Below are 72,089 nucleotides of genomic sequence, written 5' to 3'. Positions count from 1 at the left end.
TCTTACCACATCTTCAATTAAGTCCACCACTTCATCCTCCGTTTTGTTCATGATAGGGCCTCCAGCACCGGCATCTAAGCAAGACTTGCCTTAAGGGCTTAAACCTCCATAGAAGATTTGGATGATTTGATAGGTAGGAATCCCATGGTGTGGGCACTCTCTTTGTACTCCTTATACCTTTCCCATGCCTCATAAAGACTTTCATTCGGCTTTTGCTTGAAAGTTTGAATGAGAGCTCTTGCTTCGGCCGTCTTCTTTTATGGATAGAACCGAGATAGAAAATCCTTAGTCACTTCATCCCATGTTCTCAAAGAGTTTGGCTTCATCTCCTTGTATAACCACTCTAAGGCATGTCTAATAAGAGAGAAAGGGAAAATTTTAATTCGAATAAACTCTTGAGAAACCCTGTTCACCTTGATTGTGTTGCAATACTTCTCAAATTCCTTAAGATGGTTGAGGAGACTCTCATGCTTTGCACCACTATATTGGCGCCTCTCTATCAAAGTGATCATCGTCGATCTTATCTTAAAATCATTTTCCGGTGTCGTAGGAGGAGCAATCCCGCTTTCAAACCTATAAGCTCCCTGAGTTCCCTACTCGTTCAATGCTACTCTCGGATTAGCACCCATGCTTTCTCGTTATTCTTCTCCTTCTTGATGGATTTCCTCTCTTGGGGGACTTGAACTTGAGGAACGATTGGCAACCCTTATCCTTATTATGGTCCTTTCAATTTCCGGATCAAATGACACTAAATTTCGATCTTGTGCCCTACGCATACAAAACTCAAAGCAAAATATCAATAGCACGGCTAGAAATGTAGCTTAAAAGAAGGAAAATATTTTTGTATTTTTCAAATAAAATGGAATAGACTCAATCAACAATAGCAATCACCATGCCCTCCCCGGCAACGGCGCCATTTATTGACGAGGGGATAAACCTAGGTCGTTGGTAACTAGATTTGCCGGTTAAAACAAAATTTGTAAAACCAAACCCAACCACCTTAGGTATAGGGTCAAGTCCAGGTCGAACCCAAGGGAAGGCGGTATTGCTAAGGTCTAAGCTAAGCTATTCCGAAATCTTAAAACGATGGGTTGGTCTATGCTATCGAAATCAATTCAATCAAACAAATGAAAATCAATTATCAAAACACTAGGGAATTTAGGATCCACATGCACCAATGATAAACTTGCTAATTCGAGGGAATTTGATCAATCAAGTAATGCAAGGGAAAACGATATTTGCAATCAAAATCACTCAAGAAGCTATTTCCTAAGGTCAATCTAGATGTCTCTACAAATGACTTCAAAGGAAAATCGCAAATTAAGATCAATCGATAATAATAGCATTCCAATCAATTGTTTGTGTCATTGAAAACTATTATGAAATCTAGCATGATCATCAAGTTTAGTTACTCCTCTTCAAATTAAACACATGCACAAATTTCATCAACCAATTTAATCACATTAAAAATCAATCAAAAATCCCGAATTAGCTATAGATTATCACTAATACATGCTTCACCACATCCCTAGCAAAGGAACTACTCACTACTCATGGTAAAATTGAAAAGAATAACAAAAGTAATCAACAATCTCATCATCAACATTGTAATCCAAATATCAACAATCAAAATCAAGCTAAACAATAGAAATTCAACAATATATCAAAATCAAACATAAAATTACATTGAAAAGGAAAGGATTCTTACAAAACTTTGATCAATATCAAAGAAGAATGAAGATCACAATATCACAATCATCAAACACCAAGTTTCTCTCTTTAAAATCTAAGAACAATATCACAAAATCAAGAGCTTTTCTCTCTAAAATTCTAATCAAAGTCTAATTCTAATGTAAGCTAATCTTCTTCTCTCCTTCCCCTTCTAGAAAATGAAGGAAATCTATATATAGTAAAACTAACTAAGGAGAAGTTAGTTAGACGTCCAAAAGAGACCTCAAAAGGCGCGGCCTCTCATCCCTAAGCGCGGCCGCAACAAAATGGGTACGGAAACAGGGGGAGGAGAGCTGCGCGGCCGCTCCTGGCACCTGCGCGGCCACTCCCCCCTCGCGCGTGGCCGCGCTTGGGAGCAGGGGAGTTTGGCTTGGTGCGCTTGAGGATGCCCCCGTGTGCTCCATATGATGCATGTTGGTGAGGCATTCACTTGAAGCCCTTACGGTAGGTTCAACACCGTTGTTTAATGTCCACGCGGCATGAGAGCGCGGCCTTGAAGACTTGACTCTTGCAATCCTTTGCTTTTGAGCTTGAAGAGGGGGAACTGGGACGCATCTTTAGCCTTGAATACCCCGAGAGAATGCCAATGAGCTTCTCGAACATCACTAACTTCCTAAAATCAAAGAAAAGCAAACAAGTAAAGAAGAAAATGCAAAATAAACTAATAAATGCAAGAAAGTAAGAAAGCAACTAAAGAAAATGCAAAATAGAGCAAATACAAGTAAAACTAGAGAAAATGAGATAAAAGAGATGTAAAAGTAATGAAAAATCATCCTAAAATAAGCTAAATGAGTGCCATAAATGACACCCGTCAGGGTGTAGGCCTATTTTAGGTGTGGATGGATGCCATGTGAGGGGTCCATTCCTGGCATTTGCTTGACAGCAGTGGGAAAGGATGACAACAACAACTTTTTTCCTGTAGCCTGGGCTATAGTGGAAACTGAAAATACAGAGACTCGAGAATGGTTTCTTGAGCTACTTGTAAATGACTTGGGGAGTGTGGCTCAAGATATGACACGAGTGAGAGAAGGAGAAGAGCATGTGAGATATATGTCTGACAGGCAAAAGGTTAGTGCAAATAACCCTTTCATTTTTCATGTTTGACTTCATATTTTGGGAGTTCACTGAGACTGACTTGTATTGTGATTGCAAGGTCTTTTTAGATTCTTTCAACAAAGTCATTCCCAGAGCTGAAATAAGGTTCTGCTGCAGACATATATGGGCCAACTTCAAATTGAAGTTTCCTGGTCAGCTGTACAAGCAATTTTTTACATGGTTGCAAGAGCATCGATAAAGGTACAAACTTCTCTTTTGCTTTAGCTTCAAAATCATGTTATGCAAGTAGAGGAATTAGCCTTTTATTTACTAGTGTTTCATTTTAATTTAGTTTTCATTTCAACCAACAAATGGAAGCTATCAAATTGTTGCACATAGATGCTTTCAATTATTTGAAAAATATTCCAACTTGTCATTGGTCAAGACATGCATTTAGTACTAGATGCAACTCTGGAATATTGCTCAATAATTTTCGTGAGAGCTTCAATGATGTCATAAGGGAAGCTAGGTCTATGCCTATACTAGGAATGTTAGAAGGATAAGAAGGTGGGTTATGAAAAGGTGTTGTGCAAAGAGAGATGGGTTAAAGAAGTTTGATGGGTTGATTATGCCATCAATGGTTAAAATGATTGTCAGGGCTAGTGAACAAGTCAAAAAATGTGATGTTACACAAGCTGATGTTCATGGATTTGAGGTAGACCATGTGTCAACTTGAGAGACCTGTGTGGTGAACCTGCAAAACAGAACATGTGGGTGGTTCAGGTGGGAGTTAATGGGGATACCGTGTTATCATTCTTTGGCTTGCATTGCAAAGAAAAGATAAAACTGGGAGGACTATGTACACCCAACATATCATGTTGCTACATATGCAAAATCATATGCTCTAGCCTTTCACCCCATGCTTGGAAAAAATCAATGGCTAAAGACCACCTTCCCAGCGCCACTTCCACTTGCATTTAAGAAACTTCTAGGAAGACCTACAGGTAAGAAGAGAATCAAGGAGATAGAGGAGGGTGAAGATGCTAATTTTGTTCAAAGTCAGAGGAGGCAAATCATTTGCAAAAATTGTGGTCAGTTTGGGCATTATTAAAAGACTTGTAAAAATCCACATGTCTCACAACCACCACCACCTCCTGTCAACAAGGGTGCTAGACCAAAGAAGAGAGAATCTCCTACAACAACCACCACCACAACAGCAACAACAACAAGTGTACCAACAACAACACTAGTTCCAGCTTCAAGTTCCCTGCAACCAACTTCAACAACAACAGTTCAAGCCACAACTCAAACAACAACAGCAGCATCAACTGGTACAAAGAAGAGACCAGCTGCAAAGTCTTCTAAGGGTGCAAAAACAAGTGAGCAGCAACTTGGTTATTCAGGGGAAGCACATGGCCTGTTCCTAGAAGAAAGTACTTTAAAAACCGAAGACTTCTGCACAAGCTACAACCTCAATCAAAGGCTCTCAAGCAAGCTGCACAATCCAACCATCACAAGCCTCTAACTCATGATGTACCAAGTATTTTAAGCTAGGACAACCTTTTGAACATGTTTCAGTTTCATGTGTGTTATGTATGACAATATTTGCATTCAAGTTGTATTTAAGTAACAAGTAATTATATTTAGTGCAATGAAGAAAGTGCAAATTATTATGACAAACCATAAACCATTTCATTACTTTGTTAATTCATCTAACAAATACAAAGTAGTACAAGAAGAACTAGTTTAAACCATTATTTTAAGTGGTAAAACAACCTTAATACAAACTACTGCCTACCTAATTAAACTAACTACTGCCTACCTAATTAAACTAGATTAGGCCACTAATTTTACCATGATCAAACTAAGCAGCATAGACATCACAACACAAACTAAATTAGTCATTCCTATGTTGTCACCAGATTCATTCCTTCTTTTCTTCAACTTCAACTTCAATTTGTCAAGTTGGTTCTTCCTTTAACCTCTTCTTCTCATTCTCTACAGAATACAACCTTATTTGCTAAACACTAATTTCCCCTTTTAGAAGCTGTTTGTCAAATAGAATTAGGTTTAGTGTATCTCGTTGCTAATTTGTCATATCCTCATCAACCAGCGAAAGAATTTGCAACCCCTCTGGTTTCCCCTTTTAGAAGCTGTTTGTCAAATAGAATTAGGTTTAGTGCATCTTGTTGTCAATTTGTCATATGAGGGTTGTAAAACTTGCAAGCTTCAAATCTTCTCCAAGGGTTCTCATGAGTCTAGGACTTCAACCTAGCAATTGGGACGCCACAACCGCACTTAGTGTTTGCTGGAGATTGAGACATTTCACCTGAAATTTGCACAATTTCAATCAATCAGCAAGCCCTAATTTGCGCAATTACATAAAATAACAACTTCAAAAACCACCTGATTGAAATAAAAAAAAGTAGGGTTTATGGAAGGATGTTGTTGCTATTCAATAATGGGGATAATAATTTATAGAACTCAAGGGCTAAAAATGGAGATTTAAGAGAACAGAGGAGAATAGAGAACAGAATGAGGAGAGAAAGAGAGAAAAGCCAAAAAATTCAAAGGGGAAATAAAATGAATAGGGGGAGGGGGTCATTAAATGTCACGTGCTTGATCACATGACCTAGGTCAACGCCGGAGTTTGAAATTAAGGCCGGAAAGTTGAGCCAGCTGGTATTACTCAACAAAATTTTGTATTTACGTACATATTTTTAAATGGGTGGTTTTTAGACAAAAAACAGTATTTGGCGGGTGGTTTTAGACAAAATTTCCTTTTAAAAAATACAATTTTTGAGATTTATCAAAAAGATCATTTTGAGTCCAAAAAGCTCTTTTGATAAGTTTCTATCAAACACTCAAAAATAGCTTTTTCATTTGGCTAAAATCTTTTTTTTTTTTTGTTTTTTTTTTTTTTTTTTTTTTTTTTTGAAGAACATTTGGTTAAACATCTAATAGACCTAAATATGGTAAAAGCTCTCTAAAATACTCTTTACCTAATAAGATCCCTTCAAAATCCCAAATCTCAACCAACATATTTTGGCTCAAAACACTGATAATCAAACACGGTCCAAAATTATTTTCACCAAATATTTCCGTGTTATAAATTTTCATATAACCCATCAAAAAATGTGTTTAATGTTACAATGTATTTTCTCTGCTTCTTTTTAGTTGTTTCATTTTAACTTGCATGCTATCAACGTATAATTTCAACCCTTAATACTAGTATAATTAATTGTGTACTCCATAGTTGAAATTTTTTTTTTTAAAAAACTTTAACCCTACTTAACTATGGTATTTTGAAATATCTATCGAGACAATTCTAACAACAACCATACTTAACTATGAGTACCTGGCAAATGGGTCATTCGAGTCAGGTAGGGGTCAGGTCAATTTTGGGTCAATCAATATTCGAGTCGGGTCAATTCGGGTTTCGGGTCAGTTTCGAGTCAATTGTAATTCAGGTCGGGTCAGGTATCGGGTCAACACTTCGGGTCGAGTTCTAGTCAAGTCAGTCTTCGGGTCCGATTATTGGGTCAAGTTTAGGTCGGGCCAAATTCGGGTCGAGTTGAAATAGGGTCGGGTCTATTCAGGTCAGGTCAATGTCATCTATGTAAATTTGACCAATAATATATTATCAATAAGTATAAAGTATAACAATTGAATATTAATGATATATTCATTAACAATTCCAACAGTACTATATCCACAAGACCGTATTGTTTCATATGTATGATCACTATCATTGATTAATTGGTCAAAAATTCAAATTAGATAAAGTGAATAGTGGAAAAAAATTCAATGTAACACATAAAAGAAGAAGCTAAGAGTAATAGTAATAATAACAATAACAATAACAAAAACTAGTGTTCCTAGTCAAATGGAACTCTTTATGAATTACAAGTAATAAATTACACGCACATTTCAACAATATTATACACACAATACTAAACTGTTTAATTTAGGTTATTTTCGATAAGTGTTTATTTGAGTAAAGTAATTAAGCCCTAAATCAGTTAGGCCATTTTGAGTATTTGTTAATTTTGGGTCGGGTCATTTCAGGTATAGTTCAGGTCACTTCGGGTTTTGAGTCTGTTCGGTCAATCAATTCGGGTCAAATCGGGTCGGGTCACTTCGGGTATCGGGTCAATTTCGTATCGAGTCAGTTCGGGTATTGGGTTAATTTCGGGTTTACGTCTTCAGGTCAATTTCGGGTCAAGGATCGGGTCAGGTCAAGATTGCCAGCTCTAAGTACCATCATGTATCATCATGTATTTATCAAAGGAAATTTTGTGAAAAACTACCTATTATAGTCCAGAATTTGCGAGAAACTACCTATTAAAAAAAATGTTGTAGTTGACTACCTAATTTTTGAAAAATGTTGTAATTTACGACCTTAGGCCGGAATATGAAGTTATACCAAAATTCTCCAGTGTTGACTTGGTCATGTGACTATCATGTGACACTTAATGACCCCTTTCTTTCCCAAATCAACGTGACCAAGTCAACGCCGGATAATTTTGGTCAAACTTCATATTCTGGCCTAAAGTAGTAAATTACAACATTTTTCAAAAATTAGGTAGTCAATTACTACATTTTTTTTAATAGATAGTTTCTCGCAAATTCTGGACTATTATAGGTAGTTTTTCACAAAATTTCCTTTATCAAATGATGATTAAAATGAACTAACAGAGAAAGTGACGTGGGTTATAACCTAATTTTAATTAATAAAGTATTCCGAAGTAACCCATTCACATTCTGAAAATGAAACTGGCAAACATATATAGCTTACTTCAACACGTTGTTATTTTTCTTTATTTTATTTACATTCAAATTATGAAACAGGGGAAGCCTACCAAATTGGTCATACAATAAAATGATGTCTAAAAAAGACTTATTCCAAACAACTATTTATACACTTTGAGAGAAAAATAATATGAAGTATTTATATATATTAAGGTCAAAGACGTGTAAAAGCCAAATTAAGAATAAGAATATTACATACAAAGTAGTAAATTCTTCATTGCAAAGCAAAATCAAGAAAATCCTGCGTTACTTCCTCCCACTTTCTTATACTCGGTTGATTACATGTCTAAGATATTCAGCATTAATAATAATCCGAAACAGTATAAATTTCCTAACAAAATTTTCATATATTGACTTTACATATCTTTCTAGAAGTTTTAGTAGTTGAATATTCTATCTGTAAACCCAAGTTTGACGACAATATATCTTCTAAATGCATCAAACTCCTCCCTTTTTCTAAATCAAACAGGTGAGGAGAGAAAAAATTTGTGGTTTCTCCCAAAACGACCCTGTAATCATAGACTAAATTAAAGTTTTTTGTTAAGAGGGACAATGAACGACTTACTATCAAGTTTCTCCCAGCACCGGAAGAATGGTTCCGGTGACATAGAGATGGGGGATGTTGGTGCAAACCTGGAGAAGTTCTTTGAAGATGTAGCGAAGATTGAGGAGGATTTGAAGGAAATAGAGGAGCTCCACAACAAACTGAGGGCGGCTCATGAGGAGAGCAAGACAGCACACAAATCTGGTGTAGTGAAGGCAATCCGGTCTAGGATGGACCAGGATGTGAACCAGACAATGAAGAAGGCAAAACACATCAAGGAGTGCCTTCAGGCCCTAGACAAGTCCAATGTTGCAAGTCGTAGCCTGCCAGATTGCGGTCCAGGAAGCACAACAGACCGGACTAGGACATCGGTTGTTGGGGGTCTAGGGAAGAAACTTAAAGACAAGATGGATGAGTTTCAAGAGCTGAGAGCGAAGATTAACGAAGAGTATAAAGAGACAGTTGGGAGGAGGTATTATACTGTGACAGGGGAGAATCCAGATGAGAAGACAGTTGATTTGCTGATTAGCAGCGGAGAGAGCGAAACCTTCCTGCAGAAGGCCATTCAACAGCAGGTTCGTTCTGTCATAACCACTTTTTTTCTATACTCTGTTCTGCATATAAATATGTGAATGTCCACAAATCAAATGCATGGAATCAGAAAAAATAAACTAGTCGCAGACCTCACAGTAATGTGTATCAGATCATTACTTGTACTGATTATTAAGATTAATGATTGTTTACAGCTGAAGTCAATAATTCATGCTCTAAACAATGCCCTTAACATTAAAATGTAGCACAGAGGACAAAAAAACTGTGACATGCAAATTACTGAGCATAAAATAACAAAAAAAAAATTCATACGCTTCAGATCTAAGAACCTCAATACACAATAATCATTAGGATAAATACATCTCATTTAAGACGTATGGGGAAATAAGAAATCTAATTTGAATATTTATCATTTAAGAAATGTATTGTGAAAGGGTGAATGTTTAGAAAAATAGAAAGTAGATACTTGTAAAGGAATTTTTCAAATTGAACTCAGAGCGCCTTAGTTCAAAGTCATGAACCATTAAAAGAACTGAGCAAGTCTTCAGGGTGCAAAAATAATAGAGTGAAAAACTGAAAACCGGTTCAATTCCAAACTCATCTTCATCATTGCCAAAATAAATTACTATAACTAGTATTGTTTTAGAAGATATGTATGGCTTAATGTGTGAACAAAATCATTGTGATGCGAATGCAGGGCAGAGGACAGATACTAGATACAATTGCTGAGATTCAAGAGAGACACGATGCTGTTAAAGACATAGAAAGAAGCTTGATGGAACTACATCAGATATTTCTCGACATAGCAGTTTTGGTTCAGCATCAAGGGGAGCAAATAGACGACATTGAGGCCAATGTTGGCAGGGCTAATTCCTTTGTGCGGAGGGGAACAACCCAACTGCAGCAAGCTAGAAAATCCCAGAAGAATACCCGAAAATGGACTTGCTTTGCCATAATTTTGCTGCTCATCATCATACTGGTTATTGTCCTCTCTTTACGTCCGTGGTCCAAGTAGTTCCTATGCAGGTCATGAGCTTCTAGACATAGAGATTGAAGCCTAATTTTCTACAGTACCCTTCATCTGTTACAAATCCCCTTATTTTTTCACCATTACATGTTTGATTTGCCAATATTATTGTAGATAAGTTATGTATTTCATAGAGAGCACCAGGATTGAATTTTGATCAGATATATGTATAATATACTACTACAGATTCATTTAAATAAGAGTAAAAAGGTAATGAATTTGAAACCGGAATGTAAAGCAAGTTCTGTGGTGCCATGTACTAGCCACCCATCCCGCTAAAATCAACACGATCATGTTCAATCAAACATTACAAAAATGGGAGCAGAGATAACAAGATTAAAATTAGATGTGGCCATCTTGAAGTATAGAAAAGAAAACAATGCACAAGCTTTACAGTAGAAAATAGACCAAAAAACTTGCATTAAGATTTCCAAAGTCTACAACTTCATTGTGACAATTCATCCCAAAAAATAAAAACAGAACAAGCTCAGCAGAACTAGTCCCGAGCTTATCATTCTCTTCTACAAACCATTCGAGTACCAGCAAACAACTAACAAACAAGTCAATAAAATCCTAAATTATCAGACTTCATCCTCGTGAAGAAGCATGTTAGGGATACCTTTACTAACAGGGAACTTGCGGCCAGTTTCAGGGCAAACAAGAGCGCCTTCTTCAAGGTGAATCTCAAGGAGCGCATGGTGGAACTTGGTGAGAAAATCTTGAGAGTCAAGTAGAGAAGGATCAACATCTTCAGGCAGTTCAGAATATCCCAGGGTCTTGGCAGCTTCAACAAAGGGCTTCCACTCGATCTTGGTGAAGATGTTCTTAAGGAAATCCGTATTCATATCGACCTCTTTCTCCACCACCTTCTCCGCCTCTATCTTTAAAGGGAACCCATCCGTTACCCCTTTAATGTTTGAGGATAGCATGTTGTGTGTCAATAGCCTCATCTCAAATTCTTGGGGAATTATGCCAACAGCAAAGTCTAATTCTTCCAACACCAAAATGCAACCAATTTCTATATCAGAAAACATCCAAACTTATCTTAGTTAGTCATAACCACAGAAAATATTAATCATTCGAGTAATCAAATTCATCGGGTAATCAGGTTATTCAAGTAATCATATCTCAAGGCCATCCCTGAGCTAGGCAAAGAGGAGCAGCCGCCTAGGGCCTAAGGAGGAAAAGTTCATTTTCAGTTCTACCCAACAATTAAGGGTTATAAACAACAGTTTACAACTAATTAGCAACCAAATTTGACTCATTTATCAAATTAGGTTCCAAAATTCACTTCGATTTCTTCTCGCTTAAGAATATCAATGTAAATTGCACGTAGAAAAATTGTAGCAACAAAATCAATCGTTATAATCTTTTATAAATTCAGCGATTGTAATCAATAGTTCAATAAACCCTAATCAGACTGTACTGACAGTTAAATTAACGATAAACCCTAGATAGAAGAATTGATATTCGATGATTAAAAAAACAGAAAAAACAAGTATTTCTTACCTCAGAAGCCGCTTCAATGGAGAAGAGAGAGCTCGGAAGCCACTTCAATGGAGAAATTAGAGAATGCGCGGGGAGAGAGGTAGGATGTAGCGTACTAGCTTGTAAGTGAAAGCTCCGAAGAACAAAAAATAAATCAGAGCTTTTTGGTGCAGCAGGCCACACCAAGTTAGCAAAAATAATCGACTCTGACGCGCGCATAACGGGTTTACTATTTACACACATAACAGGGTTACTGATTTTATCAGGGTTACTTGTATTTTTCAGGGGTTACTTATATGGATTACTTATTCAGGGATTACTTATATAGATTACTTATTCAGGGGTTACTTGTATTTTTTTCAGAGGTTATTTGTATGGATTACTTATTCATGGGTTACTTGTATGGGTTATCGAGGGCTACTTGTATGCGTTACTTATTTATGGGTTACTTGTATGAGTTACTTATTCAGGGGTTACTTGTATGGGTTATTTCAGGGGTAACTTGAATGAGTTACATATTCAGGGGTTACTTATATGAGTTACTTATTCAAGGGTTACTTGTAGGCCCCATACCATACCAGTAACACCCTACAAGTAACCCCTGACCAAAACCAGTAACCCCTTACAAGTAACCCCTGACCAAACCAGTAACACCCTACAAAGATCCCCTAACCAAATCAGTCGCACCCTACAAATACTTTACAATCTACTCATATTACTATTGTTGTTTTTGTCACTGAATTTTTGACGAAGAATGTTCGGTCGAAGATTCCACAAAAAGAAAACGGGCTCATATTTCTCCGGTTCTCATCGATTTCACTACTTCATATGTTGTTGATGATCTTAAGTTTAATTAATCGCAATTTTCCACAGCAATTTGGCACCCAATTTCTACAATTTCGGGCTTTAATTACAGCAATTTGGCAAAGAGGAGAGAGAAAATGGATGTAGTAGAGATATAGTTGTTGGTGACGTGTGGTCTGGCTTGGAGAAGAAGCTAAGAAAATAGGAGAGAGAAAATGGGTGGAGTAGAGATATGATTATTGGTGATGTGTGGTTTGGCTTGGAGAAAAGGCTAAGAAAAGAGGAGAGAAAAGACTTGTGGTATTTAAAAATAATAATAATAATAATAATAATAATAATAATAATAATAAGTGGCCAGCCACGTACAAAAATTTGTGAAAATCAAATCTGGGAGAGAAGGCGACCTTGTTTGTTCTCCTCTCCGTATTTTAATGAGAACAACATTTTGACTTTTTATTTTAATAGGGTATAGAAATATAGATGAGATTAAGCGAAATTGTGAGAGGTTTAATAAAATAAGATGTTAGTGGGTAGATAAGGTTATTATTATTTTATTAAAATGTAAAGTAGTGTAAGAGACGGTGGAGACTATTGAATAAAAGAGAAATGATAAAGTAAAAAAGAGTGGGGACACTAGTGAATAAAGATATTATAAAATTGTAAGAGATTTCCAAAAATGAAACTATGGGCCTGTTTTTTTCAGCTTATTTTCAGTTCAGTTCAGTTCAGTTCCAATAAGTTCAGTTCATTTCAATTCTTAATTTCCTTCTCTCATAATCTCTCATAAAATATTCAGTTCAGTTCAGTTCAGCTCCAATAAGTTTAGTTCATTTCAGTCAATCAGAACAGGCCCTATATCTTATGAAAAAATACGGACGAAAATATTAACTCTAAAAAAAAAAAAAAAAAAAAAGAAAACTGGAAGGAGTAATAGTGGGTTAATAGTCTATTAAAAATTAATGAATATGAGAGGAAAAAAAAATTTTTAAAAAAAAAGTTGTTGTGGGTTTAGGTGGGGATTATGAGAGGAAAAGGATATAATTTTTAATTGTAGCTATTTGCCAAAAATAGAAGTGTAACACTTATTAAAACATGGTTACATTTTGTAAGTATAACGCTTATTAAAACACGGAGGGAAAACTTTTTTTTTTTTTACGAGCTTGTTTAGATTTACTTATTTTTACTTATTTCAGAAAAATAAAGATAAAGTCAAATCATGAAAAATAAGTTAAGATCAGATCATTGTTAGAGCAAGATTAGACTAAGGATGATATCATTATTTTTTTAAGTTTTTGGTCTTAAGACAAGACTTTTTTTTTTTTTAATGCATTTAAGAAGTTGAGTCTTAACAAAATCTGAATTGGAGTCTTGAAAACTCAAGACTCAACTCTACACTTCATACACAATGTTTTCCCTATATATACATCAAAACACAGTGTTTTGATAAAAAAATAAAATAAAAATATTATTTTTTAAATACATTAAAATTTATGTACATTTCTTCAAAAAAAAAAATTCTATGTACGTTGTTTTAAAAAAACAGGAAAAATGGAATAGAATAATCTCACATTTGGTCTTTCTACTCAAAACAATCCTAACTTTTGATTAATCTAGAAATAATCCAACTTTTAACCTTCATCTTCCCAAAATAATCCTATTACCTACAACCTGTTTGGTAGGTTAGTTTTTTTTTTTTAAAAAAAAAAACAAAACAAAAAAAAAACACCACCACCACCGCACCTTCATAACCAAACCACCGTCCTAAACCCCGACTAAACAAACCCCTCTTCCACTTCGTGCTTTCTCCTTCCTTGGCACCCACACCCCCTTCCCCATTAGCCTCACCCAACCCTACCCCTTTCCCCGGCAGCCTAGCCCCAACCTCGACTTCGAAACCCCGAACACTCACCTTACCCCTCTTACATAGCAGCCTACCCCACAAGATTGATAGATCCATGACCCCACCCCGAAATCCCAACCTAAAGCCATTATGCGTCGGGAATAACATGGGTTTTAATTCAAAAACTAAGAAATATGATGGGTTTCATCCTGATTCTAAATTGATAATTAACATATGAAGAAATTGAGAAAAAAAAAGAGTGTTTCATCCAAAAATTCATCAGTTTTCGAAGAATTAGCTTGTATACAGGTAACAATGGAGTTTAGGTATGCGTGAAGATTCGAAAGAAGGAAAACATTACCAGTTAGCATGACCACATCCAAAAATAGCATAATGGTTATTTCATTACCTGTTTAGGAAGACATTACCAGTTTAGGTAACGTCGGTTTCAATGAGGAAAAGGGAAGAAGGGCCCGGGGAAGGCATAGGGCTGGTTCAGATGGGAGATTGGGGAAGAGGGAAGGAGAACGAGAACAGAGAGGTCGGAATTGTTTTTATTTTATTTTATATTCAAAACCAATAAAAACGTGACACATGGAATTTTTACCCTTACAACCGGTTACCAACTTAAAAAACATGTTAAAGGACTATCTCAGGAAAATGAGGGTTAAATTTGGGATTATTTTCATATTACTCAAAGGTGGGATTATTTTGAGCAGAAGTGTCAAAGGTGAGATTATTCTTTTCCATTTTTCCTAAAAAAAAAAATTGAATGTACGTTGTTTCAAAAAAAATTTATTGATATATACGTTTTTTTTTAATTTTTTATACTCCATCCGTTAATTGTTTTGTGCAACTTTGAAGAGTTTCATGGTTGCCAATGCAAAATATGAAGGGGATCGATTAGAGGAGTGTAACATGCAATTAATTAAAGGAAGAGGAGAGAGAAAGTAGTGACTCCCCCATGTGTTTTGGTGGGGAAATCTGATTCCTTTAGAGGGAATGTAATTCCCTCCCAAATTTTCACCAAAATTTCAAAACTTTTGAATTTTATGGTGGGACTTAAATTTCCTCCATCTTTAAAAAAAAAAAAAAAAAACAAGCCATACATTCAATTTTTCTCTTCATTTAAATATGTCATTCAACATTTATGAGGCTTATAAAAGAAAGCCCCCATTCTAAAAAAGTTTTGAATGTTCAAAGCATTAATTACAACCAAATGTTTAACTAAATCTTCCAAATGTTTAACCAAAAGTTAGCACCTAATTCCCATAATTAGCCCATAATTACCCAAAAAATTACACCCTACATAAAATTAGTGCTGCACAACTTCCTTCACCATCTTCATCATTGCATTGCTTCAGTCATTATGTACACAAAAGTATAGGGCAACTTCATCTTCTCAAAAACCTGCATTAGCTACCCCTACATCATCAACAACAATCTGCAAAAAAAAAAAAAAAAAAAAAAAAACAAAAAAAAAAAACCCACACAAGGCATGGCAGAATTCGATGAATCTCTGCATTATGATGTTGATGAACTACTGACAGAGGAACAATTGGCAAATTTGTACTTTGAGGAGGAAGAACAATTGCAAGATCAAGACATAGAGTACTATGACTCTGAAAATAAAAATATGCAGCACGAACAAGGGGCAGAAGAAGGGACTCTAGAAACAGATGGTCAAGGTGATGAAGAAACCATCCAACAGCAAACACAAGAAGCACTCAAACAGTCAACAGAAAATAACTTACCATGCATCAAAGAAGAGAGATTGTTGATGCAATGTTGATGAAGATGCAAGATGGTAATTTACCAAGAGGATACAAGATGCAACTTTCAACTGAATTCAGAGTTCACAAATTAACAATCACCAGAATTTTCACAAACATAAAAACAGATGTCAAGACTAAGAAGATAGGCAGAACAGGTCCAAAGCCAAGGGAATTTTTAGATGAATTCCTACAGTCAGTCCCTCTTTATTTAAGGCAGACATAAAGGTCTTATGCAGCAGCACTGAAAATTTCTCATGTCACTCTACATTACTTGAAGAAAAAGGGAAGGCTGAGAACACAAACAGCAAGTTACAAGCCAACAATGACATCAGATCATAAGGTAGTTAGAATGAAGTGGGTTCTTTCACATATAAACCCAGTACAAGGAAATGAGGACCCCACACTACAACAAATTGACCTTTGTGCCACGAGTAAAATCGTGGCACAAGTTTAAAATTCCCGTGGCTATATAATTTAGCCATGGGAATTCAGAAATTTACTCCCGTGACACAAGAGGCCGTGGCAAGGAATTTGCCACGGGAAAATGGATGTCGTGAAAATTCTTAAATTTTATGCCACGAGTATTCACGTGGTAAGCAAATTCATTTGCCACAAATATTAACGTGGCTTATAAATTATTTGCCACACATTCTAACGTTGCTAATAAACATTGTTGCCACATATTATCGTGGCCAATAAGCTTGTTTGCCACAAATCTTATATTTTGCATTTTTATTGCCCAATTTGATCAACAGACACAGTACATATATACAAATAAACTTGTATATTTTCATTAATAACATATTATAAATTTACACTTTTCATCCCAAAAAGAATGAAAAAAAAATACAAGTATTAAATTAAAGTACACTATAGTTGGAGGTTGGAGCAGAAACAATCAGCATAGAAGAAGCAATATCCAACACAACAGCAGCATCTAACTACAACAACAACGGAAATCCCGAAGCATCTTAAACACCTTGCTTTCTTTGACTAGTACACTGCACAACATGAACTTCTTTGATTTCAGCCAGCATCTGCTTTCTTCTTTTCGAGATTTTGTCATTATAACTTACAAGTCCAAAGTTTAATTCACTGCAATTTCAAAAGAAGCATATTTTATTTCAAAAAAATAAAAATAAATATGAGCCAATGTAACAGAGCTTGCTCAAGGGGAGCATATAGCACACTAAGAAAGAAAGTCCAAAGTATACTTCCATACAAAAAAGATTGGCTCGAGCTTGAGCTCCTCCAATGTGTGTTTTCAACAAGTACACTGCTTTTTGCAACTGCATGATGCTCATTTCACCCAATGCGGTTCTAAATCCTCTCTCCAGTCCAATCTATCTCCATGATCATGAGCAAAGCCAGCCATTAGAAGTCCCAGTTTGGACTATAGACTCTGAAGCCATGGCTGCCTTCAAGGCAGCTTCTCCCTTCGTCCTAGCAAACCTAATTATTGATTGCTCCAAACTAATCAAAGAATGTTACCAAAAATTTCCAGTAGCTTGTCTTGTGTGAAAAGGGTGCTTAGCATTAATTACACAGTTATAAGTGCCAGAACTAATGCCACATATCTAAAATAAATAGCCTTTTTATACCCTAAAATCCAACACAAATCACACATTCTTATTTGTATTCCTACGAGTTTGTTGTATCAAAAACAGATAGAACATCAGAGTATACTAATTGCACCTTGGTAAAAGATTCGCAGTATATGAAAATGCAGAAATAAACCTATCATTCAAATGTCTTAAGTCACGGTAAGAAAATAATAGTAAGAAAATAAGAGAAGCTATATGAGCACTTTAAAACCATGCATAATTCTGTGATTGCAACAAACTAGGTTCAAGATATTTTGGGAAAAAACACCAAGAAATTGCTAAGCTTTAAAGAACTGCTAATATTAGATTTTATCCTAACTGTACAGGATCATGAAGAAAACAATAACTGAGCAAGAAAGATGGCTACAAGAGTGCTAATATTGGGGCAGAAAAGAGGGAGCAGAGTGTGTGCGGTATAGCTGAGAAAGAACGTTAGTGAGGTGGGTCTAATTAAGGAAAACATATAACATTACAGTAAACATAATCAAGGGAAAAACAATCATGCACACACTCTCATACTGAAACTGACAGAAAATAAAAGAGAGGGAGGGAGAGAGGGAGGGAGAGAGGGAGGGAGAGATAGAGAGAGAGAAAGAGAGGAAGATAAAAAAGTTTCAAAGTAGAATAGCTCAATTAACAACTGCAATTAAATTATCAATGCCCACATAACATAACATCAGCCACAGAAATATTAAAACCCAGAAAATTAAACCAAAACCCACATAATTTCAGCTCAAAACATATAAACACATATTAACTCAGAAAAATTACACCAAAAACCCACAAATTTATCGAAAAATAAAAAAAAAATCAACAGCAAAAACACAACGAAATCATGTCAGTATGTGTGAAGGAACATTGAGGTAGTGTCAAAAAGCATTAAACTTTTCAAGCTAAGAGATAGTGTATTTTTAAATTTGTGAACCAAAGAACAGAGTCAGAATGCGAGCTTCCTAATTGTATAAGCAACTTAAGATAGTGGAAAGAATAATGAAGATATATTATATGAGAAACTCGGAACTACTTTAGTGAGAACAATATGATGGAGATATAACATAAATAGAGTAACCTTGTTATTGTAAACTATCCCTACAATGACACAAGCCCTCAATTAGAAACTTAGCACAACTTTCAGCAGATGGACCACAATCTCAGCATATAATTGATTAACAAAATGAATTAAAGTTATAAGTTAGTGTTCAGTAAAGAAGACCTTATCATGTTGCAATTAAACACAGACACATGACTCAAGGATATCCAATGCTTCAGAGTACCTCTCAGTGGCTATGTATATGAAATTTCATCAAACCAACTGCATACATAAGACAAAAAAGGAAGCAAACAAATAAGGACTGTAGGATAGTAGGATATGCATTATCACCATCTCCATCATATGGTATGCATTAGCAATCATTGATTTTGTAATGAAGAGAGAAGGAAAAAAATCACTAATATAAGTCTGGCTCAAGTAGCAACAACATGGGGAAGACTGTAGGATAGCAAGCAGCGGAAAGGGAAAGGCAGCAACAACCAGTAAGAGAGGGGGGGGAGACACTAGGCAGCACTCGCAACAGGCAGGGGAGGGGAAAAGCAATGGCAGACAGCAGGGAGGAAAGAAAAATTGAAAAAAAAAAAGATTAAAGTCCAAGACTCCAAGTGAAACTAAACTTCACTAATCACAGGGCAGCAGACAGGGGAGGGGGAAAGGCAATGGCAACCAGCAGGGAGGAAAGAAAAAATGAAAATAAATAAATAAAAAAATTAGAAAAGTTTCATTAATCATCTATAGTTCATTAACTGATTGATAGGAAAGAAAGTGGGATTAACACCATTCAAACACCAAGGTGCTCTGAAGGGAATGGATAATAATAATTTGCTGGCAATCCCGTTGCTGCTTCAATTAAGTCTTGATCCTAAAAACACAATGCATGGGACCGTTTTAAACATTTAAAAAGAAATTTAACACTTATGAAATAAATTGAGATGATCCAGTACATGCCATTGCTCTCATGTAATTTAACCTACTGTTTTGGCCTTGCAAAAAAGGATAGCTGCCAGCACTGTAACTTTTCTTCTTTCTATCAGCAAAAGAGGGGCTAACTATCCTCAAGTTCAAATCATCGGTGTTAATTCATATAATTGATCGCTAAAAATACATAAATTATCACAAGGTATATGTCCATGATCCAACCTGAATATATGAGTGTTGACTATTGAGAGAGATAATTTCACAAGGTACAAATCCAAAGAGTAATAGATGGATCAATAAAAGTGATAAAATGTACTCCACACCACCATAGTATATAGTTTGATGATATAAAGTCGGGGTCTATAAGTCTATATTAAATGGAATAAAAGTAAAGGAAAAAAAGAGCTTCAATTTTTCCTAAATGTATATATTGGTGACATTTCCACCGGTATACTGAATAGAATACACATACAACGACAATCCAAATTTATTATAGGTTTATTATATACAGTATCTTACTTGTTAAATAAAATAACAGTTTACATGCATGGATTTTCTAATAAACAATTAGCTATTACAAATTCGGATCCTACAGTACATACTCCTCCATTTACAAATGAGTTTCATGATTTTTATATCAAATTCGGACCAACAAACAGACATAATACTCCACATTTTTGCAAAATGTTACCAAAGTAAATGAAACCCAAAAAAATTTCAATAAAACTAACAACTAATTCAACTAATCACTTGAAAAATCTAAAACTAATTCAACCATAAATTAGCTATACAATCCATTAATCCAACGAATAGATGATATCATGATACAAATTAAAAATTGAAACTTGAAAAAAAAAGTAGAATGATATGGATGAAACATTGAAAAAATGAAAAGATTTACCATGAAAGGCGTGAAACTGACAAACTGAGATAGGGTCATCAGGCCGTGTGGCGCCGTGCGTTCTCGATTGCTCGGCATGCCGGCCTGGCGGAGTTATGAACCTGTATTTCCCAATTTCCCCCAAATTCATCCTGATATAGACCCTAATATCCTTATTTCAACTCAGAGTAACGAATTCCATCGTTTTGAAATGAGGCAACGTGGAGTCGGCCTTGGTAGAAGGAACATCAGTGGAGTAGACGGCGCGGTGGAGTGGGCGGTGTGGTGGAGTGAGCGGTTGTATGTAGTGAAATGAGGGAATTTGGGGCTGTACTTCGTAAAAATGTAAATCACGAGCAGGAGACATGGGTTCTTTTTGGGTTTTTTAGTTTTCATTAAATTTGTTTTTTTTTTTTTTAAATGGCCATTACTACTCCGTAAGAAAGAGGAAAGACTTAGAAAATAAAATTAGAGAAAAAAAACATTAACATGTCTCTAATCATATGGGTTTAATAAAATTTTATATTCCCGTCAATAAAACTATAATTTAATATTATAAGAACTGAGATTTTTATATACGGAGTAACTACTGCATTTCATAGGAGTCTTTAAAAAAACTTCTACTAGTGACTAGTACTCCCTCCGTTTTTAAATACTTGGTAGGGAGGTTGGTGGAAGAATAAAAAAATATAAAAAACAAAAGTACTGGAGAGAACTGGAGGAGAGAGTATATATGTTGGGTCCAGTAGGTGAGAGAAATTAATTAAATATTGTAAAAGCTTTCTAAATAAGAAAATGAAGCAAGTATTTAAAAACGGCCGCAAATGGAAAGTGGAGCAAGTATCTAAAAACAGAGGGAGTAATAAATAGTGATATGCACATATTGGCATTGCATCGAACCAAAAAAAAACCAAAATTAAAGCCAAGCATTTATATAGTAAGAAAACTAAGTGTGTATTATAATAAATAATATATAAAGCAAAATTTTTTGAAAAATTATTGCACCTCTTAGAATGAGGTTTTACTTAATTTTATTTTAATTATAGGGACTGAGTAAAACTATTGCATTTCTTCGGTGTCTTTTAATATTCTACTTTGTATTAATTATATATTCTAAGTAAAGTTATTGTATGCTATGATTCCTATTCCATTGCATGAGCAGATCTAAGCTAGATACAAAACTTTTTGTTGTAGTCAAAACCGTGGCATACGTGTATGTTTGTCATGGGAAAATTCTTACATGTGACACTAGTGCAAAGTTTACCTCGGGAAAGAACTACTCGTGGCACAAATGTAGAGTTTGCCACCAAAAAACAGCTACTCGTGGCACAAACGTAAAGTTTTCCATGAGAACTACACTACTCGTGGCACAAGTGATACATTTGCCACGGGAAAATAAATACCCGTGGCATAAATAATTATTCTTATTTAGGTTTTGTATCATATTCATTTTTCCCGTGGCTATTTAAAATTATGCCACGAATTTTGAATTCCCGTGGCATAATTCATGGCACAAGTGATGATTTGTTGTAGTGCCACTTTTGAAAACATGAGTTATGTCATTCACATAGATAAGAAATGGTTCTACTTGAACCCTGATAAAAGGAGATTTTATCTCCTTCCAAGTGAAGAAGATTCATACACGGCACAACAGTCTAGAAGGTTTAAGCTAAAGGCTATGTTCATGGCAATTATTGGGGAAGCTACTATATGGCTCCAATGGGGAACTACTACATGATGGCAAATATGGGATTTTCCCATTCACAATCAAAGAAACAGCAAAGAAGTCAAGCAAGAACATAGTAGCAGGCACAATGGTCACAAAGGCACTCCAGAATGTGAACCGAGAGGTCATCAGAGATATGTTGCTGAACAAAGTTATACCAGCAATTGTAGCAAAATGGCCTGAAAGTCTGCCTAACAATGTTGTTATCCAATGGGACAATGCAAGGCCACATCAAATACCAAGAGATGAAGAGTTTATTGTAGCAACAACAGCCAATGGGTTTAACATTCAAATTGTGATCCAACCAGCTCAATCTCTTGATTTAAATGTGTTGGATTTCGGGTTATTTAGGTCAATTCAGTCCCTACAGTATCAATCCTTTCCTAAAAATCTTGATGAGCTAGTTGAGAAGGTAATTGACTCTTACAACACATTCAAACCAGAAGTGAACAAGTACATATGGGTTACTCTACAGAGATGCATGATTAAAATACTCAAGGCACAAGGTGGGAATAAGTACAAAATTCCACACATGAACAAGATAAAACTAGGAAATCTAGGCATTCTGCCAGATGAAGTGCATGTTTAGAAGGAAATAGTGCTAGAGGCTGTAGAGTACCTGAACACAATGTTCAGGCCAGCACCTGAAGGGAATCATGAAGCATTAGAGGACATGGAGGTGGATGCAGACTAGATCATAGTACAAAGCAAATCAGAACATCAACATATACTGCCACACATAACCACCTAAAGTCTGTGTTTCCTTTTTTTTTTTTAACCTGTTGCATTGTTAATGAATAGGTGGTTAAATGTATTTTGTGAGTTAGGATGTGATAGACTACTAAGGCAGTATTGTGTAAGTTCTAGTGCTTATGTAAGAGGCTTTTTGTAGCCACATTTTGATGGGAATGAAATTAATGAATCAATTATGCAAAGTGACAACTAATCCATCAGAGGAATACATCAATGTTGAATACAACACTTCAAACAAGTTTACCTCAACAACAATCACAACATTATGCTTGTTGGAGCAAAATACTTGTTTAAATTGTAATTTAATAGAGTCCCTTCATCATATGGATTACACAAATCAAAAGGTTCACAGTACAAGGTGGGACTCCCTACTGAGAACTACACAACCAGCATTGAGGGACTCATAGACAGTGGCACTATAGGAAGCACATATGACTGTTCTCTACACCAATTATCATTAAGAACATTACAGGTAACACACAACTCAAGCAGGCCACACCAATCACATAATATGCTCACCATTCATCAATCAAATTCCCAAAAATGCCATAAGTCAGTTGTGGAACAACTAACCACAATACACAACAAACTAACATCAAAATCCAGCAACATAATCAAACAACATGATAATCTAGCAACATCATCCACATCAACAGTAGTATAATCCAATAATAACCAACAACATAATCCATCCACAACACACATCATTATCAAACCATAACCCAAATCAAGTAACAATCCAATTTCACCAACAATATAAGGCAACAAACAGCTAGAATCCATATCAGGTAAAACTGAAGAAAAGATAAATCATAATAACCAAAACATACAGCCACAAATCACAAATATTTTACGAAATCAGGCAACCAATCAACTCTCAATTAAATTAATGAATAAGGGACTCAAATTTAAAATGAATTAAATTAGGGTTAGGGATCGTTACGCAAGCATTCACTCAAAGGGTTGAACCCTAGGGTTCATCCGCCTCACATAGTCCTTCAAACCAGAGCCAGAGCTAAGTCCAGATCCAGGAGCTGCCTTGCTTGAGGGAGTTGCTGAACCCTCCTCCTTCTCAGCCTCGTCTTCAGATGACAAGACGATTGTCTCCACATCAGGTAACCCCCGTATCCGCCGTAGCGCCACCCTAGCAGCCTTCCTTGTAGCCCTCACCCTTGTTGGTGGCCTAGGTCTCTTAGATCTGGCCTTTTTGGTAGGCACAGAGGACCCCTCACCACTTTCAGCAACTAGATCTACAGGCACATGAGTGAAATTAAGGGTTTTCTTACCACGGGACTCACCCTGACCCTCAGCCCGCTTCAGACGCTCCTCCTTTTTGACACTCTCAAGCACCTTACCCAAAGCTTTGTACGTCGTTGAAGTGCAGTAGGGACCAGACTCGCTGGACTCGTAAAATTGTCGAGGAAAGGGAGAACCAGTCTTAATCGACTGTATGAGGGACTAGATCAGATTTCCCTCACCCACATCATCTGTGGCCATCCAAGCTTCGTGCAGAGGTTCAAAGTTCACCATTTTGTAAGGGGGACTCGATTTTGGAGAGAGCTGGAGAGAGAAAGGGTAGAAAACGATGGATGTAGAGGAGATCTAGAGAGAGAAAGGCTAGAAAGCGAAGGATGAAGAGGAGAGAAAGTCACAGAAGATGAACTAGGGTTCATCTGAAGATAAATCCAGAACAAATAAGGAAACCCAACCATCAAATTTAATTTTGGTGGTTGGAAATGTGAGAAAATGAGAGTAGTTGGGGGGAAGTGGGATAATAAATGGAGGGAGTAATTAGATTAGGGTAATTTGATTAGTTTTAGGTTAATAAGATTAAAGTATATTAAGTGTGAATTTATAAAAAACTGATTTTTTAATTAAGGGCAAATTTGTAATTTCAGCCCTTTTTTAAACTATAAATGGAAAGAAAATAGAAAGTTGCACATAACTCCGATCATCTCGAAATGACAAAATTTGCACAAAACAATTAACGGAGATAGTATACAAATACCATATTGTTTGTTAATTTTATTTTAATTATGTACCTATCTTGTTTATAAAAAAAAATAAAAATACGTACCTACCATGATTTAACAACAATTATCAATTTAAATTATCACATATTTTAATTATCCTATCTTTTGTTATTGTTTGTTAGTTTTTAATAATTATCATGTATGTACCTAGTCATAATAAAATTACTCTATATATGTATTATAAAAACTAAATATCCTATTGATTTTATTATCATTTATTAGTCTTCTTTAAAATCCTAAAAAAACATATAAAGAACGTTTAATATTATAGCTTTCTTCTAAATATGGATCCTATTCAAAATTTTGATTTACATTCTTTTATGAATTTGATTCAAAGCACCCAAAATCAAAACCTGCCTCACAACCAACGCAAAATTCTCAAAATCCGCAAGTGTAAAATTTAGCCAACTTTCTCCAAGCTCCATTTCAACCCCAATCTACTGCAAATATGATACCAAATGGCATGGGGTTTAATAATTCATCCCAACTCCTTAAATTCTCTACGACCCAACAGGGGTTGGAAAATATTGAGGTACAAATAGTTGAAGTGAAAGAGAAAGAGATTGCACTCAAACAACAAGAGATTGAACATCAAATAATTTATGCTGATGTTAGCAAGATGAACCCCTTACAAAGGAAGATGTACGAGAAGAATTTGCAAGCAATACTTACCTAAGAAATATGGTTTGAATGTGTATGATTAGTTCTTTTTATTTATTTATTTCAATTCAATTAAGTAAAATTTTATTCCGTTTGTTTTTACGCATTTGTTTGATTTCTTTAGCTTTTTTTTTTTTGCTAATCAAATTTGATGTAAGTTGATTTCAATGAATGAAATAATTATTAGTCCGTATTTTTATTTTGGTGAGGATATTGGCAAACGGTGATAAAGATAGAGTAGCTTAAGTCAATCTTTGAAATTGTTAATATTTGGCAAATATTTTAGGTACTAAATCTCCTATAAATAAGCTAGCTTAATTATCTTCATATATCATCAACATAGTACATTGAAATTTGCATGAGATACATCACTAATATGGAACAATACCTATAATTGTGACATTAGTTATTGTATATATCTAATTTACTTAGTTCTTGATTCAAATAACACTGTATTAGAATATGGAGCTGTTTGGCCTAGTTTTTGAAAATGTTTCTCAATTCAAGAAATAGAAACTGGGCCAAACAAGGGAAATTTTACAAACAAAAACACTTTTTCAAGAAGCCCAAAATAACTTTTAGAGAGGCTAGAATGAGAAGCACCAATTTGGAGCTTCTCAAATACAGTTTCTCGGGAGCAGTTTTTCTGTTTAATGAAATTTTTTTATTGATAAAAATACCCCGAACATTTTAGAAAAAGACATACAATATCCCATCTAAAAGGAAAAAAGAAACCCCTACTCTTCTCTCTGTCCTCTCTCTCTCTCCTCTCTCATAAACATATACTTGAGCTCTTTCTCTCTCATAAACCCCGATCCTTCTTCTCCAAGGTGAAACGTCGCCGGCGACATGTAATCTGGTCCTCCTAAACCACCACCGCCACCTTTTCGTCCCCCAAGAGGACACAACTAAGTAATAATAAGGTAATTTTTTACATTTAAGGAATTTTCTTCTCTTTTGTGGGTACAACCCTAATTTCTGTCATTGATATTGAATTAGGAGAAAGATATGAATCTCAGTGGTTCTCCTCATCCAAATCATCCCAATACTTCACACACAAGAAGTACAGCTAATGAGGTTTGTAAATTGGTCCAAGAATCGATCTTGAAATTGCAATTTTGATTCTATGTATGATAATTGGGTTCTTTCATTGTCAATTAGATATGAGAGTTTGTTTATTTTCATATATGGTAATGGGGATTTTTGATTATTAATTAATTTTCTAAATTTGGGTTTGTGTGTATTAATTTTACAATGTTGTAATTAGTTTCAAATCTACTGTGGTGGGGTGGAAAATAGATGTTGCACCTATAATTTTCTAATCTGAATTGGTGTTTCTATGCTGTGGTGGGTTAGGAGAGAAATTATTTAAGAATGATTGCTAGATCTGAGATGTATGCTAGCATCGTACTGGAATTTTTGTTAGCCATTGCTTTGCATTATCATGTTGTAATTTGTAAGAATAATCTTTGTTAGCTATATCTTTGCAAAAAAATTATTCAAGCTAGGTCCAAGAATAATACTTTGCTTAACCACATTGTAATTTGTCATCTACTGACATTAGCAAGAATGATTCCATCTTCTTTATATATTACAAAAAGCTACCGAAATTAAAGTGCACTAACGTTGCAATTTGTCATCTACTCATTACATTAGCAAATCCTCTCTACAAGTAATTCTCCCCTTCCTTCAGTGGAGTATAATCTTACTTGTCCTCTTCCCCTACCAAGTTTGTTGTCCCCTATATGTACTCTTATATTGTTATGTTTCTAAATATCTAAAACCGAGATATTATAATTAAAACCATATGAGTACTCTTATGTTTAACATGAAGTTGAAGGATAAATTGATAGTTATATTTATTATTTTAAGACTGAAAGAGTTTGACACGATAAAGAACTCGAAGGTTGAAATTATATTTGTACTAGACTATTACTGTCTTGTAAGGTTGTTATTATTTTCTGTTACCATTTACTAAGTGTGACCTTGGGAGGCACTTTACATCAATTAAGTTGTGTGTATGATTATTGGTGAAGCTTATGCGTTATGCACTATGTTTCATGGCTTTGTTTGTCTTTAGATTAACGAACAAGTAAAGAGGTCAAAAGCAACTTGGTCTGATGAAACAACTAAGATTTTTTGTGAGGTTTGTGCTGAAGTGGTCCATGCAGGGAATAGACCACACATCCATTTTAGCAAAATTGGTTGGAATAATGTGGTTATTAAGTTCCAACAAAGGTCTGGTAAAAAGTATGACCAGAAACAATTAAAAAATAAGTGGGAGAAGTTAAAAATGGAGTACACTACATGGAAGAATCTCATAGAAAAGGAGACAGACTTAGGATGGGATCATGAGAAAAATACAATTGTTGCATCCGATCAATGGTGGCCACTCCAAGAACAGGTGAGCATTACAATAATCTGAATTGTATACTGCCTTTTTCAAGTAGTTAGTTTTAACTAATTACATTATTTATTTTTATAGGCCAATCCAACTATTGCTAAATTTCGTGAAGCTGGAATCCAAAATTTAACAGAGTTAGAGGTCATGTTTGCTAAAATAATTGTTTCTGCTACAACCTCATGGAACCCATATTCACAAGATGATACTGAAATAGAAGACTCGTATACCATAGGGAATGAAGAAATAGAAGATGAGGAACAAGTGGAAATTACTATAGATGGTAGTACAAATGAAACAATATCTCAACAACTTGAAAGTGGAAGCATTGAGAAGACCAAAGTCAATACAACATCGGAAGAAAGAGAAAAAAAAAACACAAAAAGGAAAGAAATCTAAAGTTAGCACAACTAAGCTCATGCAAAATGAGCTAAAACGTATTTTTGGTGCGATGGAGAACTCTCAATCTAGTGCTACTGTAACTTCAAAAAGAACTGACCTTCCTGGTTGTAGCATTGGAGAGTGTCTAACATTGCTAGCTATAACACCCGGGGTTGAAATAGGAAGTGAACTTTATATGCTAGAAACTCGTTTATTTGTCAAACGAGAATATAGAGAGATGTTTGTTGGTATTCCCGATGAAAATATACAGAGTTCTTGGCTTGAGCAGGAATTGCAAAGGGAGAAAAAAGCATCTCAACGTTAATTTTCTTTTTATTTGCTATGAAACATTGTAGTTATGCTTTTATTGCTACTCTCTTTAATTACCCCGTTGTATCAGACCAAATTTCCTAATTTTGTCAATTATTTTGATTTTCTTATTATGTGCTATATGTCATTGTCATTGTCATTGTACTTTCCTGAATCTTCTCAAGATTTTTATAATTGCTTTGTTATACAAGGCTTACCGTATAGTATAAAATTTTAATTGGTTCCTTGTTTTTTTAATCAGATTAGTACAAATGGAAGTGCTTATGATGATGTAATGGATAAATTCTCCAAAGAAGAAGAGGACGATGAAGAGTTACTACTTCAAGAACAATTGAAGGGTAAACAAATGATGTTATATGCTGCCACAGGGGTAACGATACTTACCAAATACTATCTTAAATATTTAATCAAACAACCTACTAGGATTTCGTTATGTTCTGAATGGCAATGGTTGCAAGAGGTTTTATCTACACCGGGTGAAAGTTATAGGATATTAAGAATGGAACCCCATGTGTTTTATAGTCTTGCTAAATTATTAGTGGATAAATATGGATTAAAGTCAACTAGGACTATGCCTGCTGAAGAAGCACTCGGAATATTCGTATATTTATGTGCACAATTTCAATCTAATCGTATTATGCAAAATAGATTTAAACATTCTGGTGAACGATTAGTAGAAAATTTAATGAAGTTCTTGAAGCAATGACAAGATTTTCTAAAGATATTGTAAGACCTTCCGATCCAAACTTCAAGGAGGTTCCAACTAAGATACGAAATAATTATAAATATTGGCCACATTTCAAGGAATGTATTGGTGCCATTGACAGAACTCATATTCCATGTGTTATTTCGGAGAAGGATAAAATCCCTTACATAGGGCGCAAAGGTAACCCTACACAAAATATTTTAGCAATTTGTGACTTCGATATGTTGTTTACATATTTTGTTGCTGGGTGGCCTGGATCTGTTCATGATAATCGAATCTTAAAAGATGCAATGGAAGACCCCAAGAAATATTTCCCTCATCCACCCGAAGGTATATATTTATAAAACTATTATGTATATAATCTTTACCATTATCATACTATGTTGTCATTATCTAACATTATATATGTACAGGAAAATATTATGTTGTTGACGCGGGTTATCCAAATATGAAAGGATTTTTAGCTCCTTTTAAAGGTGAACGATACCATGTTCCTGATTTTCATCGTTAAACACAACCTCTGAATGGTTTCTATGAGGTCTTTAATTATTCACATTCGTCGTTGAGAAATGTTATAGAGAGAACATTTGGTGTTTGGAGGATATTATCAATTATGCCTAGCTTTCCGTTGGAAACTCAAAAGAAACTTGTTGCAGCTACTATGGCTATGCATAACTATATAAGAAGACACGCACTTGAAGATTTGGAATTTGATAAATGTGATGCAGATCCTTATTATATACCTGAAGTTGAAAGGGATGAGGAAATTGGAGGCAACTCAGTAACTACTCTTGAAAAACATGATGGATCGATGGATGAGTTTAGTATGGAGTCTATTCGCTACAATATTGTAACTTCTCTAATGAGTCGTGGATTGTAACATTATTGGATCTTTTATTAGGAATAATAATATTAGACATTCTATTTCAATAATGAGTTATTATATGAAACTTTTGGATATGATTTTTTTTTTTTATATTTTGACAATATAATCTAAGTATTTAGACTTATGAATTGTTAAAAATTTTAAATTAAATTTTTGTCTTACAAACTATTATAAACAATTTGCTAAAAAAAAAACAGCTAGTATGAACAACAATGTATAAGGAATTAATACTAATTCATTCTCACAAAAAAAAAAAAAAAAAACACTAATATGGGCCAAATAAAGGTAAATTAGTTTCTCAATCTAAGAATCACTTCTGATTTTTGATGAGCCAAACAATTCTGTTTCTTGCAAGTGTTTCTCTAAAAATAGTTTCTACAAAACTACTTCTAGGAAATAGAAGCTGTTTTCCAAAAGCTTGGCCAAACAAATCCTATGTTGCTGTTAGAATATACTTATCATACGAAGTATATTATATAATTATTGTATATATCTAATTTACTTAGTTTATATTTACTTCCCTTAATGATAACTCTTTATAATTGGTATGAAAAAAAAAATTCCTACGTGTAGACACTCAAATGTGTCTCCCCAAATCCCTATTTCAATTATTTGAATTAATTGTTTGATTTATTATTTTCCTTGAACTTACTAACGTGTGTATTTTGTTATTAGAAAAAGGTACGAGGCATCGAAGTAAGTAATTTAATTGTTATTTTGATTTAGAAATCATGCTTTGATTATTATTGTTTCCTATTATCATGTTAGGATGCTTTTATTGATTTCTAATATCATGCATGTTCCTATGATGTCTCCTATTCTTTCTTTATATCATGTTAGTATCATGTTAGGGCTAAAGCTTTGATCTTTATTGTTTAGTGACATGCTAGGGTTTGTTATTAATCATGTTAGTATCATGCCTAGAATCTTGCTAATATTATTATGCTTTGATATTGAGAATATTATTATTATGATGATGATTGTTATTATATTGCTTGATATTATATTTATTATTATTGTTATTGCTTGATCACATCTTTTATGCATGTTTAAAGGGAATTTGTACTTGTAATCACGCTTAATAAGATAATTAATTATCTTGTTTAGGCTAATATTGTAGACGCCCAAATGTGTCTCCCCAAAACCAAACCCAGTGATGAAAACCTTTCATGTCATTTGATTATCGAACAAAGCAAAAGTGTGAAAAGTCTAGTGATGAGGATGTTTTTATTAAAATATCTCTTCTTTCTGTTTTTGAAAATATTTCTTTTCTTACTCTATTTTATGAAAACGTGCAGTCCAGTTTAATTTGGTCCATGACATTGGTCCAATAATGGTGTAATTGGATGGGGCTTGAAAATACCTTTCCAAAGATATATTATAAGCCCAATTCCGGTGAATAATGAGGAAGTTATGGCCAAAATACTAAACCGGGCCTAAACCGGACTTTACCTACGACCCAATGATCATGTGGAGGGTCCAAAGGCTTAATCCCGTTCCTAAACTAATTAGGATTAATTAGAAGCTTCTATGAGTTTCTAAAAGATCTTAATTATCCTTTTTGAAAAGATAGAATCAAAGAGTTTGAAATTGAATAAAAACTTTCCTTTTTTAAATCCTAATTCTATTCGAATTTAAAGATATTCAAAGACAGTCAGATATTATTTTCGTGCCTCATAATTTTTATCTAAATCTTATATGGTTGGATAGGTCTTGAAATTATCTTTCCAATGATATATTATAATATTAATTCCGAGCTATAACGAAAAAGATATGAAAGGAATACGAAACTCTATCCAAAACTGACACCGTTCCACTATTTCAACCATATCTTTTTATCTAAAAAAGATTTTAATCTGATTACAATTGGGTTGCAAATTAGACTTCAAAATCTTTCCAACGACATATTATATGGCTTATTTGGACTTCTGGATCAAAAGTTATGATAAAAACAAAATTTGCAAAAACTGCTGACCGACGAGTTTTATTTCGATTCGAATTCGGATTCTTTTCTTATTCTTCGACTCTCTTTTTTCCTATAAATAGAGTTCATATCTCCCCTTTTTTCAATCATCTACAATCTACAATTAAAAATCATCATCTCTCTCTTTCTCTCTCTAAAGCTAGAAGCTTTCTCTCTCTCTTTCTAAACCAACTTTTCACAAACACAATTCCTCATACATTAGTTCTAGACACACCTAGCCAAGTTCGAAGTTGCCTTCACCCTAGACGTGAAAGGTTATAATTTCTGAGGGTTTGGTTTCAAATCTCTATTTCTATTATTTGATTTAATTGTTTAATTTTAATGTTTTCCTTGAAGTTACTAACACGTGTATTTTGTTATTAGAAAGAGATACGAGGCATCAAAGTATGTAGTCTTATTGCTCTATTCTTGTAGAAAGCATGTTTGTTATTTATTAATTCCTAGAATCATGCTTAGGATGTTATTATTGCTTTCTAGTATCATGTTTAGGGTGCTTCCTATGCTTAATATCATATCAATATCATGTTAGGGCAAAAGCTTTGATTTTTATGTTTGGTGACATACTAGGGTTTGTTATTAATCTTGTTAGTATCATGCCTAGGATCTTGCTATTATTATGCTTAAGCGTTATTATGATTATTATTGTGATTATTATTATGATTATGATTATGGTGATTGTTATCATTATCGTTATTATTATTGTTGCTTGATATATATTGTCATTGTTATTGCTTGATCACGCCTCTCTTGCAGGATTAAAGGGAATTTGTACTTGTAATCACGCTTAATAAGATAATTAATAATCTTGTTTAGGTTAATCTGATTATAATTCAAGTGATCGCCAATAATAGTTTTGTTTGTGCATTAAATTCAACCAACATAGATAAACAGGTTTAGGGTTAACCTAATTATTGCATGTTAGTCAGAAAGCGCACATGAATACGAGTAGAATAAAGTAGAGGCCTATTTTATAGGGCGAGTTCTTTCTCTTTTAGATTGGATTCGTACCTTCATCCCCGAACACCAGTCTTGGTTCCAGACCTATTGGAGTTGACGATCTCCTGGATCATTAAATGGTATAACCTTCACCCTGTGAACGGTTTACAAGTTCCTAAAACTTGTTGGCGACTCTTTTACTCTAGCTTCCTTCCCTTTGGACGCCACCATGCTTAAGTGTATGATCACAGTGGGGCTCAAGTGTAGGATGGCTTGAAATATTCCCTACAAATATGATTATAATTCAAGTGATCGCCAATAATAGTTTTGCTTGTGCATTATATTCAACCAACATAGATTAAACAGGTTTAGGGTTAACCTAATGATTGTATGTTATTCAGAAAGCGCACATGAATACGAGAAGAATAAAGTAGAGGCCTATTTTTAGGGCAAGTTCAATCTCTTTTAGGTTGAATTTGTACCTTCATCCCCGAACTTCCAGTCATGGTTCAAGACCTATAGGAGTTAACGATCTCCTAGATCGTTAAGGGGTGTAACCTTCACACTGTGAACGGTTTACAAGTTCCTAAAACTTGTTGGCGACTCTTTTACTCAGCTTCCTTCCCTTTGGACGCCACCATGCTTAAGTGTATGATCACAGTGGGACTCAAGTGTGGGATGCTTGAAATATTCCCTACAGTTTTTTGGCAACTCTGCTGGGGAGGATTTCTATTTTAATTCCTAAAATTTATTTTGGCAATGATTTAGAATGAGTGGATGAGACTCGAAAAGTTCTAAGTATTTCATGTGTATAATTTTGATTAACATTGTGGCATAAGCATAAAAAGGTCCGCATTGGAAAGACCATCCGAAATGCGTCAAAAGCATAGGATTTTTACACGTAGGAAATTAGGGAAATATCTTTCACAACTAAAATCGAAATAATGCTACAAAAAAACTGGAAAATTCAAGAACAGAAAGCTGCCGAGGCATGTAGGAATTAGCGCCGAGAAAACAACGCTATCGCCAAGCTATGGCTCTACCGCCTGGCGACAATAATTGTCGTCTGGCGACAGTTCCATCGTCTGGCGACAGACGCTATTTTCTCACGCCGAATTCTTCCAATACCAAGCCGGAAATCTACCTTCTTGTTTCGACTAGTTTCTAGTATTGTTTGCTCGGTTTTACTTCCTGATTGAGTTTTTTCCTTTTTTCTGAAACCCATATGTGTTCTACATATGGCCATAACCCTTTGGGGATTCACGCTCCAACTACCCAATCGAACGCTCCTGGCAACGAAGGGTACATCCGAGTTTGTTGAATTCACCAAACCGTGGAAGCGAGTTTAACTCGCAGGATCCCATCCACTCTCGCCAACCCTTCCAAAGTTAAGGCTTCCGCGCAGTGCATCCAGACTCATAACCATGGACCCTATTTGACTAACCCATATCCTTGAACTTTAGAGAACTAGAGCCATGGTTAGGTTGTAAACTCATTGCATCATATTGTGACTATTTGACTACTTGTGCATAACCTATATTTGTTTCCACTAACCGTTTGTTTGACTTGTGAATGAGTTTAAATGAACTAATCAATGACTAAAGGACTTTGCTAAATTAATTATTTAATTAATAAATGATTAAAGTCTAAATAAATTGATCAAACTTGACTTAGTATGACTTTAGGCTTGTCCCTTTGAAGTAAAAATACTGGAAACAGTCCCAGACCAATGTTCCAGCAATGGCGTAGAGGTTTGGACTGTAGCGCCAGGCAACAATGTTGTCGTCTGGTGCTGGTCCTTAGCGTTTGGCGACAGTCCTGTTGCTCCGGCGACAGTCCGTGTTTTTGCTCGAGTCTTCACAACGAGTCTAATTAATCAATTACTTAATCAGTTTAACCAGTTTATTAATGACAATAGTCATGTTTAGTCCTTAATTTAGTCTAGTCACATAGTCTAGTCCCATGGTCATGACACGAGTCAAACATGTCACCTACACTCACTAGTATTAGCACACACTTTGTGTATATGTCACCATGACCATGTCTTAGGTTCATGCATGAGTCAATTTTTTCTATCATTTGAGTTGGGGGTACATTCTATTCTTAATTCTTTCATACCTCTCCATCTACATCGTTTTTCCATTCTCTACATGTTTTCTCCATATCACAACCTTCATTCTTTCTACCTCCTTCCATCTACTGCATGTTGAATAGAGTTGAGTCAAATAATTAACAAAAAAGTATCCATAACTTCCCTTTTCACAGCACTTGGTCAAGGAGGGAAGGGCGCTTAATCAAGGACAACACCTTTGTTCAAGTACTACTCTTTGACAAACCTGTTAGTCGGAAAAAGCTAAGAAGATAATGGCGTCTCAGGAAGAAGTTAACGAGCTTAGGAAGGACGTGGCCAACCTAACCGAATTGATAAAAGCTATGGCTCTTCAAATCAATGACCCTGTGAAGAAACAACAAATGGAGCTCATGTAAGAAAGCTTGGGCAAACTCTCCAATGACTATAGATTCCAGGGCATTAGCTCACAAGGGGTCTTAGTGGACAAGGAACTTCTTCCGCATAAGTTCAATGCCAAATACATCCCTAAGTTCAAGCCAACAGACAATCCTTATTTTCACTTAAGGGCTTTTGAAACCTTATTGAATATTAAAGGGATTGATAGGAAAGTCTTTCATTCTTTGTTTTCTTTATCTCTTGAAACTGTTTGTCAACAGTGGTTCTTTTCCCTTGACAAAGAAAAAACCTCTACTTGGGACGGAATAGTAAACGCTTTCATAGATACAGATGTAACGTTCAAGTTGAAACTGACCATAGACAACTTGAGATGCTAAAGCAAAACGAAAACGAAGGGTTCACTTCTTTCTTCAACAAGTGGAGGAAAACTTTCGCTAATATGATTGAAGTTCCTACTGAAAAGGAGTCTGTAAGGATGTTTATCAAGAACCTTCAGGACAAGTATTCGAAACATTTGAAATATCAACATAATTTGAATACTTTCAAGGTCGTCTATAACATAGGTATTGAAATCGAAGATGACCTTGCAAAACAGAAAGCTACTAACAATAGTAACAATAGTGGCTGGAAAGGAAAGAAGAACGACAATCCTTCTTCTTCCGAAAACACCTACTCTAGTAACAATGTTAGTACCTTTGACCATAATGGTGCCTTAGCCATGGAAAATCAAGGATCCAAAAGGAAACCCAAAAGAGAGTTCACACCCATTCGAATGACCTATGATGTTGCTTTTGATCGTCTCTATGATCAAGGATTAATCAAACCTATTGGCCCTACTGAAGATCCAATGCCAGAAAAGCGATCTTCGAGATGGAATCCCAACTCTTATTGCAAGTACCATTAAGGAAATGGTCATACCACAGATGAATGTTACAGATTTCAAAATCTCATTCAAGATCTCATAGAAGCAAACAAGATCCCATTGCCTCTAGCTAGCAAGAAGAACGGATGATGATAGAACAAAAGACACGAGGCGAGCTTCAATGACAAGATTTCGTGACCTCTTTTTTCTATTTTCTTTCTTTCCTCAATAAGTCTAGCATAGGTACCTTTTATTTTCCTTAGATTTTATTCTTTAGAATTTTTACCCTTCACCTTTTTAAATAAAATGAGCATTTATTTTCTTGCATATGATCATTGCACATAAAAAATTAAAAAAAAAAAAAACGCCGAACTAAGCACAAGGTATACTTATGATTAGAGGCACCCCTTGTAGCCATATCATATTACCTTTCACCCTTTAAAAATATAAATCCTTTCTTGGAAAACCACTTTGAGCCTCATCTAACTATAGACCTTTCTTTCTTCGACCCACATCTGCCTAACCTTGGGATTGGATATGATGGTGTGCAACTTATGCAATTTTCAAAGAACAAAAGCTTGAGTAATTTCAAAAAAATTAAAATAAGCAAAAACAATAAAAGTGTGCATAAGGGCAAGTGTTCCAATGTCATTGATATGATGTCTGAACACGTCTCAGATTGCGTCTCTTATCGAGTGCTCGGCACCGTGCCTGAGAAACATGAATGCCAAGTGAGTGATAGACAGCATGATCGGGATTACCCACACTTATCAAAAAAAAAAAAAAAAGGGGGCACAAGCAAGAAAGAAAAAGAAAAAGAGAGAAAAAAATAATAAACAAAAGAGAATTAAAAAGTGAGGAAATATCAAGCATAAAGATTTCAAATGCAAGATTGCACACCTTGGGGGCTTATCTAGGGTCTTGAGCCTTTATCCCCTTCTTCTTCAACCTTTAGCCTAACCACGTTACAACCCTTCAAAGACCTCTTTGAGGTATACACTCACTTGTGCGAGGTTCGGCTAGAGCTACGTTCCACCTGATTCCTAACGGATACGTAGGCAACCTCACATCGAGGTGCGGCCGTAATAAAAATGCATATTCACACACTTACACCATGATCATATCAAAGAATTTCCAATGCTCATCCCTTTATATTTAGAGCTAGACTTGGGGGCTTGATCCCTACATCATTAGCTTACCTAGCCTAAGAGTCACCATCGTTTGACTCTTCTCGAAATAATATTTTTCCATACCCTTAGCCTTTGCAGCCTAACTTTAGTGTCACTTTCACACACATCACAGACACATAGACAAATAATCCTCCTCATAGGAACCCTTTTTCATGAAATCTTAACACAACGATGAAGCACGCCTTGTCATATCAAGATCACTCATTATCATAATTCTTATTGCATCACAACGTATGAAGTACTTAGCCTCCGTGCTTAAGTTACCTAAATACTTGCATCATTGAGTCAAAAATTGAGATAGCCTAGGATGTTATAATCCTTGCACTATGAGATACAACGTAGATGCATACATTTGGTTAAACTCATTCAATATGCACCATCAAACACTTCACTTCTTCCCTTTTGCGTCTTTCTTTTTCGGGAGAAAGTCGGTACCCTCCACAAAAATGACGAATTTTTTTTTGCATTTTCGTGCACACACGAATCATGTACACATTGAGTTATGTCGTGTCATCACATTGAGTTAAGTCTACAAACGCGAGTCATGCACATTGAGTCATGTCGTGCCCAATCACATTGAGTCAACCTCAAGTCAGTCAATCACGATGAGTCAAGTATAACAAACCTTAGGTCAACCCTAAAAAAACATGAGCAAAGTCCTATAGTCCAAAATATAAATGCAAGCACACTAAGTCCCAGACGGACAGGTGATCTTTACAAAAATTTTGAAGCAAAAGGACGCAAACAACTTAGCAAATTAACTAGAGTCAAATGGTCATATTGATTGATTGGGTTCCTTGGTACGCCAGTTAGCCCCTATAAGAAAATTGACATGATTAATAGTCGGCTCGATTACAATCGCAGTAAATGATTGACCTGACAAATGATCGTCTCACTTAGCTTAAAGCACCTAAGTATTGGCTCATCGCAAGCACCGAAATAATGGTTCACAAAGAAGCACATCACCAAAACGACAATATTTCCAAGCATGGATTGTCGTGCTCCTTCTCTATTTGGAAAGTTTTTCCAAGATCGGATTGTCATACAAGCATCAAATCTTCGACAATTTTTCCAAGATTGGATTGTCATCTCAAACTGGCAATGTTTCCGAGCATGGATTGTCGTGCTCCTTCTCTATGTGGCAAGTTTTTCCAAGTTCGGGTTATCATACATTCATCAAATTGTTGGCAATATTTCCAAGATTGGATTATCATGCATCAAGTTCCCTATGGAAAAATTTCCCAAAGGATTGTCATAGATCTCTATTCATCTTAACATTTCGGCAAAGGTTCCCCAACGTGGATTGTCATTCATTTCAGTAGTGGCAAATTTTCCAAAAGGGATTGTCGATCGACTCTTTTTTGCGAATGTTCCAAGACGCGGATTGTCAATTATGGCAATATTTTCCCAAAAGGATTGTCGCATAATATTGGCAAATTTCCAAGGTGGATTGCTTTCACGAGTTATATTCCAAGACATGTATTGTCGACCGTAGCAAGGTTCTTATGTCAGATTGTTACGAAGCATTGGCAACTTTTCCCAAAATTGGATTTTGGCAAAATTTCCGAGATACGGATTGTCGCTTCATCGTGGCAACATTTCCTAAGATGGATTGTTACGTGGCATTGACAACTTTCCCTAAATCGGATTGTCATACATCGTTCAAGAGTTGTGTTGGGAAATATTCCTAAAGAAGAGAGGATTGTCATCACCCCCAAGACTATCACAACGGAAATTGAAGGCAACTACAAGCGAAGCAGTCTTCAGGTGATATCCCTTAGCTTGAGGAGGATCGTCAAGCAACAAATCGGTTACTCCAGAGACGTGTGCTCGACGGTGCAAGATACGCGTTTCTTAAATCTTTTATCTGTTTAACTAATGCTAGTTTGCAGGTATCGGCGTTACAAGAATGATTTAGGATCGCAGAACATTCTGAATCATTCTCCGTCCATATCACTACTTTGACTTTCGTTTTCGAAACTTGCGTTTCTCCAAATTCAGTCAAAGTGGGGGCTTCTGTAGACACCCAAATGTGTCTCCCCAAATCCTTGTTTCAATTATTTGAATTAATTGTTTAATTTATTATTTTCCTTGAAGTTACTAACGTGTGTATTTTGTTATTAGAAAAAGGTACAAGGCATCGAAGTAAGTAATTTAATTGTTATTTTGATATAGAAATCATGCTTTGATTATTATTGTTTCCTATTATCATGTTAGGATGTTTTTATTGATTTCTAATATCATGCATGTTCCTATGATGTCTCCTATTCTTTCTTTATATCATGTTAGTATCATGTTAGGGCTAAAGCTTTGATCTTTATTGTTTAGTGACATGCTAGGGTTTGTTATTAATCATGTTAGTATCATGTCTAGGATCTTGCTAATATTATTATGCTTTGAGATTGAGAATATTATTATTATGATGATGATTGTTATTATGTTGCTTGATATTATATTTATTATTATTGTTATTGCTTGATCACGCCTTTTATGCATGTTTAAAAGGAATTTGTACTTGTAATCACGCTTAATAAGATAATTAATAATCTTGTTTAGGCTAATATGATTATAATTCAAGTGATCGCCAATAATAGTTTTGCTTGTGCATTATATTCAACCAACATAGATTAAACAGGTTTAGGGTTAACCTAATGATTGTATGTTAGTCAGAAAGCGCACATGAATACGAGAAGAATAAAGTAGAGGCCTATTTTTAGGGCAATTTCAATCTCTTTTAGGTTGGATTTGTACCTTCATCCCCGAACTTCCAGTCATGGTTCCAGACCTATTGGAGTTAACGATCTCTTGGATCGTTAAGGGGTGTAACCTTCACGCTGTGAACGGTTTACAAGTTCCTAAAACTTGTTGGCGACTCTTTTACTCTAGCTTCCTTCCCTTTGGACGCCACCATACTTAAGTGTATGATCACAGTGGGGCTCAAGTGTGGTATGCTTGAAATATTCCCTACACTACGCCTCCCTCTTCTTTCTTTTCTCTCTTCTCTCTCTTAAGGGTTTTACTTTTCTTGGTCGTCTAGATTGAAAATAGTCTAATTTCTAAATTCTTTAGAAATTAGACTATTTCCGACCCTTTTTCTTTGATTTAATTCGCTTATTTGTTATTTGATTTGTTTTGTTCTCTCCGTTTGTGAGAGTCTTTCCTAATTTTTTTTTTTGTTTTTCCTAATTTTATGGGATTTTGATTCTTATCTAATATAGTGTTTTAATAATAATTGAGAAGGTGATTTGGATTCATATGGGTTTATGGTTTGTCATCAACTCTAAGATTAAAAACATCAGCGCAGATTGCGAAGGTCTCTACTTGGAAAAATGAAAAGACATCGAAAATCACTGCGGGTGTCAAGTTTGAAGCGGTGGAGTGTGAGCTATGCCCAATATGCAAAATAGTAATGATTTTGATTGTAAAAGTTATGTTATTTTCTCTAGATTTGTGGTTTACAAATCTTTATTATTATTATAGATGTCGTATGACTATTTATTAATGATAATATTCTTCATCAACATGTCAAAAAAAAAAAAAAATAGTACCCTTACTTTTAGCAAACAGTTCAGCTAATCTACTTAGTCAATGATAGTTGTCATTCAGTTATCTTTGAAAAATTGAAAATAATAATCCAACCTTTAAGCGGTCTTCTTAATAAAATAGTCCCAACTCTAATTTAACTTAGAATAATCCAAGATACTAACAACCTATCAAAGAGGTTGGAACTTGCTGACGTGTCTTTATGAATTGTAGTTAACATAATTGCCACCTAAATCCATCCTTTTAAATTCAATTCCTTCCAAAAAAATAAAAAATAATAATGACCGCCATTTACTCTTCTCTCTCTCACCTATTGTACTCTGAAACTTTCTAAAGAAGCTTCTGCCATTGTTACGGATATGAAGCTTGCCTAAAGAGGAACGCCTACAGTATGGGTTTTATTGGTGTAAAATGCGATATAATTATGAAATTAGAGCAACGAATTTTAGGTTCATAAATGGGTAGGTTCAAAATTGGCTTATCTCGTAGTTAATTATGTCTGAAATTCGAAATTGGGCATAGCAGTAGATTAATCACAAAATTGCAGCATAATTCTCATATTGGTATAGTACAGGTATATACATGTTTGGGCTTTGTTAGTTGTTGAGTTGTTTGACTGAAATTGTATCAAATTGATGTGCATTACATTTGCTTAAGTAATAAATGGTTACATTTGTATTGTTGATTAATTGCTTAAATGAATTGATTAATTTTTGATGATTTGTGCTAGGGTTAACATAGCACTAGATTAATTTTTTAGCAATTTGCACAACAGCATCAAGGTTATGGTGAGACTTGAGCCTTGGTTGAAACCCCGCCATACTGCTGGAAGACAACCCAGATCCATAGAAAATTGATTTCTTGGACGTCATTAAAGAGATAGCTTTAGGAAAATAGAGAAAATTGTAGAGATTTACCGATTAAAAAGAAGAACGTGGATTGCAGAGCTCCAACATTAGAATTTTGACATGGGAATGAAGGAGAGGAGAGGGGGTTTGTTTATATTAGGACTTTGGAATTTAAAGGAAAAAAAACTACCGTTGCCACATAGGATGGATTACCTCGTACTATAGTTTACTATTGACTAAGGACACATATGAGAAGAGGGGTGGAAAAGGTTGGATTATTGTGAGTTAAATTAAAGTTGAGATTGTTTTAAGAAGATCGTTTAAAGGTTGGATTATTATTTTCCAATTTTCCTTTATGTTTCAGTATATTTTTGTTAGCTAATTTAATTTGTAGCATAACTTCAAGCTTCCAATTTGTACATATCTCTGATTTGCAATACAACAATGACAGAATTTATTTCCTTAAGTTGTGGGTGTATAATATATAACAATAATGGAATTCTTTTGTGCTCATCCCTTGATCTTGAATGCAAAGAGTAATGCCTCAGCAAAAAAAATAAAACCGAGCAAACTTGTAGCTCTCGTTGACTACTACTTTCAACAAATGCTTCATTATAGATATTCATATTATAACAATTAATTTTTAAATATCAAACTTTGTTTAGATATTGGTAGTTTCAAATGTAGTAGTTAAAAAATAGTTGTTGAAGTATTTAATTTTTGAAAAGTTGTTGAACAAAGGCTATAAGCTAAGAATATATAAATTTTATCCCCCCATCACAACTCACATACTCTCTTTCTTGAATAATTATAACACTCTTAATACCATCTTTTTCAACCTAGCAATTGTGAACTATGTCAAATGTCGTCAATGGCCAAAACATAATTAACGAATACATTGACAACTGTTTAAATTTATATGTAGAAGATACTATTACTTTTGATAACAAGTATCAACATTGCAGTTACACAAGTTGTCTTATACTCAACTAAAAATACTAGAAGGAAAAAAAAAAAAAAAGAAATCCTAACACTGATAGACGTCATGAAGAAGGCCATCTAAGAATATGGAATGATTACTTCTCCGATAGTCCTATATATTCAGATGATCAATTTCGGCGAAGGTTTCGAATGAGGAGGTCGGGGTTTGTTCCTTCGTATTGTAAATAATCTAGAAGATCATTACGAATATTTTAAACAAAGATATGATGTTGTTGGCAGAAAAGGATTATCCCCGCCCTCTTCAAAAGTGCACTACAACAATGAGAATGTTGGCGTATGGGGTTTCAAGCGATGCCAATGATGATTATGTGAGAATTTCTGGAAACACGGCAATTGAGTGCCTTAAAAATTTTGTATTGGTATTAATGAGATATTTGGAAAGCATTATTTGAGAAGCCCTACAACCGAAGACATTCATAACATACTTGAGGAATTGGAGCGTCGTGGTTTCCCTAGTATGCTTGGTCGCATCGATTGTATGCATTTGAAGTGACACAAATGTCTGGTCGCATGGCAAGGCATGTACACCCGAGGTGATCAAGGTAACCCCACTATGATTCTTGAAGTTGTAGCTTCTTATGATTTGTGGATTTGGCATGCATACTTTGGAGTTACAGTATCTAAAAATGATATCAATGTGTTGGATCACTCGCCAATATTTAATAATTTTCTTGAAGGATGTGGTCTTGAAGTCCAATTTATTTTAAATAGATCTATATACAATATGGGATACTATCTTGCAGATGGGATTTATCCAGAATGACCAGTTTTTGTGAAAACCATTCCTCGGGCAAATTTGTTATCAGAGAAGAGGAAGTTATTTGCAAGACTTCACGAAGGTGCAAGAAAGGATATCGAACGAGCATTTGGGAGTGTTACAGAAAAGATTTGCAATAGTTTCTAACCCATCACGTCTTTGGGATAAACATGAGGTTAGAGATGTTATGCAAGCGTGCATTATATTGCATAATATGATCAACGAGAATGAAAGAAATGACATAACATTGGATGCAGAAGTATCATATGATAGAGCTAGGAGTCAAAGTGTTGGACCCCAAGTGCAGGTTGGTCTCCTTCCAAATTATTAAGCCAATTGTGAACAATAATTTGAGAACCATTGAAGACTTCAAAATCAAAGAAGACATCAATAATTGCATGCAACATGATTTGGTTGAACATTTGTAGAGTCGTTTTAGGGGAAGTGATATTTGAATTAAGATCAATTTTACATAAAGCCATTTTTATTTTACATTTACAACTATTTTAATGCAATATGTGTAATTTTAAAAGTTCATGAATTTTTAAATAAAATAAATTCATATAGTTCCATTATAATTGATTTTTTTGCTTGATCTATTTTGCTATTATTTTTCAGCTATGACATCTAAATTGGGTTAGAAATTTGTAACACCAATGTGAATATTCATATTAAAATTATTTATGTATTTCAAAAAAAAAAATTGAAATATATATGTTAAAAGAAACAAAAATTAATAAATATTTTAAAGAAATCTAAAATAAGTCTGAGGAATGAAGAGATAAATCTAATTGAGTTTTAAGGAGTCTTAACATAATTAAAAATAATAAAAAAAAATTAAATTTAATATAAAATCTGATGTGGCAATGGATTAAAATCTTAAGACCAAACAGGGCTAATCTTGCTCTTATATGTGCAGTTTTTTTATCGCTAAATATCTTAAATTACGTAATGAAAAAAAATTATAAAAATTACATATTAATAAATTACACATTTAAACGAATCTAACTAGACCCCATTTGATATAAACCTTCTTTATGGACTATCGTACACATAATGTCAAAGTTTGGCCAAATTAAACTATTCAGATCAGCAAAAATAAGGTGAACTAAACAATCCCTTTTTTTTTAAAAGGAACTAAACAATACCTTAGTTCAACTTATATTTACTTATTTCAGAAAAAATAAGTTCAGATTAGATTAGATTAAAATTATATATATATATATATATATATATATATATATATATATATATATATTAGATCATTGTTTTATGCACGGTTTTATAGCTCAAAATTTTAAATTATATGATGAAAAAAATTACAAAAATTACATATTAATAATAAAATACACATTAATACAATTTTAAAAAGACCCCATCCCATTTGATATATTTCTTCTTTATAGATTAGTTTGATTAACTTAGAAAATTGTATCAAATCATAGTAAATCAGATAAGCAAAATTAAGGTAAATAAAACAAACCCTAAAGGACATGCATATACACGATCATATATATATATAGGGTTGTGATCTAATGAGAAGAATTATTTTAAAATGAGAAGGATGAGAAGAAATCTCAACCGTGCAAATTATTGAATCCAACGGATCAACACATGCCTAAAAAAATGAAAGCACTGGGTAAAATGAAAAGCCTGATACTTTAAGATTGCTACTTTGTAATTATATCTCTCTTCCAAGGAAACAACTCCATGACTTTCCTCCAGCAGAAGCAAGCTAAGCAATTCAATCATCTTCATTATTATTTATGGATCATCAAGTTCTTTAAAAAGCTCGTCGTCATTCGCAACGCCGATTAATGTGTTCCACAAATCATTTTAACGTTTGTGACCCTTCATCGGTCAACGTGGTTGTCACCCTCAACGTCGACCGTCGTGCATTCCATCTTACATACAACACTCATTTCTATAATAGAGGATGAGAGAGATAGAGAAGAGAGTAAACGATATGCAGCCTCCACAATTCTGTAACCTCAACATGCAGACTCTAAATGTAAATAAAGGATGAAGGAGACAGAGAACGAAGTAAAATGAGAAAACAATATGCATATTTAGAAGTAAACTTATGCACATTTTGTTCAAAATATATGCACATCGAAATTGAGTCGAAATTTTTTTGCACATTCAGTTCAAAAAATATGCACATTAAGTACAAAATATATGCACATAAAATCCTTCTCATTTTAAGGAACTTCTCATTTGACCCTAAATCTGATATGTCATGGAACTTTTTTATCCTACAAAAACATATCAAAATAAATTCATATGTATCATACTAATTATTAGTTATTACCTACGTGGAGCAACACTTGGTAAAACCTTAAAACGTCGAGTGTTGTTGTCTCGTGGATTGACTAAAAGTTTAGCTTTATATAATATATATGATAGTGTAGTTTTTGTAGTTTTGTTTGTAAATATATATCTATGTTAATATTGACTTGAAATTATTTTATTGAACTTAAATTATTTTCACTAAACTTAAAGTAATTTTTACTAAGCTGAATATAATTTTACTGAATAAAAGTTATTTTTACTTATTCTCTAATTTTTTTTAAAATAAATTAAATAACAATGCATTTTGAATGCGGCTAACCACACCATATGATCGGATAGAGTAACCCTTATAAAACTGATCAAGTAACCCCTGGAATACTAATTGATTAACCTCAAACACTGACTAAGTAACCCTTGTCTATAACCCTGATTGAGTAATCATTATAACACTAACTAGGTAACCCCTATAGCACTAACGAAATAACTCTTGTAATAGTTGGTGACAGTGTGACATGGCTTGACCAACTACATATAAAAAGTTTGTGATTAAATATATATTTTAAATGGATCTTATTTTGAAAAACTTTTTAAAACGAATTTGATGATGGAAACGGTGGCGGATCTAGGATTTTCAACAAAGGGGGGCACCAATATCTACCAACATAAAAGGATATAGACGATTTTTTTTTTTTTAAAAAAAAAAACTTCTATTCATAGAGGTAAATTCATAATGTAATAAAAAATTTCGATCATAACAAAGTTCTACTTAAAAAGTTACAATTGTTCTCGTTGAGTTTTCATATTCTGGAATCGGTTTACGATAGCATCTATGCTTACATTCAAAAACAAATCTTTTTCTAGACTAGTAACCAAACAATCATTCAAAAACTGATCTCCCATGCTATTGCGCAATTTGCTTTTAATTTGAGTCATTCCTGAAAAAACTCTTTCAACACTTGATGTCGCCACAGGGAGAAGCAACACTAACTTCAAAAGCAGGTATACTATCAGATGAGTTTCATTCTTTTGTGTCTCAACAAGTTTCACGGAAAACTCATTAAGGTTCTTCAAATTCAAAAATCTCTCATCAGTTTTTATATCCACAATAAAAATTTTAAGTGAATCATCCATAAAAGAAATTTCAACACTCGAAAATTCATTGGGATAAAATTTAGCAAGTCGGATCAATTTGTTAATGTCAAAAGAAGAAAATTGGTTAATAGGATTGAAGCAAGACATGCATATAAGTAATTCCTTACTTACCTCATCAAATCGATAATCAAGTTCTTGCAATTGTAGATCAATGACACTTAGAAAAACTTCAACTCGAAAATGGTGAAGATTAGTCACTTGTGGCCTACCACCACGAAATTGTCGCCTCCCTGGGACAACATACTTTTCCTCCATGTTAGGAATTTCAACGTCATACTTAACCATAAATGTGGTTACTTTTTCCATGTGAGAATCCCAACCATCATCTCGTAACTCTTGTAAATGTCTCTTAGTTACATCAACCATTGTCATTGCATTCACAATATCTTGATCACTTTTTTGTAATGCCATGTTCAACTCATTTGTAATAGAAAATATACTCTTCATCAAATGTGCCACAAAGATAAAATCAAATGTCATCAATAAGTGAGTATGTGACTCAGCTTTATTCCTATCAACACGATCAGAAATAGCTCCAATGTCATCAAGTGACTCAAGAATCGTGGGATACATATTAAGCACATTCAAAATGGTTCTAAAGTGAGAACTCCAACGAGTATCGCCGGGTCTACTCAAGCTACGTTCTTGATTTAAACCAGTTCCCGAGTCAAGTTCACCCAAAGTTAGTGCCTCCGTAACATGTTCAGCCTGTTTTTGTCGAAGAAATTCTTTTCTCTTAGGTGAACCACCCACAAAATTCAATAATGGTGCAAGCACATCAACAAATAGCCACCCATAATCAGCATTTTTCTTAGCTACGTCAACAAGAGTCAATTGAAGTTGATGGGCAAAACAATGAACAAAATATGCAGATTCAGATTCACTTTTAATTAAAGTTTTTAGGCCGTTAATTTCACCTTGCATATTACTGGCACCATCATAACCTTGACCACGAACTCTAGAAAAAGTGAGAGAATGATCCATAAGTAAAGATTCTATTGCAGCTTTTAGTGTCAGAGATTTGGTATCAACAACATGGATAATACCAAGAAAGCGCTCAGTCACCTCTCCTCTTTTGTTTATTTATCGCAAACAAAGAGCCATTTGTTCTTTATCAGATATATCAGCAGACTCATCAGCAAGAATAGCAAAAAAATCACTTCCCAATTCATCAATTATTGCTTTGGTTGTTTCTTTTGCACAAGCATTAATAATGTCTTTTTGAATACTAGGAGATGTCATTTGAGAGTTACCCGGAGCATTTTCAAGAACTACTTGCCGAACATCAAAATTTTCAGTTGCAAGAAATTTCAGAAGTTCTAAAAAATTACCTCGATTCGACAAAGACTCACTTTCATCATGACCACGTTGGGGTAACCCTTGAAGTAATAACCACCTCAAACACTTAATAAAAGCTTGTAGTCTCTTTCGATACTTACTCATAGTATCCTCAGTTTGCTTAGATAAACCAGATGCAATGGAACCCTTCTGATTTTTAAAAGCATTTAAATTCCCCATAGCTTGATTGTGGGCACTCATATGTCCTCCAATATGCTTATCATATGCATCTGTTTTATTCCAAGCTCTAAATCCACCACTTACAAAAGCATCTCCACCCGGTGAATTTTCATTCTAGAATAAATAGCAAGGAAAACAAAACGCTGCATCCTTTTCACCACTATACTCAAGCTAAGATTTATACTTTTTAAACCAATTAGGGTTAAAACGACGCATTTTCGGCCCAAAAGGTCTTTGAGAAAATTCATAGTATTTAGGCTGGCAAAGTTTTCTTTGAATATATGCTCTCCTAACAAGATCCCTGTCATCTGGATGAAACTCATACATCTTTTTCTTAGTCTCGGATCATGAGGAAGATTTACAACATCAACCACAGTTAATTTTTCTTCATCGTTTGGAGCTTCAGTCCTACGATTTGAACTAGCTCCAATTTCTGCATCACCTCCTAAAATTTGAGGGCTATTTTCAGTTTTTTGAGATGGAGGATTATCAATTGGTTGAGAAATATCAGGTTGATTTGCTTGAGATTGGGGAGGATTAGGACTAGAGGTAGCACCAGATTCTTTATGAACTCTTTTTGAAAAAAAACTTGTAATATCTCTTGTTTTTGTTCTCTTCATACTGTAATTTTAAATTAGTATAATTAGATTTTTTACAATTACTTTAACAAGATACAATTATTTTGTATAGATTTACAATTAATTGATAATCCCTTATTCCCTCAAACAAATTTACAATTTCTAATAGTAATAAAGTACCACCGCAACAAATTATTAATGTGCAATATTCAACATATTATATAATTCATATCAATTTCAATTATAAAATTTATTAAAAATATCAACATTCAACAACCAAATCAAGGACAAAAATTAGAACATTAAAGAATAACAAAGGATAATAAGAAAGTAACTGACCTTAATTTGGTAGATGTGACACCCACAAACAAGAAACAATATAAAATTACACAAGAATTCGGCCAATTTTCACTTTCGTCGAAACCTAAAGATTATAACTGTTGAATACGAAGTAATTGCAAAGTACTTGTATTCTTTTACAGTTGGGGACTATTTGTTTTTTAGTGTGGTTGGGGTATTGGGGTTTGGGGATTTGTACGAGTAGTTGAATTTTGGGAAGTGGAAAAATTGGAAAAATAAGATTTTAGGGGAATAGGGGTTAGGTGTAGAATCCTAGAAGTAGTAGTATTCCTTTTTTTTTTTATTGTACTTTTAAGGTTTATTTATTATTATTATTTTTTTCTTTTTTTTTTTTACTTTTTGTCAAATTGTCAGAGCCTCAAAGGAAACTTACTACTCTAATAGTCTAATGGGGATGTTCTGACGGGAGAATGTGGGGGCACGCTTATCATAATTTTTTTTAAGGGTCAATCAGATATTTTTTAATAAAGGGGGGGCACGTGCCACCCAGGACACTGTGTAGGTCCGCCATTGGATGGAAACATAATTGAGTTATAGGATATTTATTTATAGTTATGCTTAATTTTGTATATATATGAAATATTAGAATTCTATCGATAATAAAACTCAATACAACAATTTTATCTTAAAAATCTATCCAAAAATCGTGTATTTAGCATCATATGTATTATAATAATACCTATTTTTCTCTTACGTGGCGCGACACTTAGCAAAAAACTGGAATGTTAAGTGTCGCTGTGTCGTGGTCTGGCTGCGAGACTGGCTTATATGATATGATATTAGATTAATGGAAAATTTGCCAATTGCAGCCATTTAAAGTTTGTATTGTGCAAATTACAGTCATTTAAAAAAAATTGCAAATTGCAGCCCAAAAGTTCTTATAAATTGTAAATTGTAGCCCAATTTAACTTTTTCATCGGTTTTCGTGTCGAAAAATATTCGGTTAAGATTTTAAGGGCCGTTTTAGATCTTAAAGTTCCAAATTGAGCTCGAAATTAGCAAATATATAACGTAACTGCCTCGTTTTGCGTAATAAAAATGTATCAATTTATGGACAATTATTTTTTGCGGTAAAAACGAGGCTTTTACGTCATTTTTTTTTTTCTAATTCCGAGTTCAATTCGGACCCATAAGAGCTAAAATGACCCCTAAAACCTTAATCGAATATTTTTCGACATGTAAACCAATAAAAAGTTGAATTGAGCTGCAATTTACAATTTAGCAATTTACAATTTTTTTTTAAATGGCTGCAATTTGTAAAATACTAAATTTAAATACATGTAAAATGTTAATAAATTCCCAACTTAATACTAAAAAGGGAAATATATTAAATGGTTATATACAAGGCTGCATATAGCATTACACTTAATTTTTTTCAATTTTTTTTAACATTTATTAAAGTTACGCTTAATCAACCGCTTATCCTTAGATAATCTCTTTTATTTTATTCTATTAAGTTGCAATTATTACATGTTGATCGTTGACTAACCGGTACAACGTGAATTACCTAGTGTCAAACAAAACTTATGGTGCGGGGTTTACGAAATTTTAGCCTACTAGCCGATTTCCCATCTAAAGTACTCCGTATTTGATTAAATCTAGAATTAATTACTCTAGTTAGTTGACGGTCCAACAATAATGTCCACTAGTCAACATTCAAACAAAAGGATCATCCTGCCTTCATTATTCTACCCACTTTGCCAAACTATAAACAAATTCATCACTCAATAATTCTCAATTCCTATCTCAAATTTCCGGGTATTATTCATTCTAATGTCTCTTCAAACCAAATTATTACCACTTTGGTTTCTTCTTTTATGGATTTCTTCATCAACTTTCATGGTAGAATCAAAATGCAAAAAAGGGTGTCAAGCTTTAGCATCATACTATGTATGGAATAAATCAAATTTTACTTTTATAACCCAAGTTCTAAAAGCTACTGGAGATGATTTCCTCAGTTATAACCCAAGTATTCCTGACAAAGATAGGGTTCCATCTTTTATAAGGGTTAATGTTCCTTATTCATGTGATTGCCTAAATAATGGGGATTTTTTGGGTCAGATTTTTCAGTATAAGTTTCAAAAGGGTGATACTTATGATATACTTGCTCATACATACTATTCTAATCTTACTACTGTAAGTTTGATTCAGAAATTCAATGATTTTCCCATAAATAATGTACCTGAGAATTCCATTGTTAAAGTACCAGTTAGTTGCTATTGTGGGAGTAGTCAGGTTGATAAGAAATATGGGTTGTTCTTGACTTACCCACTTCGTCCTGAGGATAGTTTGAGCTCGGTTGCCCGGGTTTCGAATTCGACACCGAGTTTGCTGCAGAAGTATAATCCTAATGTGGATTTTAATGCTGGAACTGGGATTGTGTTTCTACCTGCTAAAGGTATACCTTTTCTCAAGAATACTTTATTTGCTATGATTCATTGGTTTCATTATATTGTTTGGTATTATTAGTATGTGCTTCTGTTTGATCACCAATTGAATGTGGGAAGTGTTGATTTTGTTATTGGTTGTTTTCAGTGATTTTATCTTTGAAGAACAATAGTAATGTGTTGTTAGTAATTATAGGGTTGTGCATTATTTGATTAAGAACTAGGGTGTGATAAGTCATCTTGTTTCATCAGTATTGTTTGATGAAGATAGGAATTTTGGTGTAAAATTGTGCATTTTTTGATGAAGAAAAGAACTTGATAGTGATCAATCTGATCGGTTATATATAGTTTTTAAGAAATAGTAATCCAAACATGGATGTGAGGATCCAATGATTGTGTCGATTAGTAATAGAAAGTGGTTATTTTTTTATTAAACAGTGGTTATTTTTTTATTAAACTATCATTTCTATGCACTTAACCCAAATTTGCTACCTATTCTCCTTTTTCCCTTATTGTAAAGTAGCTGCCTTTAAAATAATCCAACACTTGAAAATTGGCATTCTAAGTTGGGTTGTTGGGGCTTTATTTTTTTTCTGATCTTAATGCCGTCTCTTCAAAAACAATTGTCACTTATTTGGTTACCTCTTCTTCTATGGAGTCCTTCATCTTTCATGGTCGAATCAAAATGCAAAAAAGGGTGTCCAGCTTTAGCTTCATACTATGTATGGACAGGGGCAAATATCACATTCATAGCCCAAGTTCTGGGAGCTTCTACAGATGATATACTCAGTTACAACCCAAGTGTTCCTGACAAAGATAGGGTTAGATCTGGTAGCAGGATCAACGTTCTGTTCTCATGTAGTTGCCTTAATGATGGGCAATTATTGGGTCAGTTTGAGTATAAAGTTCAAAAGGGTGATACTTACGCTAAAATTGCTCAGGAATACTATTCAAATCTTACTACTGCAAATTTAATTCAGAATTTTAATAGTTTTCCCACAAATAATGTACCTGAAAATTCCATTCTTAAGGTTCCTGTCAGTTGCTCTTGTGGGAATAGTGATGTTGATAAGAACTATGGTTTTTTTTTGACTTATCCACTTCGTCCTGAGGATAGTTTGAGCTCTATTGCTCAGTTTTCGAATTCGACATCAAGTTTACTGCAGAGGTATAACCCAAATACGAAATTTAGTGCTGGGACTGGGATTGTGTTTATTCCTGCTAAAGGTATAAATATCTTCAGAGTACTATTTGTGCAGTGATTTGATTTGATTTACTTTTATGATGGTAGTTTAACTACTCATTTAAATGTAGAAGTAACTAATTATCTGGTTATGTGTTGCTTTGGGAATTGCTGTTTTCTGTGAATTTTAATGTACAAGAGCAACAGTGATTGTGTTGTTTCTGTTTTGAGGGTGTGGATTTCTTCACAAAAACAAGAGCTTGGGTGTGAATATGTGATCATCTATCTGGTTTTCCCTCTCTTTTTTTGGTTGGTTTTTTGAGTTTTCATTATAATCTGAGATATGAATGCTCCAGACAAACCAAATGGAATGCTTGATGCACAATGTCTCAGTATTGGACGTGGGGATAACCAAGAACTGAGATTATGTTCATTCTGGATCACCGCCTTTGAGTCTCTGTTAGCCCAAAGTTATATAAATAAATAAACGTAGTGCATGATTTGTAATAGACTCAGATGATTAAGATTAAAATAAATTGGCTAACTTGTATGGTTGTACCTCATTCACGCCCTCTCATGTCAGGAGTTAAGTTTTCGTTAATGTCAACTTTGATGCTTCAGAGGGGAAGACAGGAGCTAATAATTCTAAGAGGGAAAAAGATCACTAGCGTATTTGAAACGGCCAATAGGGCGAGGCTGGAGCATTATGAATCTTAGTCTTTCAAGCTTCAAAGGCAATTATTGATAGGTTTCTATCTTTCTCAAATAAGTAAAAGAAGTGTATTGATGAGATGGATCGACTTTCTCAGGCTTAAGGAGCAGATCTTTCAAGGAATTAATGATGTCAAACTAATTGTGAGAAGTGGTCATGACTTTAATATGTTGTAACAATGTTTTAAGGGAGTGTATGCATAACTTGATGTAACTAATATTTATTTGGGGAAGATGAGAGGTAACTGGCTTAACAGAAGAATTAACTCCTGTAATTCCTTAGTGTTTTGAATATATTTTTCTATGAGAAGCCGAGAAGGAATTTGCTGATGGCAAAAGATAAGCTAGAATTGAATTGACAAATCCAAGAAGCAATGGGCCTTTGGTATTGGTGTCAATTGTCATGGATTTGGTAAACTCTTGATATGCAGTTAAAATATGAAAAAGAGTTTTCTAATTAAGAAAAAATTGACTAGCGTAAAATAAGATTTGGCTTAGGCAACTTTATAACGGAAGGCAAAGTGAAGTTCAAATAATGAACTTATGAACCCATTCAGTCAGCTGGAAAACCAATATGTCTCCAAATGGGAAAAAGTTATGGAGCCTGTCACATGAAAACATAGAAGGCCGCATTCTCATTTTTGATAAGTCAGATACACCAACACTTGGAGCAATGTTTTGTAAGGCCTTAGTTTTTGCTGATAGTTTTGCTACCAGTCTTACCACCTATCCTAATTCAAGCCTTGACCATATTGCTGTATGCCTTCCAAGTGATAAGATAGAAAAGGGCGGGGGGAGGACTAGTGTCTGTGATCTTATTGCTGTTCTATATATGATAAAAATAATTTGGTTGAATTTATGTTCCAAGGGATAGGCTAAGAAATAATATCATTATATGTACTCTTCTATGATGATTAACACTTTTACCGTCAAGATATATCAATAAATGAGTATTTATTGGTATTTCACCTGCTTCTTATCTTGCCTTTGATTTTTTTTTTTTTTTTTTTTTTTTTTTTTTGTTTTTTTTTGGTTAATCTTCACTAGAGAAAATAAAGCCTGGGCAAATTGTAAATTTGTAATAAAGTAAGAAAAACCAAGTGTATGCTTTTTGTTTATGGAACATGCTTGTGATTGTTTTCCTTGTATATGCTCTGGAATGTTGAAATTGTTTCACTAAGTTATTTATTTATTTATTTATTTATTTTTTCCCCTGGATTGATTACAGATAAAACTGGACAATATCCTCCTCTGCCTTCAAGGTACAATTCGATGGTAATACTGTATGCATATATATAGGGAAAATTTCATCATGCTTACTCTCGTTAAGTTTTTTAGTTTATTAGACAGTCAAACAATGTTTCGTCATAGTTTCCTTCCTTTCTTCAGATTTTAGATGAATATATCTGTGTTAGTGTTCCCTTCGTTTACATATGTATGTGCATAGTCATCACTAACTGTTCGCACCACTTTTCTATTACCATGTGGAGATATGTATGTAAATCAACAATGTAAACCCATAACTTTAGTTTTGTTCCCTCTTATAGAAGATTGACCTCTGGACTTTTCCCAAAGCTTTAAAAAGAATAGTTGACTTACTTTATTTATGATGTGTAATATAAGCAATTGCTAATGTTGGAACCATAATTTTATAATATTCGTATTAATGTACTACCTCTGTTGTTGTTACTCTCTCTCTTAAATTTAAATGCATTTCTTGATTTCTGGGAAAAAGTTAGTGAAATTAAAAAGAAACAAAGGGTGTATATTATTAAGCAATATATGACTTCAATGGATTAAACCAAATATTGGTTAGAAATCTCTTAGAAGGTAGTTTTATAAGAGTATCATTTTGTAGCTTACTAGCTTATACAATTATATGGTGTATAAGAAGAATACCACTTGACAAGGTTTGAATGCCAAAGTGAAATACTGAAAAGTAGGCTATTATTTTGGTATAGAGGGAGTATGTATCCTATGTTCCTAGTCATGTTTTGTTATGGATATACCCTTATTTGACATGAGGTCTCCAGTAATGGATCTGGTTGTCTTCTTCATGGCCTTATTCATGTAGATGTCAAAGGGTTTATTGGCTTGCTTCTTAGCAGCAATCTAAACTGTGTTAGGATGGAAAAGAAAGAAACATGATAATTTTATATAGGGCCAAGTGAAGAGGTTTAGGGAGGGGTCATGGTGGTCATATATAAGCTTTGGAAATATTTATTGATTTGTGTCATATGATCCGGATCTATGATAGGCATTTCTAGCAAACATAAAAGGACGAATTAAAATTAATCTAGAGAAGATTGAGTAACTTCTTGAAATCTAAAATTTCAAAAACTAATGCATGATAGGAGGTTTGAAATATGTAAGTTGGAAGTAATTTGGTGCGATGTAAATATACAACCAACAAAGATTCATAGAAAAATATGTAAATGGCATTTGTATCTTAATGTATAGGAGACTTCGTGTACCTAAAGATGACTATGGGCCGTGCCTCATGCTTAACCCCCATTCCTCGTACCAAGCCCCTATGCCTTGAGCATGGCTAGACCTAGCCGACGGATGAGTCTACTCGCTATGTGTCATGATGTGCCATGCCAAATTTTTTTAAAGGGGTAGCCCATGCACGGCCCAAGCCCACGTGCCACCATTCCGTGTTTGTGTGCCTAAGCCTTATTTAACATACTTTTGTGTGCTTTGTCGTGTTGGGGTGTTCCGTGTCGTGCCTTGTGTTTTTCAAACAAAGGCATGGCCCAGCACACATAATAGCGTGTCATGCCATGGGCTGGCAAGGCCTGATGCCAAGTTTACTTGTATCCAAGATTAAATATTCCAAACCTCAGAGCTTTGGTGTGGAATGAATATCATAAAGATGAACTGGATTAGTTGCATGCCATGTTAGAAATCTTAAAATTATGTATTAACTTTCCTTTTTTTGTTTCCTTTTTGTCTTTTGCAGCTCAGGTGCTTTGGTCCCTTTCATCATTGACTTATTTGGGATAGATCTTGTTGCTGTCATGAATGGAACATCAATGAGCTCATAAAATCCAGTTTTAATGCTATGTGAAGTAACAGTCTCCTTTTGTGCAAGCAGGACTTTCAGGTGCAGTCATTGCTGTTATATCTGTGGCAGTTGTAGCTGTGGTGATTATGCTGGCTGTTTTATTTTTGCATATGAGAAGAAAGAAAAAGAAGAAAGCTTCACTATTCCTTGACAACTCTGGAGAATGGCTAGCACGGTCTGGTAAGATTTTGACCAATTATTTGCATCCTACAACAGCTACTCCTCAGCAAGAATTGGGGGGGAGTGGGGAGAGGGAGAGAAGAAATGGAAAGAGGAATAATAAAAACATATGTGCTGTTGGTCTATGATTGGAAGTAAAATTAGGGTGATGATGGGGGATGATTTTAGTAATTATAGTATTATTGTCAGATTATATACTCTTTTTAAACCAGATAGTTCACACTTCACAGTTAATTATATGCTCACTTATTCTTTATTCTATAGCTGATGTTACTAATTTAATAGGAAGTCAAAATTAATTGCATTTATCTTGATTATAATATTTAAAGGTACAAATTGTGCTCAGCTCACTTGTGATGACAGTTCAGGGAAGTTCACGTAAAACTGCAAGTTCATTGGATGCTGGAAACAGGGGTGTTACCGTTGACAAATCAGTTGAATTTTCATATGAAGATCTTGCGCTAGCAACAGATAACTTCAGCATGGCTAACAAGATTGGTTCAGGTGGTTTTGGGGATGTTTACTATGCAGAGCTGAGAGGAGAGGTTTGTATGGCACTTATACTGATAGTGTCTTTGAATCAGCTGATACTTGATGTTTTTGGTTTGAGATTCATGCATGAAATTCACTTTTTCACAGTACATAATCTTCATGTGAAGTATTAACAAACCCTCTTTTATGGTAATTTTGGATTAGTAAGTGTGATATTGCTCAATATTGGACTTCTTAATACTTGCAAAGTTTTTAGCTTAGTAGCATAGGGTACATCTTAAAAAGTTGTAAATTATAGAAAGTACCCCAATTTGGATTCCAATGTTGTTAATTCCCTTTACATGGGGGAAAAATGAGGTGGACATAGCGGAGAACTATTAGCACTCCTTGTGCATGTACAAAAACGTTATATATTTATCTGTTTCTCATTACCCCTGACAAGTAACTTTTAGTCTGTCCAAAGATAGTATGAACTCTTTTGCGGCATTTTTATAATTCCTGATTTCCTTTTTACTTAATTGCATGCCTGAAATCTTCACAGAAAGCAGCTGTCAAGAAGATGGACATGCAAGCATCTAAAGAATTTCTTGCTGAGTTACAGGTTTTGACTCGCGTTCATCACTTGAATCTGGTATGCTTCATGAACTTTCTTTGTATTTATGAATTATGATGCATTTGCTAGCTGACATTAAACTGTGGCTCTGCAATTTTTTGGCCTTTTGCCATAGTAGACTAGTATGTCTCCTCTTTATTGCACGATTTTGCTTGTTTGTCTAACATGTACACAGCTTTGGTGTGCTTAACCTCTAGAAAAGACTTTCATTTTGATTAACAGTGATTTCCAAAGGTGTAGAGCTGTAGACTATATATAGTCATGTTATAATTTAGGGAAGTTTTCATTTTACTAGCTTTCCACAGGGCTTTTAGTGGTACTTTCTGTTAAGCAGAGGTTTTATCCTGTCCTCAAATACATTAATTGATTTTCTAGTTTTTTAATATGCTTTGTCTTGCCCTCAATGGCGGACCTACACAGTGTCCTGGGTGGCACGTGCCCCCCCCTTAAAAAATATCTGATTGACCCTTAAAAAAAAAATTATGATAAGCGTGCCCCCACATTCTCCCGTCAGAACATCCCCATTAGACTATTAGAGTAGTAAGTTTCCTTTGAGGCTCTGACAATTTGACAAAAAGTAAAAAAAAAAAAAAATAATAATAAATAAACCTTAAAAGTACAATTAAAAAAAAAAAAAAAAAAGGAATACTACTACTTCTAGGATTCTATACCTAACCCCTATTCCCCTAAAATCTTAAATTTCCAATTTTCCCACTTCCCAAAATTTAACTACTCGTACAAATCCCCAAACCCCAATACCCCAACCACACTAAAAAACAAATAGTCCCCAACTGTAAAAGAATACGAGTACTTTGCAATTACTCCGTATTCAACAGTTATAACCTTTAGGTTTCGACGAAAGTGAAAATTGGCTGAATTCTTGTGTAATTTTGTATTGTTTCTTGTTTGTGGGTGTCACATCTACTACCAAATTAAGGTCAGTTACTTTCTTATTATCCTTTGTTATTCTTTAATGTTCTAATTTTTGTCCTTCAATTGGTTGTTGAATGTTGATATTTTTAATAAATTTTATAATTGAAATTGATATGAATTATATAATATGTTGAATATTGCACATTAATAATTTGTTACGGTGGTACTTTATTACTATTAGTAAATTGTAAATTTGTTTGAGGGAATGAGGGTTTATCAATTAATTGTAAATCTATACAAAATAATTGTATCTTGTTAAAGTAATTGTAAAAAATCTAATTATACTCATTTAAAATTACATTATGAAGAGAACAAAAACAAGAGATATTACAAGTTTTTTTTTCAAAAAGAGTTCATAAAGAATCTGGTGCTACCTCTAGTCCTAATCCTCCCCAATCTCAAGCAAATCAACCTGATATTTCTCAACCAATTGATAATCCTCCATCTCAAGAAACTAAAAATAGCCCTCAAAATTTAGGAGGTGATGCAGAAATTGGAGCTAGTTCAAATCCTAGGACTGATGCTCCAAACGATGAAGAAAGATTAGCTGATGTTGTAAATCTTCCTCATGATCCGGGACTAAGAAAAAAGATATATGAGTTTCATCCAGATGACAAAGATCTTGTGAGGGGAGCATATATTCAAAGAAAACTTTGCCAGCCTAAATACTATGAATTTTCTCAAAGACCTTTTGGGCCGAAAATGCGTCGTTTTAACCCTAATTGGTTTAAAAAGTATAAATCTTAGCTTGAGTATAGTGGTGAAAAGGATGCAGCGTTTTGTTTTCCTTGCTATTTATTCTAGAATGAAAATTCACCGGGTGGAGATGCTTTTGTAAGTGGTGGATTTAGAGCTTGGAATAAAACAGATGCATATGATAAGCATATTGGAGGACATATGAGTGCCCACAATCAAGCTATGGGGAATTTAAATGCTTTTAAAAATCAGAAGGGTTCCATTGCATCTGGTTTATCTAAGCAAACTGAGGATACTATGAGTAAGTATCGAAAGAGACTACAAGCTTTTATTAAGTGTTTGAGGTGGTTATTACTTCAAGGGTTACCCCAACGTGGTCATGATGAAAGTGAGTCTTTGTCGAATCGAGGTAATTTTTTAGAACTTCTGAAATTTCTTGCAACTGAAAATTTTGATGTTCGGCAAGTAGTTCTTGAAAATGCTCCGGGTAACTCTCAAATGACATCTCCTAGGATTCAAAAAGACATTATTAATGCTTGTGCAAAAGAAACAACCAAAGCAATAATTGATGAATTGGGAAGTGATTTTTTTGCTATTCTTGCTGATGAGTCTGCTGATATATCTGATAAAGAACAAATGGCTCTTTGTTTGCGATAAATAAATAAAAGAGGAGAGGTGACTGAGCGCTTTCTTGGTATTATCCATGTTGTTGATACCCTGACACTAAAAGCTGTAATAGAATCTTTACTTATGGAGCATTCTCTCACTTTTTCTAGAGTTCGTGGTCAAGGTTATGATGGTGCCAGCAATATGCAAGGTGAAATTAACTGCCTTAAAACTTTAATTAAAAGTGAATTTGAATCTGCATATTTTGTTCATTGTTTTGCCCATCAACTCCAATTGACTCTTGTTGCCGTAGCTAAGAAAAATGCTGATTGTGGGTGGCTATTTGTTGATGTGCTTGCATCATTATTGAATTTTGTTGGTGGTTCACCTAAGAGAAAAGAATTTCTTCGACAAAAACAGGCTGAACATGTTGCGGAGGCACTAACTTTGGGTGAACTTGAATCGGGAACTGGTTTAAATCAAGAGCGTAGCTTGAGTAGACCCGGCGATACTCGTTGGGGTCTTCACTTTAGAACCATTTTGAATGTGCTTAATATGTATCCCACGATTCTTGAGTCACTTGATGACATTGGAGCTATTTCTGACCGTGTTGATAGGAATAAAGCCGAGTCACTTACTCACTTATTGATGACATTTGATTTTATCTTTGTGGCACATTTGATGAAGAGTATATTTTCTATTACAAATGAGTTGAACATGGCATTACAAAAAAGTGATCAAGATATTGTGAATGTAATGACAATGGTTGATGTAACTAAGAGACATTTACAAGAGTTACGAGATGATGGTTGGGATTCTCACATGGAAAAAGTAACCACATTTATGGTTAAGTATGACATTGAAATTCCTAACATGGAGGAAAAGTATGTTGTCCCAGGGAGGCGACAATTTCGTGGTGGTAGGCCACAAGTGACTAATCTTCACCATTTTCGAGTTGAAGTTTTTCTAAGTGTCATTGATCTACAATTGCAAGAACTTGATTATCGATTTGATGAGGTAAGTAAGGAATTACTTATATGCATGTCTTGCTTCAATCCTATTAACCAATTTTCTTCTTTTGACATTAACAAATTGATCCGACTTGCTAAATTTTATCCCAATGAATTTTCGAGTGTTGAAATTTCTTTTATGGATGATTCACTTAAAATTTTTATTGTGGATATAAAAACTGATGAGAGATTTTTGAATTTGAAGAACCTTAATGAGTTTTCCGTGAAACTTGTTGAGACACAAAATAATGAAACTCATCCGATAGTATACCTGCTTTTGAAGTTAGTGTTGCTTCTCCCTGTGGCGACAGCAAGTGTTGAAAGAGTTTTTTCAGGAATGACTCAAATTAAAAGCAAATTGCGCAATAGCATGGGAGATCAGTTGTTGAATGATTGTTTGGTTACTAGTCTAGAAAAAGATTTGTTTTTGAATGTAAGCATAGATGCTATTGTAAACCAATTCCAAAATATGAAAACTCGACGAGAACAATTGTAACTTTTTAAGTAGAACTTTGTTATGATCGAAATTTTTTATTACATTATGAATTTACCTCTATGAATAGAAGTTTTTTTTTTAAAAAAAAAAAAATTCGTCTATATCCTTTTATGTTGGTAGATATTGGTGCCCCCCTTTGTTGAAAATCCTAGATCTGCCACTGCTTGCCCTGGTGTAGACGTCCAGTAGCCGGTAGATAGGACTATGACTACTTTAGGCTTTCTAAATTCTGAAAAGAGCACTGAGAAGATATAATTGGATTTATTTGCTGCATAAGGAGTCCACCAAGAAGCTACAAGTAGGACTCCTTTTGGCTCCAAAGAATCTTGAGTGCTTAGCGTTTGAAGAAATCATAGGGTGAGGACCTCCAATCTTGATTTGTAAAATATGTGTAGGTAAATTCTCTACGTGAAATTGATTTGGTTACAGGGAGTGAATTGATTGAAGCTATCATATTGTTTACTCTTACAACTTCTCTAAATAATAGGCTACATTTCACTGCTTGCCCTGGTGTAGACGTCCAGTAGCCGGTAGATAGGACTATGACTACTTTAGGCTTTCTAAATTCTGAAAAGAGCACTGAGAGGATATAATTGGATTTATTTGCTGCATAAGGAGTCCACCAAGAAGCTACAAGTAGGACTCCTTTTGGCTCCAAAGAATCTTGAGTGCTTAGCGTTTGAAGAAATCATAGGGTGAGGACCTCCAATCTTGATTTGTAAAATATGTGTAGGTAAATTCTCTACGTGAAATTGATTTGGTTACAGGGAGTGAATTGATTGAAGCTATCATATTGTTTACTCTTACAACTTCTCTAAATAATAGGCTACATTTCACTAACTTTATCATATTGTCAAAAACATTATACCTCTGTTCTTGAAAGTTCTTTACACTCACTATTTGCACGGACTCTGATGCAATATTTAACCATATACATCCAATTTTGTATGCTAAAAAATTATGAAATTTGATATTTGGAAAACATAAATCGAGACAAATCTAACAAGATCCCACATGACTATGCTTTGAAGTGAGCAATAGTGAGAATTCATGGTCAATGTTAGTTGTTTACTAATTTTGGACATATATTCCAAAGTGTCAAGAACTTTTTCTATATAGGAAAATCTGCCATATATTAGCTTTTACTCATGCTAACACCATCTTTTAAATTGTAACTGATTCCAATCCAAATCTCTGTAATATATATAAAAAAAAAGCCCTCGGTGCTTCCTTTCTCTATCAAATTCTTCTCAATAACTGCGTTTGAACCTCCTCCATTACCAATACTTAATGATTGACCTAGTTGTGTGCGAATCGAAGCTAGATGAGATTTGGTGATCTGTACTCTGAAGATGAGATGAAACTATGAAGGTAGGGATAGATTTTTCTGACAGGTCGTATAGATTGAGGAAAGTTAAGTAATCAGGTAGTTTTGAATGGAGGGAGTTGGGAGTGTACATTCTCTCCGGAGAAGCTCAGGAGCTCTGCTACTCTGAAAATTAACTTGTCATCCATAATTAGTATCCCCTTATGCATTTAGCTATTCAGGCCTTCAGCTGGAATCTCACAAGTCTTCTTAAAAGCCAACTTATTCAGGTTCTAAATGGCAGCTGATGCTATATATTATTTATATTATATATTTGAAAAGACTATCAATAACATAAGAAAATCCTGCCATGGATCTTGTCAGATGTGCTGTCTAATTGCATTTTTGTTATCACCGCCTCTTCCTTTTTGGGGGAAAGTCTTCTTCCAATTACTTAGGACATTGTTGAGAGGAGTTTATCTAATTGAGTACTAAGTTAGAGGATAAAATTTGCTTACCTTGTTTAATTCCCATATTGGCTTTTTACATGCCGTTAACGATTTATACTATTGGTTGCAGGTTCGCTTGATTGGATATTGTGTTGAGGAGTGTCTTTTCCTGGTGTATGAGTTTATAGAGAATGGAAATTTAAGCCAACATCTGCGTGGCACTGGTGAATTTCTATTATTGAAAATCTTCTTGGTGATGTATCTTGGCATGATGCCAATAATAATTTTTTTTACGTGTTCAGGAAAAGAACCACTACCCTGGTCTACCCGAGTGCAAATTGCCCTTGATTCAGCAAGAGGTCTTGAGTACATTCATGAGCACACTGTCCCTGTTTATATCCATCGTGACATTAAATCTGCCAATATACTGATAGACAAGAGCTGCCATGCAAAGGTGTGATTGATTCCTTTCTTTTCGAAATGGTAGCTATTCAATGTTTTTTTTCCTAAATTTTTTCATCATTGCAGGTTGCAGATTTTGGATTGACCAAGCTGACTGAAGTTGGAAATTATTCAGCTCCCACACGTCTTGTGGGTACATTTGGATATATGCCACCAGAGTAAGAAAGAAACTTCCCTGTTACATTTTCTGAGCATGTAGTTTTCCAATCAGAAATTGCCAAAAAATACTCCCATGACATTAGCTGGGCGGAGCTGTTAGTAATGATAGAATTTGAACATCTTTCCCAAATTAGTTGACATGTGTACTTGGTCCAACTTGGTTATAGTTGTTAACCTGCCAAATCAACCTCGCATACAGTGAGATTAATCCCTCTCTGGTATCTAAATTGTTGTCACATAAACTTCCTCTCTTTTCATCTCTCTCTCTCCTTGTCTTCGTCTACTTCAAAATAATCTTTCTGATAGGTTCATGCTGGCACTTCTGATTGTTGTTGGCGTTAATTTTTCCATAGTTTTCTCTATTGACTCGTTGCTTCTCAATTTTCATTGCCAAAAATCCTTAGTGCCTCATTAATAGAGACCGTCCTTCAACATAATTCACAATTTAAGATATCTAATTGTTACGTGTTTTTGCAATCCAATCTGCAATTGTAAAATCCTAATTTTTGGAAAAATTTACAAAAATAATCCCACCTTTCAAGGACCTTCTCATATTAGTCCCACCTTTTGATTAACTCAATATAATCCCACCTTTTAACACACTCTTCTTAAATTGGACCCTTTTGAAAAAATGACCTGCTACTACAGGTTACATATATGACATGGCTTTGACTGTTGGACTATCAATGTTTTTAATAACCCACCTCATATTACCCCTTCATTTTTTCAGTAATTTTTTTACAAAGAATCTATGGCTATGCGAAATCAAAAATCAAGCAAATCTAGGTCTTCATATTCAACCTCCAACTCAAAACTTTATAGAAAGATTGTTCCTTACTAATTGATATCACAACAATGAAGCTGTTTTGCATGTTGTCAAATCAGGGCCAAACGTTGGGCAAGATGTTTAGAAGAACATTAGAAGTTAAATAAACATAAGTGTGCATTATCATTTCAAAATACTTTCCACATCCAAATTTAGAAGAACATACATCATAATTTTTGTAAAGATAATCCAAAATACTTGCCATGCCATTAAACATAATCCAAAATACAGCTAACATAATCCAGAGTCATTGAACAACAAAATAGTCAAACACTACGTTACATGGACTCTGGAACGGGTGTCGGACACGGACACATGTCCAAGTGCAGATCCGGCAAATTCCAAAATTTTAAGACACCGGGACTCTGTCTGATATTTGGACACGGGTACGGGGACACGTCAATTAAAGTTATAAGAATAAATTATATATTATAAAAGTTTTAAATTTTTCATTACGTCCACCCCTATTTTTTTATTTTTTATTTTTAATTTTAATTGTTTTCTCGGTAAATTGTCCATTTAATGGCAGTCTTCTTCTCTATATCAATAGTGGTTTTCAAACAAGGTGTGTTTTTCTTTCATGTTTCTCCTCTTTTTTCCTCTCCACTCTTAATGGAAGTGTCCGAATGCACAGTGAAGTGTCGGACACTTGTCCCGTGTCCATTTCGTGTCGTGTCATGTCGACACAAACACTTCACGATTTTAGGTCAAACAAATTGATGCGGTATGTAATTTCACAAACTTGACATAAAATAGATGGCCATTGTGATGAAGTTGAGGCTTAACTGGATTGCAGCAACTGGAAAGCTAAGATTGATCTCTGACTTGCTGACATTGAAGTTGCAATGTTGATTAATTTGGGTGGGAACTTTCATATGAAGCTGGAATTGACCTCGCAATTGAATTAGCATGAAGGCCTCAACATTGTCGTTCATCCAGAGGCACAATATGGACCTCTTACTAATGGCGTTTCGCCATTGTTGAATAGTACGGAGGTTGAAGGAGGGGGCAGTAAATGAAGGGAATGGGTAGTTGGGGGGTTGATTGATTTGGGTGGGAACTTTAGTCGTAAGACATTGTTGACTTCCCCTAAAAAAATTATTCAATGTTTCTTTAGATTAGTAAGAAGATGCCACGTCATATGAGTTTTTTTATTTTAAATAATGCCATGTCATATACGTAACTTGCTGTAGCAAGTCATTTTCTAAAAGGGTCCAATTTAGAAAGAATGTGTACAAAGGTGGGATTATATTGAGTTAATCAAAAGGTGGGACTAATATGAGAAGGTCCATGAAAGGTGGAATTATTTTTGTAAATTTTTCCATACTTTAAAGCATTGATAAAAGTATATGGAGAAAAGTCAATGGACAAACAATGATGTAATAAATTGTCCTTGTTATAAGTAATCCATAAGTTTGGCTTAATATCTGTGACAACAGGCATCACTATATGGCCTCTCTCCTAGTTCCCATTCCTATAGCCGTAGATTTCTTTGCTACAAGAAATGCAAACATGGTGGTGATTTGGTCTATTATACACCTGGATATACCTTCACATGGTAGTCTTTTATAGCCATGATCTATGTTACATGGACTCGGGTACCCATATCTGACATGGGTACCATGTCCAAGCGTCCGACTAGACTATTTAGTAAAAATATTCCATAATTTTGAACTAAAAATGAAGTGTTCGAGTGTCCCAATGTCCGAGTGTTAGGGTCCACCATGGGTACTTGAGATGAAATGAAGAGTCCATGGTAACATAGGCCATGATCATGTAGGCCATGATCATGTAACTATTTTTGGATAGAAGGAAAGGAGGGGGGGAGGGGATGAGGAAGTGGAGGGAAGAGAAAGGGAGGAAAAAAGGAGCTCCAGTTTCTCTATAGAATCCAAATCTCTCCAATTTCCGAGGGATTATGCTTATTTAAGAGAAAGGGAAAATGGATCCCTCTCTCTTCTTCCCTAATCCTTTACCCAAACAAGAGAAATTGTCCTCCTCCCTCTATCTCTTCTTCTTTTCCTTCTATTTTTATTAAACAAAGTGTTTATGCTCATATGCCAAAAATAAACTAAAAATAAAAAAAATTGCACATAACATACACTTGCAAATATAGAGGGCATATCTATCTGAGAAAAAGGTGAGTGGGCCATGCATTGCTCTTGTAGTTCATATACCTGGATTGTTGTTTGTATTGGAAAATCTGCAATATTTAGAAGGATTGTTAATCTGTTGGAGAGTTTTCTCATGTACATAAAGAGCATTCATTATACTCATAACCAATTGTATTTTATTTTTCTTTTATTTTGTTTACAGGTATGCCCAATATGGCGAGGTCTCTCCAAAAGTTGATGTTTATGCATTTGGAGTTGTTCTCTATGAGCTCATATCAGCTAAGGCAGCTGTGGTGAAGCAAAATGCCTCTGGTCCTGACTCGAAGGGCCTTGTCGGCATGGTAAGCATTTGGTACACCCTCTGAAGTGGGTTTTATTGCTGAAGTTAAATAATTGCAATTTTGTCAGAAACGCTTATTGTAAACCAAATAAACCACGCCCTGCCTGTAACCTTTTCTCTTTAATTACTTATAAATTTTCCGTTGAAGTTGCTTTCATGCTATGAAATGACCCAGCCCCACCTGTCAATTTCTGTCTTCTTTTTTTTTTTTTCTCCGGTGGGGGGGGGGGGGGGGGTATTGGATTATTGACTAAAAGTAGTTCCTATACTTTAAAATAGGAACATGTGTTTGTTAGGTTTCTAAGTATTTTGCGGAATATGTGGAGACATGGAGTTAAATGGAGTTAGTAGGTTACTTACGTAGTAGTTTGTGCTTTAAGTTAGACATGGGAACATGGGGTTATGCATCCTTAGCTATACCTTTGTAATGCCTATATAAGGTTTTTATTTTTTTTATTTTTTTATTTTTTTTATTTTTTTTATTTTTTTTTATTTTTTTTATTTTTTTATTTTATTGTAGTTAAATTTAATTGGGTTGAATACTATTTTTTTTTTGTTATTCTTTCCCCTCTCTATCTATATTATAACTTCAACAGGGGTGTCTGGCATTCACAGCATGTAGTGATTTTAGAATACTGAGATTGTGTTTACCTCACATCCCTGTATACATAGGGATTGATTGATGACATTTCTGCAATAGGTTTTAACCACTATCGCTAGGCTAAGGACGGAAAATTTATCTAGTAGATGCTATAGCATGCATGTATATGTACTGAAAGATGTAAATGATTTAAAAGCTGGAGATTACACACTTCGAGGCTATGTACTGAAAGATGTATTTGTTTCTTGATAATTTCACAGTTTGAGGCTGTTCTCAAACAGCAGAATGACCAAAATGAGATTCGGAAACTGGTGGATCCTAGGCTGGGGGACGACTACCCTCTTGACTCAGTTTTTAAGGTAGAAACTTTCTACTCTATTAATGGCGGAAATCACAAATAATTGTCTTTTGGATAGTTCATCAGCTAGAAACTGCATTTGTCTGATGGTTTTTATTTGCTGCAGGTGGCACAACTTGCATATAAGTGCACTCAAGAGGATCCTCATCTAAGGCCAAGCATGAGATCTATTGTGGTGAACTTAATGACGTTGTCATCCACAACAGGTGAGTGGGACACAGGTGCCTTCTATGAAAGTCGTCAAGGAAGTCTAGTTTCTGCACGTTAAGAGTCTTGTGACAGAGGATGAAAATCCGAAAATGTAGAGGTCATATTGAAATGTTCGCTGTATAGCCTTTTGCCATTACAACTCTGTGAAGTCGTCAAGCAAGTGAAGTGCCTGCACGTTAAGTGTTTTGCAACCCAATGAAAATCCAAAAATGTAGAGATAAGTGTTGAAATATTCGCCATATAACCTTTGCCATTACAACTCTGTAAATATGCAATGTACTCGCTGTAATGATCTCATAGATATTTTGCCCAAACAAGTGATTCTGCAATATGCAGTTGTTGATCAGATCAGTAATTATAACAATATACAGTTGAGGAGCTGAAAAACAGCCATTCTTTTCTGGTGTGTAATTATTTGGAAATTTCTAATAACATAGTGTTATGAGAAAATCCAAGTTTATCTCCTTGATAAAACCAATTGGCGTTTATCAAATGGCCCGTAAATAAATGTGTAATATTTGCACCTTTCATAGGCGAAGGGGTAAAACCGCTACTTATGATAGTAAGATTTTACCTATGATATTATGATTTTGCCCGATAAATGAAATATGTTTATCAAGAATATAAATTGGGGCTCCCTTTAGGATTATTGTTTGAATAAAGGGTTATTGTTCATTTTTTTTTTTTTTTTTTTTTTTTGTATTAAGGAACTTCTATACTTAATTATCCTCTAATTTCCTTGGTTACTCTCTAATTTCCTCTCATTTCCACTAATTATCCTCTAACCCACCTAATATTTCAATAAATACTTATCCCTCTTGTCCCTTTTCCCCTTATCCACCTAATTATTCAGTAACCTCAACCTAATTATTCAATAAATCCTTATCCACCTAATTATTCAATAACCTCCACCGTTGACCGACCCTCCCTTTCCCTCTTATCCCCGTCGGCAACCACCACCTCTATTCGAACTTCTTACATACCCTCATTTCTCCCTCAAATACTCTCAAATTCACTACCAAAATTTGCAAGAATATTCTTGGAAGCTTTAAATCAAGTTCTCCCACACACTCAATGTATTTTTGCTTCGATTTTATCTTATAATTTACTCGAATTTTGTGATTATTTTGTCCGAAAACCCTAGAAAAATCAATTTGGGGGTTTTCGATTTTGTGCATCTTGCTTGCAATTGATTCTTGTTTTGGCTTCGATTATGTATATATATGTGATGCTAGGTTGATTTAGAAGCAAATTGCAATTGTTTTTGCTTTCATCTTGGGAAAAGGGTTGGAGAAGAGAATGATTTGATGATGGTGGAGAAGAAGGATTTAAAGGTTTGGTAATGGCAGAATTTGAGGTTGAGGAGTTTGGTGGAGAGGGAGATGGGGGTGGAAGGGAGAAGAGAGAAAGTGGCGATGGAGGGTGTAGTTGCCGCCTTCAGGGGAGGGGGAAAGGGAAAGGGGTGGCTAGATGGTGGTTGGGGTGTGGTGGTTTTTTTTTTTAATAATTTATAAACTTAATTTAATTATTATATAGTTAAGTGAGACTTAGAAGATAATTAAAAGAAATTAGAGACTATTTAAGTGAATTAGAGACATTAAGTTTTCTACAACAAAAAAAATTTACAATCGAGTTTTCCTTTACTGAAATGCTAAAAATCAGGTTTTTTTTTTTTTTTTTTTTTTGCCAAAAAGCTTTTAACAGTTTTTTTTTTCGCAAATTGGTGCTTTAAAAAGTGTTTTTTTTTTTGACAAATTTCCCTAAATAAATAGTAGTACAATTTACACAGTTTTTTTTTTTTTTTTTTTTTTTGACATTAGCATAATTTACTTATTAAAATAAAAATTACAAATTATGGAGTAAGTTCGATAAACTACTCAAAGAAGCTTTACTATCTTCAATGGTACAACTATTACAAATAAAACTACTAGACACTATCCTTGCAAGAAACAGTTGACAGGATAAAGTCGTATCTCCTAATCAAAAGAATTACCTAAATCCTCTAACTAAACTAGATAGGGAAGTAGGGTCGAATCCACAGGAAACAAGTCTTTCTATTCCTAATTAATTAATTAATATAATCTTAACTATTAAGTAACTAATTTATTTTCAGGGGAATTAAACCAAAGGAACTAATTAAATTAACGCGATTAAGAATTATAAGAATAACAATAAAACAAAGCCTAGGGTATAGGTTCACCAATAAATAATATTTCAGGATAAACCACAATAATCAATCATCAATGCATCAATTAACCAGATCATAAAGGGCTTCGCTACGTATTATAAACCGGTATTAAATTGTATCTCTCGAATCTTGACTTAACCATTTATAAATTAACCTGTCTATTGAAACTAAGCCTAAACATTAATTCTCATCTCTCGAATTTCGAATCAATATTGCAATACTCATACAATTAAACCAAGCCTAATCTAATTGCATAGCATGAAATCAATCAATAGGAAATCAAATCAAAGCATTGAAAATCAACAATAAAAATTCACCCCTTCATATTATTTATGGATCCCCACAACCCTAGAAATAAATCTACTTATATATATATAAAAATCTAAACTAAGCAAAACAAATAAACAAGACATGATTAATCAAACAAATAAATTACTGGAAATAAAAGGGGAAGACATTGTTACCAAAGTAAACGGAAATAATGAATTGCATAAACCAAAAGTGTAGAGAGAGAACAAGAGTAATAATTAGCTTAAAACTAAATCTGAGAAATTAACTAATGAGAAGAGGTAATCAAATCCCGTTTAAAAAAAAGCGTATTTATACTTAAGCCTAAACATCCTAATTAAAAACGAACTAAAATCATCGAAACTCCTCTTAGAATCATGCGCCCGGTCGGGCGGAACTTAGCCCAGCCAGGCCCGCCTTTTTGCTGAGTGAAGTCTCGCTCGCGCCCGGTCGGGCGCACATTAGGGCGAAGCACTTTTCTTCTTCCTTCCTCGCCCGGCTGGGTGCGCCTTAGGGTGAAGCATTCCCCGGTCGGGCGAAGGTGCGGGCAATATAGGATCTTCGATTTGGGCTATTTCTCTAAGCCCAAATTCAGTTTTCCTCTTTGGGTCTTGAATACTTGGTCCATTGCCTCGGTCTCTTCTTTGTCGAACCCTTAATCACCGGTTTGACGACTCTAACCGGTCTTGGGCTATGGAAGATTTTCATATATCTCTAATTCTCGTAGTGGCTCCCATAAGTCCGGGAAAATGCTCCAAATCTGCAATTTCCTATAAAACGATACCAATCTACGAAAACACTAGAAAAAGCATATTAGTGATAAAAGTGGCTCTAAGGAGCCAAAAATACTTCTAAATATGACCAAGGGACGGGGTGTAAAACACTATATCAAATGAACATATCAACAATCGGCTTGAAAAACCAAGTGTTTGCCTTCGAATATGCTTCGGGGGATACCCAATGTTACCATTGTTATCTTTGCCTCCTA

The 72,089-nt window shown here is 34.6% G+C and overlaps 4 protein-coding genes, 1 long non-coding RNA gene and 2 pseudogenes across 9 annotated transcripts; 4 read left to right on the top strand and 3 right to left on the bottom strand.

Moving 5' to 3' along the window:
- Window positions 1-7,930: 7,930 nt before the first annotated feature.
- LOC145568939 (syntaxin-125-like) lies at window positions 7,931-9,931 on the top strand. Its single transcript, XM_081628321.1, has 2 exons — window positions 7,931-8,697; window positions 9,372-9,931. Exons 1-2 carry the CDS (start codon window positions 8,131-8,133, stop codon window positions 9,687-9,689), a joined length of 885 nt encoding a protein of 294 aa, XP_081484447.1. The 5' UTR covers window positions 7,931-8,130; the 3' UTR covers window positions 9,690-9,931.
- A 159-nt stretch (window positions 9,932-10,090) lies between these two features.
- LOC145568938 (multifunctional methyltransferase subunit TRM112 homolog A pseudogene) lies at window positions 10,091-11,350 on the bottom strand (annotated as a pseudogene). 2 transcript variants are annotated; one of them, XR_014096018.1, is made up of 2 exons: window positions 11,211-11,350; window positions 10,091-10,719 (listed from the first exon to the last, which is right to left on the bottom strand). The product of XR_014096018.1 is annotated as a multifunctional methyltransferase subunit TRM112 homolog A pseudogene, transcript variant X1 (transcript). The 2 variants fall into 2 exon arrangements; XR_014096019.1 differs by having other exon boundaries at window positions 10,091-10,692; window positions 11,211-11,340.
- A 4,959-nt stretch (window positions 11,351-16,309) lies between these two features.
- Window positions 16,310-20,483, bottom strand: LOC145568937 (uncharacterized). 2 transcript variants are annotated; one of them, XR_014096017.1, is made up of 3 exons: window positions 20,083-20,483; window positions 16,831-17,060; window positions 16,310-16,703 (listed from the first exon to the last, which is right to left on the bottom strand). It is a non-coding gene; the product is annotated as an uncharacterized LOC145568937 (long non-coding RNA). The 2 variants fall into 2 exon arrangements; XR_014096016.1 differs by having other exon boundaries at window positions 16,310-17,060.
- A 4,538-nt stretch (window positions 20,484-25,021) lies between these two features.
- LOC145566676 (uncharacterized) lies at window positions 25,022-29,562 on the top strand. The gene is made up of 7 exons (XM_081626020.1): window positions 25,022-25,183; window positions 26,233-26,310; window positions 27,314-27,637; window positions 27,719-27,976; window positions 28,587-28,715; window positions 29,150-29,381; window positions 29,465-29,562. The coding sequence occupies exons 1-7, from the start codon at window positions 25,022-25,024 to the stop codon at window positions 29,560-29,562; spliced, it is 1,281 nt and encodes a 426-aa protein (XP_081482146.1).
- A 17,030-nt stretch (window positions 29,563-46,592) lies between these two features.
- On the bottom strand, window positions 46,593-47,954 carry LOC145566674 (uncharacterized). Its single transcript, XM_081626019.1, has one exon. It carries the CDS (start codon window positions 47,952-47,954, stop codon window positions 46,593-46,595), a length of 1,362 nt encoding a protein of 453 aa, XP_081482145.1.
- Window positions 47,955-51,265: 3,311 nt separating this feature from the next.
- Window positions 51,266-51,986, top strand: LOC145566673 (lysM domain receptor-like kinase 3 pseudogene; annotated as a pseudogene).
- Window positions 51,987-52,399: 413 nt separating this feature from the next.
- Window positions 52,400-69,207, top strand: LOC145567600 (chitin elicitor receptor kinase 1-like). Of its 2 annotated transcripts, XM_081626916.1 has the most exons (12): window positions 52,400-53,040; window positions 54,936-54,969; window positions 56,670-56,674; window positions 56,805-56,954; window positions 57,318-57,499; window positions 57,988-58,077; window positions 63,686-63,779; window positions 63,858-64,009; window positions 64,084-64,175; window positions 67,319-67,457; window positions 68,318-68,416; window positions 68,522-69,207. In XM_081626916.1, the coding sequence occupies exons 1-12, from the start codon at window positions 52,416-52,418 to the stop codon at window positions 68,681-68,683; spliced, it is 1,824 nt and encodes a 607-aa protein (XP_081483042.1). In that variant the 5' UTR covers window positions 52,400-52,415; the 3' UTR covers window positions 68,684-69,207. The 2 variants fall into 2 exon arrangements, with proteins under 2 accessions (XP_081483042.1, XP_081483041.1); XM_081626915.1 differs by lacking the exons at window positions 52,400-53,040; window positions 54,936-54,969; window positions 56,670-56,674; ... (1 more) ...; window positions 57,318-57,499; window positions 57,988-58,077 and adding an exon at window positions 60,054-61,311.
- Window positions 69,208-72,089: the final 2,882 nt, after the last annotated feature.

Source organism: Chenopodium album, chromosome 11, assembly GCF_948465745.1.
Source record: "Chenopodium album chromosome 11, dcCheAlbu1.1, whole genome shotgun sequence".
Lineage (NCBI taxonomy): Eukaryota > Viridiplantae > Streptophyta > Magnoliopsida > Caryophyllales > Amaranthaceae > Chenopodium > Chenopodium album.
This window is presented reverse-complemented; position numbering and strand designations above follow the sequence as displayed.

Excerpts from the sequence above, each read along its gene's own strand:
- LOC145568939 (XM_081628321.1), top strand. The coding sequence starts at position 8,131 with ATGAACGACTTACTATCAAGTTTCTCCCAGCACCGGAAGAATGGTTCC. Across the intron at positions 8,698-9,371 it reads AGAAGGCCATTCAACAGCAG|GGCAGAGGACAGATACTAGA; the intron begins GTTCGTTCTGTC and ends ATGCGAATGCAG.
- LOC145566676 (XM_081626020.1), top strand. The coding sequence starts at position 25,022 with ATGATACCAAATGGCATGGGGTTTAATAATTCATCCCAACTCCTTAAA. Across the intron at positions 25,184-26,232 it reads ATCAAATAATTTATGCTGAT|GAGAAAGATATGAATCTCAG; the intron begins GTTAGCAAGATG and ends ATATTGAATTAG. Across the intron at positions 28,716-29,149 it reads TGTTATATGCTGCCACAGGG|GAATGTATTGGTGCCATTGA; the intron begins GTAACGATACTT and ends CCACATTTCAAG.
- LOC145566674 (XM_081626019.1), bottom strand. The coding sequence starts at position 47,954 with ATGGATCATTCTCTCACTTTTTCTAGAGTTCGTGGTCAAGGTTATGAT.
- LOC145567600 (XM_081626916.1), top strand. The coding sequence starts at position 52,416 with ATGCCGTCTCTTCAAAAACAATTGTCACTTATTTGGTTACCTCTTCTT. Across the intron at positions 58,078-63,685 it reads GCGTTCATCACTTGAATCTG|GTTCGCTTGATTGGATATTG; the intron begins GTATGCTTCATG and ends TATTGGTTGCAG. Across the intron at positions 64,176-67,318 it reads TTTGGATATATGCCACCAGA|GTATGCCCAATATGGCGAGG; the intron begins GTAAGAAAGAAA and ends TTTTGTTTACAG.